Consider the following 71373-nt stretch of genomic DNA (forward strand, 5'->3'; position numbering starts at 1 on the left):
TTTCCTTGTGACTCGTTGTGTGAACCATTTTTCCATGTTCTCTAGTCCATAAGACTCGTTGTTTAAACCATTTGTCCTTAATCTTTAGTCCTTGTGTCTCGTTGTCTAAACAATTTGTTCTTGTTCTTTAGTCCTTGTGAGTCGTTGTGTGAAACAGTTTTCCTTGTTCATTTGTCCATGTTACTCATCGTGTGAACCATTTTTTCTTGTTCTTTAGTCCTTGTGCCTCGTTGTGTGAAAGATTTGTCCTTGTTCGTTAGTCCTTGTGACTCGTTGTGTGAACCATTTTACCTTGTTCTTTAGTCCATGTGGCTCATTGTTTAAACCATTTATCCTAAATCTTTAGTCCTTGTGACTCGTTGTGTGAATTATTTGTCCTTGTTCTTTAGTCCATGTGACTGTTTGTTTAAACCATTTGTCCTTAATCTTTAGTCCTTGTGACTCGTTGTGAAAACAATTTGTCCTTGTTCATTTGTCCTTGTTCATTTGTTCTTGTGACTCATTGTGTGAACCATTTGTCCTTCATCTTTAGTCCTTATGACTCGTTGTGTGAACCATTTGTCCTTGTTCATTTGTTCTTGTGACTCGATGTGTGAACCATTTTTCCTTGTTCATTACTCCTAGTGAATCGTTGTTCTTTAGTCCTTGTGTGAACCATTTGTCCTTGTTCTTTAGTCCTTGTGACTCGTTGTGTGAAACATTTGTCCTTGTTCATTAGTCCTTGTGACTCGTTGTGTGAACCATTTTTCCTTGTTCTTTCGTCCATGTGACTCGTTGTTTAAACCATTTTTCCTTGTTCTTTAGTCCATAGAACTCATTGTTTAAAGCATTTGTCCTTAATCTTTAGTCCTTGTGACTCATTGTGTAAACCATTTGTCCCTGTTCTTTAGTTCTGTGACTCGTTGTGTGAAATATTTGTCTTTGTGACTCGTTGTGTGAGCCATTTTTCCGTGTTCTTTAGTCTATAAGACTCGTTGTTTAAACCATTTGTCCTTAATCTTTAGTCCTTGTGTCTCGTTGTGTAAACCATTTGTCCTTGTTCTTTAGTCCTTGTGACTTGTTATGTCAAACATTTTTCCATGTTCATTAGTCCATGTGACTCGTTGTGTGAACCATTTTTTCCTTGTTCTTTAGTCCTTGTGCCTCGTTGTGTGAAAGATTTATCCTTGTTCATTAGTCGTTGTGACTCGTTGAGTGAACCATTTTTCCTTGTTCTTTAGTCCATGTGACTCGTTGTTTAAACCATTTCTCCTTAATCTTTAGTCCTTGTGACTCGTTGTGTGAACTATTTGTACTTGTTCTTTAGTCCATGTGACTGTTTGTTTAAACCATTTGTCCTTAATCTTTAGTCCTTGTGACTCGTTGTGAAAACAATTTGTCGTTGTTCATTTGTTCTTTTGAGTTGTTGTGTGAGCCATTTGTCCATGTATTTTAGTCCTTGTGACTCGTTGTGTGAAACATTTGTCCTTGTTCATTAGTCCTAGTGACTCGTTGTGTGAACCATTTTTCCTTGTTCTTTAGTCTATGTGACTCGTTGTTTAAACTATTTGTCCTTCATCTTTAGTCTTTGTGACTCGTTGTGTGAACCATTTGTCCTTGTTCATTTATCCTTGTGACTCGATGTGTGAACCATTTTTCCTTGTTCATTACTCCTAGTGAATCGTTCTTCTTTAGTCCTTGTGTGAACCATTTGTCCTTGTTCTTTAGTCCTTGTGACTCGTTGTGTGAAACATTTGTCCTTGTTCATTAGTCCTTGTGACTCGTTGTGTGAACCATTTTTCCTTGTTCTTTAGTCTATGTGACTCGTTGTTTAAACCATTTGTCCTTCATCTTTAGTCCTTGTGACTCGTTGTGTGAACCATTTTTCCTTGTTCTTTAGTCTATGTGACTCGTTGTTTAAACCATTTGTCCTTCATCTTTAGTCCTTGTGACTCGTTGTGTGAACCATTTGTCCTTGTTCATTTGTCCTTGTGACTCGATGTGTGAACCATTTTTCCTTGTTCATTACTCCTAGTGAATCGTTCTTCTTTAGTCCTTGTGTGAACCATTTGTCCTTGTTCTTTAGTCCTTGTGACTCGTTGTGTGAAACATTTGTCGTTGTTCATTAGTCCTTGTGACTCGTTGTGTCAACCATTTTTCCTTGTTCTTTCGTCCATGTGACTCATTGTTTAAACAATTTGTCCTTAATCTTTAGTCCTTATGACTCGTTGTGTAAACCATTTGTCCTTGCTCATTTGTCCTTGTGACTCGTAGTGTGAACCATTTGTCCTTGTTCATTAGTACTAGTTAATCGTTGTTCTTTAGTCCTTGTTTGAACCATTTGTCCTTGTTCTTTAGTCCTTGTGACTCGTTGTGTGAAGCATTTGTCCTTGTTCATTAGTGCTTGTGACTCGTTCAGTGAACCATTTTTCCATGTTCTTTAGTCCTTGTGACTCGTTGTGTGAAACATTTGTCCTTGTTCATTAGTCCTTGTGACTCGTTTTGTGAACCATTTTCCCTTGTTCTTTAGTCCATGTGACTCATTGTTTAAACCATAATGCCCATAATCTTTAGTCCTTGTGACTCGTTGTGTAAACTATTTCCCTTGTTCATTTGTCCATGTGACTCGTTGTGTGAACCATTTGTCCTAGTCAATCGTTGTTCTTTAGTCCTTGTGTGAACCATTTGTCCTTGTTCTTTAGTCTTTATGACTCGTTGTGTGAAGCTTTTGTCCTTGTTCATTTGTCCTTGTGACTCGATGTGTGAACCATTTGTCCTTGTTCATTACTCCTAGTGAATCGTTCTTCTTTAGTCCTTGTGTGAACCATTTGTCCTTGTTCTTTAGTCCTTGTGACTCGTTGTGTGAAACATTTGTCCTTGTTCATTAGTCCTTGTGACTCGTTGTGTGAACCATTTTTCCTTGTTCTTTCGTCCATGTGACTCGTTGTTTAAACCATTTGACCATAATCTTTAGTCCTTGTGACTCGTTGTGTAAACCATTTGTCCTTGCTCATTTGTCCTTGTGACTCGTGGTGTGAACCATTTGTCCTTGTTCATTAGTACTAGTTAATCGTTGTTCTTTAGTCCTTGTGTGAACCATTTGTCCTTGTTCTTTAGTCCTTGTGACTCGTTGTGTGAACCATTTGTCCTTATTTATTAGTCCTTGTGACTCGTTGAGTGAACCATTTTTCCTTGTTCTTTAGTCCTTGTGACTCGTTGTGTGAAACATTTGTCCTTGTTCTTTAGTCCATGTGACTCGTTGTTTAAACCATTTGCCCTTAATCTTTAGTCCTTGTGACTCGTTGTGTAAACTATTTCCCTTATTCATTTGTCCATGTGACTCGTTGTGTGAACCATTTGTCCTAGTGAATCGTTGTTATTTAGTCCTTGTGTGAACCATTTGTCCTTGTTCTTTAGTCTTTATGACTCGTTGTGTGAAGCATTTGTCCTTGTTCATTAGTCCTTGTGACTCGTTGTGTGAAACATTTTTCCTTGTTCTTTAGTCCATGTGACTCGTTTTTTAAACCATTTGTCCTTAATCTTTAGTCCTTGTGACTCGTTGTGTTAACCATATTTCCTTGTTCTTTAGTCCATAGAACTCATTGTTTAAAACATTTGTCCTTAAGCTTTAGTCCTTGTGACTCGTTATGTAAACCATTTGTCCTTGTTCTTTAGTCCTTGTGACTCGTTGTGTGAAATATTTGTCCTTGTTTATTTTTCCTTGTGACTCGTTGTGTGAACCATTTTTCCGTGTTCTCTAGTCCATAAGACTCGTTGTTTAAACCATTTGTCCTTAATCTTTAGTCCTTGTGACTCGTTGTGTGAAACAGTTTTCCTTGTTCATTTGTCCATGTGACTCATCATGTGAACCATTTTTTCTTAGTCTTTAGTCCTTGTGCCTCGTTGTGTGAAAGATTTGTCCTTGTTCATTAGTCCTTGTGACTCGTTGTGTGAACCATTTTACCTTGTTCTTTAGTCCATGTGGCTCATTGTTTAAACCATTTATCCTAAATCTTTAGTCCTTGTGACTCGTTGTGTGAACTATTTGTCCTTGTTCTTTAGTCCATGTGATTGTTTGTTTAAACCATTTGTCCTTAATCTTTAGTCCTTGTGACTCGTTGTGAAAACAATTTGTCCTTGTTCATTTGTCCTTGTTCATTTGTTCTTGTGACTCATTGTGTGAACCATTTGTCCTTCATCTTTAGTCCTTATGACTCGTTGTGTGAACCATTTGTCCTTGTTCATTTGTCCTTGTGACTCGATGTGTGAACCATTTGTCCTTGTTCATTACTCCTAGTGAATCGTTGTTCTTTAGTCCTTGTGTGAACCATTTGTCCTTGTTCTTTAGTCCTTGTGACTCGTTGTGTGAAACATTTGTCCTTGTTCATTAGTCCTTGTGACTCGTTGTGTGAACCATTTTTCCTTGTTCTTTCGTCCATGTGACTCGTTGTTTAATCCATTTTTCCTTGTTCTTTAGTCCATAGAACTCATTGTTTAAAGCATTTGTCCTTAATCTTTAGTCCTTGTGACTCGTTGTGTAAACCATTTGTCCCTGTTCTTTAGTTATGTGACTCGTTGTGTGAAATATTTGTCCTTGTGACTCGTTGTGTGAGCCATTTTTCCGTGTTCTTTAGTCTATAAGACTCGTTGTTTAAACCATTTGTCCTTAATCTTTAGTCCTTGTGTCTCGTTGTGTAAACCATTTGTCCTTGTTCTTTAGTCCTTGTGACTTGTTGTGTCAAACATTTTTCCATGTTCATTAGTCCATGTGACTCGTTGTGTGAACCATTTTTTCCTTGTTCTTTAGTCCTTGTGCCTCGTTGTGTGAAAGATTTATCCTTGTTCATTAGTCGTTGTGACTCGTTGTGTGAACCATTTTTCCTTGTTCTTTAGTCCATGTGACTCGTTGTTTAAACCATTTCTCCTTAATCTTTAGTCCTTGTGACTCGTTGTGTGAACTATTTGTACTTGTTCTTTAGTCCATGTGACTGTTTGTTTAAACCATTTGTCCTTAATCTTTAGTCCTTGTGACTCGTTGTGAAAACAATTTGTCGTTGTTCATTTGTTCTTTTGACTCGTTGTGTGAGCCATTTGTCCATGTATTTTAGTCCTTGTGACTCGTTGTGTGAAACATTTGTCCTTGTTCATTAGTCCTAGTGACTCGTTGTGTGAACCATTTTTCCTTGTTCTTTAGTCTATGTGACTCGTTGTTTAAACTATTTGTCCTTCATCTTTAGTCCTTGTGACTCGTTGTGTGAACCATTTGTCCTTGTTCATTTATCCTTGTGACTCGATGTGTGAACCATTTTTCCTTGTTCATTACTCCTAGTGAATCGTTCTTCTTTAGTCCTTGTGTGAACCATTTGTCCTTGTTCTTTAGTCCTTGTGACTCGTTGTGTGAAACATTTGTCCTTGTTCATTAGTCCTTGTGACTCGTTGTGTGAACCATTTTTCCTTGTTCTTTCGTCCATGTGACTCATTGTTTAAACCATTTGTCCTTAATCTTTAGTCCTTTTGACTCGTTGTGTAAACCATTTGTCCTTGCTAATTTGTCCTTGTGACTCGTAGTGTAAACTATTCGTCCTTGTTCATTAGTACTAGTTAATCGTTGTTCTTTAGTCCTTGTTTGAACCATTTGTCCTTGTTCTTTAGTCCTTGTGACTCGTTGTGTGAACCATTTGTCCTTGTTCATTAGTCCTTGTGACTCATTCAGTGAACCATTTTTCGTTGTTGTTTAGTCCTTGTGACTCGTTGTGTGAAATATTTGTCCTTGTTCATTAGTCCTTGTGACTCGTTGTGTGAACCATTATCCCTTGTTCTTTAGTCCATGTGACTCGTTGTTTAAACCATTTGCCCTTAATCTTTGGTCCTTGTGACTCGTTGTGTGAAGCATTTGTTCTTGTTCTTTAGTCCTTGTGACTCGTTGTGTGAATCAGATTTCCTTGTTCATTTGTCCATGTGACTCATCGTGTGAACCATTTTTTCTTGTTCTTTAGTCCTTGTGCCTCGTTGTGTGAAAGATTTGTCCTTGTTCATTAGTCCTTGTGACTCATTGTGTGAACCATTTTACCTTGTTCTTTAGTCCATGTGGCTCATTGTTTAAACCATTTATCCTTAATCTTTAGTCCTTGTGACTCGTTGTGTGAACTATTTGTCCTTGTTCTTTAGTCCATGTGACTGTTTGTTTAAACCATTTGTCCTTAATCTTTAGTCCCTGTGACTCGTTGTGAAAACAATTTGTCCTTGTTCATTTGTCCTTGTTCATTTGTTCTTGTGACTCATTGTGTGAACCATTTGTCCTTCATCTTTAGTCCTTATGACTCGTTGTGCGAACCATTTGTCCTTGTTCATTTGTCCTTGTGACTCGATGTGTGAACCATTTGTCCTTGTTCATTACTCCTAGTGAATCGTTGTTCTTTAGTCCTTGTGTGAACCATTTGTCCTTTTTCTTTAGTCCTTGTGACTCGTTGTGTGAAACATTTGTCCTTGTTCATTAGTCCTTGTGACTCATTGTGTGAACCATTTTTCCTTGTTCTTTCGTCCATGTGACTCGTTGTTTAAACCATTTTTCCTTGTTCTTTAGTCCATAGAACTCATTGTTTAAAACATTTGTCCTGAATCTTTAGTCCTTGTCACTCGTTATGTAAACCATTTGTCCTTGTTCTTTAGTCCTTGTGACTCGTTGTGTGAAATATTTGTCCTTGTTTATTTGTACTTGTGACTCGTTGTGTGAACCATTTTTCCGTGTTGTTTAGTCCATAAGACTCGTTGTTTAAACCATTTGTCCTTAATCTTTGGTCCTTGTGTCTCGTTGTGTAAACCATTTTTCCTTGTTCTTTCGTCCATGTGACTCGTTGTTTAAACCATTTTTCCTTGTTCTTTAGTCCATAGAACTCATTGTTTAAAACATTTGTCCTTAATCTTTAGTCCTTGTGACTCGTTATGTAAACCATTTGTCCTTGTTCTTTAGTCCTTGTGACTCGTTGTGTGAAATATTTGTCCTTGTTTATTTGTACTTGTGACTCGTTGTGTTAACCATTTTTCCGTGTTGTTTAGTCCATAAGACTCGTTGTTTAAACCATTTGTCCTTAATCTTTAGTCCTTGTGTCTCGTTGTGTAAACCATTTGTCCTTGTTCTTTAGTCCCTGTGACTCGTTGTGTGAAACATTTTTCCTTGTTCATTTGTCCATGTGACTCGTTGTGTGAACCATTAGTCCCTGTTCATTATTACTAGTGAATCGTTAATCTTTAGTCCTTGTGTGAACCATTTGTCCTTGTCCTTTAGTCCTTGTGACTCGTTGTGTGAAATATTTGTCCTTGTTCATTAGTCCTTGTGACTCGTTGTGTGAAACATTTGTCCTTGTTCTTTAGTCCATGTGACTCGTTGTTTAAACCATTTGCCCTTAATCTTTAGTCCTTGTGACTCGTTGTGTGAACCATTTTTCCTTGTTCTTTAGTCCATAGAACTCATTGTTTAAAACATTTGTCCTTAATCTTTAGTCCTTGTGACTCGTTATGTAAACCATTTGTCCTTGTTCTTTAGTCCTTGTGACTCGTTGTGTGAAATATTTGTCCTTGTTCATTTTTCCTTGTGACTCGTTGTGTGAACCATTTTTCCGTGTTCTCTAGTCCATAAGACTCGTTGTTTAAACCATTTGTCCTTAATCTTTAGTCCTTGTGTCTCGTTGTCTAAACAATTTGTTTTTGTTCTTTAGCCTTGTGACTCGTTGTGTGAAACAGTTTTCCTTATTCATTTGTCCATGTGACTCATCGTGTGAACCATTTTTTCTTGTTCTTTAGTCCTTGTGCCTCGTTGTGTGAAAGATTTGTCCTTGTTCATTAGTCCTTGTGACTCGTTGTGTGAACCATTTTACCTTGTTCTTTAGTCCATGTGGCTCATTGTTTAAACCATTTATCCTTAATCTTTAGTCCTTGTGACTCGTTGTGTGAACTATTTGTCCTTGTTCTTTAGTCCATGTGACTGTTTGTTTAAACCATTTGTCCTTAATCTTTAGTCCTTGTGACTCGTTGTGAAAACAATTTGTCCTTGTTCATTTGTCCTTGTTCATTTGTTCTTGTGACTCATTGTGTGAACCATTTGTCCTTCATCTTTAGTCCTTATGACTCGTTGTGTGAACCATTTGTCATTGTTCATTTGTCCTTATGACTCGATGTGTGAACCATTTGTCCTTGTTCATTACTCCTAGTGAATCGTTGTTCTTTAGTCCTTGTGTGAACCATTTGTCCTTGTTCTTTAGTCCTTGTGACTCGTTGTGTGAAACATTTGTCCTTGTTCATTAGTCCTTGTGACTCGTTGTGTGAACCATTTTTCCTTGTTCTTTCGTCCATGTGACTCGTTGTTTAAACCATTTTTCCTTGTTCTTTAGTCCATAGAACTCATTGTTTAAAACATTTGTCCTTTATCTTTAGTCCTTGTGACTCGTTATGTAAACCATTTGTCCTTGTTCTTTAGTCCTTGTGACTCGTTGTGTGAAATATTTGTCCTTGTTTATTTGTACTTGTGACTCGTTGTGTGAACCATTTTTCCGTGTTGTTTAGTCCATAAGACTCGTTGTTTAAACCATTTGCCCTTAATCTTTAGTCCTTGTGACTCGTTGTGTAAACTATTTCCCTTATTCATTTGTCCATGTGACTCGTTGTGTGAACCATTTGTCCTAGTGAATCGTTGTTCTTTAGTCCTTGTGTGAACCATTTGTCCTTGTTCTTTAGTCTTTATGACTCGTTGTGTGAAGCATTTGTCCTTGTTCATTAGTCCTTGTGACTCGTTGTGTGAAACATTTTTCCTTGTTCTTTAGTCCATGTGACTCGTTTTTTAAACCATTTGTCCTTAATCTTTAGTCCTTGTGACTCGTTGTGTGAACCATTTTTCCTTGTTCTTTAGTCCATAGAACTCATTGTTTAAAACATTTGTCCTTAATCTTTAGTCCTTGTGACTCGTTATGTAAACCATTTGTCCTTGTTCTTTAGTCCTTGTGACTCGTTGTGTGAAATATTTGTCCTTGTTCATTTTTCCTTGTGACTAGTTGTGTGAACCATTTTTCCGTGTTCTCTAGTCTATAAGACTCGTTGTTTAAACCATTTGTCCTTAATCTTTAGTCCTTGTGTCTCGTTGTCTAAACAATTTGTTTTTGTTCTTTAGCCTTGTGACTCGTTATGTAAACCATTTGTCCTTGTTCATTAGTCCTTGTGACTCGTTGTGAAAACAATTTGTCCTTGTTCATTTGTCCTTGTTCATTTGTTCTTGTGACTCATTGTGTGAACCATTTGTCCTTCATCTTTAGTCCTTATGACTCGTTGTGTGAACCATTTGTCCTTGTTCATTTGTCCTTGTGACTCGATGTGTGAACCATTTGTCCTTGTTCATTACTCCTAGTGAATCGTTGTTCTTTAGTCCTTGTGTGAACCATTTGTCCTTGTTCTTTAGTCCTTGTGACTCGTTGTGTGAAACATTTGTCCTTGTTCATTAGTCCTTGTGACTCGTTGTGTGAACCATTTTTCCTTGTTCTTTCGTCCATGTGACTCGTTGTTTAAACCATTTTTCCTTGTTCTTTAGTCCATAGAACTCATTGTTTAAAACATTTGTCCTTAATCTTTAGTCCTTGTGACTCGTTATGTAAACCATTTGTCCTTGTTCTTTAGTCCTTGTGACTCGTTGTGTGAAATATTTGTCCTTGTTTATTTGTACTTGTGACTCGTTGTGTGAACCATTTTTCCGTGTTGTTTAGTCCATAAGACTCGTTGTTTAAACCATTTGTCCTTAATCTTTAGTCCTTGTGTCTCGTTGTGTAAACCATTTGTCCTTGTTCTTTAGTCCCTGTGACTCGTTGTGTGAAACATTTTTCCTTGTTCATTTGTCCATGTGACTCGTTGTGTGAACCATTTGTCCCTGTTCATTATTACTAGTAAATCGTTAATCTTTAGTCCTTGTGTGAACCATTTGTCCTTGTCCTTTAGTCCTTGTGACTCGTTGTGTGAAATATTTGTCCTTGTTCATTAGTCCTTGTGACTCGTTGTGTGAAACATTTTCCCTTGTTCTTTAGTCCATGTGACTCGTTGTTTAAACCATTTGCCCTTAATCTTTAGTCCTTGTGACTCGTTGTGTAAACTATTTCCTTTGTTCATTTGTCCATGTGACTCGTTGTGTGAACCATTTGTCCTAGTGAATCGTTGTTCTTTAGTCCTTGTGTAAACCATTTGTCCTTGTTCTTTAGTCTTTATGACTCGTTGTGTGAAGCATTTGTCCTTGTTCATTAGTCCTTGTGACTCGTTGTGTGAAACATTTTTCCATGTTCTTTAGTCCATGTGACTCGTTTTTTAAACCACTTGTCCTTAATCTTTAGTCCTTGTGACTCGTTGTGTGAACCATTTTTCCTTGTTCTTTAGTCCATAGAACTCATTGTTTAAAGCATTTGTCCTTAATCTTTAGTCCTTGTGACTCGTTGTGTAACCATTTGTGACTCGTTGTGTGAAATATTTGTCCTTGTTCATTTGTCCTTGTGACTCGTTGTGTGAGCCATTTTTCTGTGTTCTTTAGTCCATAAGACTCGTTGTTTAAACCATTTGTCCTTAATCTTTAGTCCTTGTGTCTCGTTGTGTAAACCATTTGTCCTTGTTCTTTAGTCCTTGTGACTTGTTGTGTGAAACATTTTTCCATGTTCATTAGTCCATGTGACTCGTTGTGTGAACCATTTTTTCCTTGTTCTTTAGTCCTTCTGCCTCGTTGTGTGAAAGATTTATCCTTGTTCATTAGTCGTTGTGACTCGTTGTGTGAACCATTTTTCCTTGTTCTTTAGTCTATGTGACTCGTTGTTTAAACCATTTCTCCTTAATCTTTAGTCCTTGTGACTCGTTGTGTGAACTATTTGTACTTGTTCTTTAGTCCATGTGACTGTTTGTTTAAACCATTTGTCCTTAATTTTTAGTCCTTGTGACTTGTTGTGAAAAAAATTTGTTTGTTGTTCATTTGTTCTTTTGACTCGTTGTGTGAGCCATTTGTCCTTGTATTTTAGTCCTTGTGACTCGTTGTGTGAAACATTTGTCCTTGTTCATTAGTCCTAGTGACTCGTTGTGTGAACCATTTTTCCTTGTTCTTTAGTCTATGTGACTCGTTGTTTAAACAATTTGTCCTTCATCTTTAGTCCTTGTGACTCGTTGTGTGAACCATTTGTCCTTGTTCATTTGTCCTTGTGACTCGATGTGTGAACCATTTGTCCTTGTTCATTAATCCTAGTGAATCGTTTTTCTTTAGTCCTTGCGTGAACCATTTGTCCTTGTTCTTTAGTCCTTGTTACTCGTTGTGTGAAACATTTGTCCTTTTTCATTTGTCCTTGTGACTCATTGTGGGAACCATTTTTCCTTGTTCTTTCGTCCATGTGACTCATTGTTTAAACCATTTGTCCTTAATCTTTAGTCCTTGTGACTCGTTGTGTAAACCATTTGTCCTTGCTCATTTGTCCATATGACTCGTAGTGTGAACCATTTGTCCTTGATCATTAGTACTAGTTAATCGTTGTTCTTTAGTCCTTGTGTGAACCATTTGTCCTTGTTCTTTAGTCCTTGTGACTCATTGTGTGAAGCATTTGTCCTTGTTCATTAGTCCTTGTGACTCGTTCAGTGAACCATTTGTCCTTGTTCTTTAGTCCTTGTGACTCGTTGTGTGAAACATTTGTCCTTGTTCATTAATCCTTGTGACTCGTTGTGTGAACCATTTTACCTTGTTCTTTAGTCCATGTGACTCATTGTTTAAACCATTTGCCCTTAATCTTTAGTCCTTGTGACTCGTTGTGTAAACTATTTCCCTTGTTCATTTGTCCATGTGACTCGTTGTGTGAACCATTTGTCCTAGTGAATCGTTGTTCTTTAGTCCTTGTGTGAACCATTTGTCCTTGTTCTTTAGTCTTTATGACTCGTTGTGTGAAGCTTTTGTCCTTGTTCATTTGTCCTTGTGACTCGATGTGTAAACCATTTGTCCTTGTTCATTACTCCTAGTGAATCGTTCTTATTTAGTACTTGTGTGAACCATTTGTCCTTGTTCTTTAGTCCTTGTGACTCGTTGTGTGAAACATTTGTCCTTGTTCATTAGTCCTTGTGACTCGTTGTGTGAACCATTTTTCCTTGTTCTTTCGTCCATGTGACTCGTAGTTTAAACCATTTGACCATAATCTTTAGTCCTTGTGACTCGTTGTGTAAACCATTTGTTCTTGCTCATTTGTCCTTGTGACTCGTTGTGTGAACCATTTGTCCTTGTTCATTAGTACTAGTTAATCGTTGTTCTTTAGTCCTTGTGTGAACCATTTGTCCTTGTTCTTTAGTCCTTGTGACTAGTTGTGTGAACCATTTGTCCTTGTTTATTAGTCCTTGTGACTCATTGAGTGAACCATTTTTCCTTGTTTTTTAGTCCTTGTGACTCGTTGTGTGAAACATTTGTCCTTGTTCATTAGTCCTTGTAACTCGTTGTGTGAACCATTTTCCCTTGTTCTTTAGTCCATGTGACTCGTTGTTTAAACCATTTGCCCTTAATCTTTAGTCCTTGTGACTCGTTGTGTAAACTATTTCCCTTATTCATTTGTCCATGTGACTCGTTGTGTGAACCATTTGTCCTAGTGAATCGTTGTTCTTTAGTCCTTGTGTGAACCATTTGTCCTTGTTCTTTAGTCTTTATGATTCGTTGTGTGAAGCATTTGTCCTTGTTCATTAGTCCTTGTGACTCGTTGTGTGAAACATTTTTCCTTGTTCTTTAGTCCATGTGACTCGTTTTTTAAACCATTTGTCCTTAATCATTAGTCCTTGTGACTCGTTGTGTGAACCATTTTTCCTTGTTCTTTAGTCCATAGAACTCATTGTTTAAAACATTTGTCCTTAATCTTTAGTCCTTGTGACTCGTTATGTAAACCATTTGTCCTTGTTCTTTAGTCCTTGTGACTCGTTGTGTGAAATATTTGTCCTTGTTCATTTGTCCATGTGACTCATTGTGTGAACCATTTTTTCTTGTTCTTTAGTCCTTGTGCCTCGTTGAGTGAAAGATTTGTCCTTGTTCATTAGTCTTTGTGACTCGTTGTGTGAACCATTTTACCTTGTTCTTTAGTCCATGTGGCTCGTTGTTTAACCCATTTATCCTTAATCTTTAGTCCTTGTGACTCGTTGTGTGAACTATTTGTCCTTGTTCTTTAGTCCATGTGACTGTTTGTTTAAACCATTTGTCCTCAATCTTTAGTCCTTGTGACTCGTTGTGAAAATAATTTGTCCTTGTTCATTTGTCCTTGTTCATTTGTTCTTGTGACTCATTGTGTGAACCATTTGTCCTTCATCTTTAGTCCTTAAGACTCGTTGTGTGAACCATTTGTCCTTGTTCATTTGTCCTTGTGACTCGATGTGTGAACCATTTGTCCTTGTTCATTACTCCTAGTGAATCGTTGTTCTTTAGTCCTTGTGTGAACCATTTGTCCTTGTTCTTTAGTCCTTGTGACTCGTTGTGTGAAACATTTGTCCTTGTTCATTAGTCCTTGTGACTCGTTGTGTGAAACATTTTTCCTTGTTCTTTAGTCCATGTGACTCGTTTTTTAAACCATTTGTCCTTAATCTTTAGTCCTTGTGACTCGTTGTGTGAACCATTTTTCCTTGTTCTTTAGTCCATTGAACTCATTGTATAAAACATTTGTCCTTAATCTTTAGTCCTTGTGACTCGTTATGTAAACCATTTGTCCTTGTTCTTTAGTCCTTGTGACTCGTTGTGTGAAATATTTGTCCTTGTTCATTTTTCTTTGTGACTCGTTGTGTGAACCATTTGTCCTTGTTCATTTATCCTTGTGACTCGATGTGTGAACCATTTTTCCTTGTTCATTACTCCTAGTGAATCGTTCTTCTTTAGTCCTTGTGTGAACCATTTGTCCTTGTTCTTTAGTCCTTGTGACTCGTTGTGTGAAACATTTGTCCTTGTTCATTAGTCCTTGTGACTCGTTGTGTGAACCATTTTTCCTTGTTCTTTCGTCCATGTGACTCATTGTTTAAACCATTTGTCCTTAATCTTTAGTCCTTTTGACTCGTTGTGTAAACCATTTGTCCTTGCTAATTTGTCCTTGTGACTCGTAGTGTGAACTATTCGTCCTTGTTCAATAGTACTAGTTAATCGTTGTTCTTTAGTCCTTGTTTGAACCATTTGTCCTTGTTCTTTAGTCCTTGTGACTCGTTGTGTGAACCATTTGTCCTTGTTCATTAGTCCTTGTGACTCATTCAGTGAACCATTTTTCGTTGTTGTTTAGTCCTTGTGACTCGTTGTGTGAAATATTTGTCCTTGTTCATTAGTCCTTGTGACTCGTTGTGTGAACCATTATCCCTTGTTCTTTAGTCCATGTGACTCGTTGTTTAAACCATTTGCCCTTAATCTTTGGTCCTTGTGACTCGTTGTGTGAAGCATTTGTTCTTGTTCTTTAGTCCTTGTGACTCGTTGTGTGAAACAGTTTTCCTTGTTCATTTGTCCATGTGACTCATCGTGTGAACCATTTTTTCTTGTTCTTTAGTCCTTGTGCCTCGTTGTGTGAAAGATTTGTCCTTGTTCATTAGTCCTTGTGACTCATTGTGTGAACCATTTTACCTTGTTCTTTAGTCCATGTGGCTCATTGTTTAAACCATTTATCCTTAATCTTTAGTCCTTGTGACTCGTTGTGTGAACTATTTGTCCTTGTTCTTTAGTCCATGTGACTGTTTGTTTAAACCATTTGTCCTTAATCTTTAGTCCTTGTGACTCGTTGTGAAAACAATTTGTCCTTGTTCATTTGTCCTTGTTCATTTGTTCTTGTGACTCATTGTGTGAACCATTTGTCCTTCATCTTTAGTCCTTATGACTCGTTGTGCGAACCATTTGTCCTTGTTCATTTGTCCTTGTGACTCGATGTGTGAACCATTTGTCCTTGTTCATTACTCCTACTGAATCGTTGTTCTTTAGTCCTTGTGTGAACCATTTGTCCTTTTTCTTTAGTCCTTGTGACTCGTTGTGTGAAACATTTGTCCTTGTTCATTAGTCCTTGTGACTCATTGTGTGAACCATTTTTCCTTGTTCTTTCGTCCATGTGACTCGTTGTTTAAACCATTTTTCCTTGTTCTTTAGTCCATAGAACTCATTGTTTAAAACATTTGTCCCGAATCTTTAGTCCTTGTCACTCGTTATGTAAACCATTTGTCCTTGTTCTTTAGTCCTTGTGACTCGTTGTGTGAAATATTTGTCCTTGTTTATTTGTACTTGTGACTCGTTGTGTGAACCATTTTTCCGTGTTGTTTAGTCCATAAGACTCGTTGTTTAAACCATTTGTCCTTAATCTTTGGTCCTTGTGTCTCGTTGTGTAAACCATTTTTCCTTGTTCTTTCGTCCATGTGACTCGTTGTTTAAACCATTTTTCCTTGTTCTTTACTCCATAGAACTCATTGTTTAAAACATTTGTCCTTAATCTTTAGTCCTTGTGACTCGTTATGTAAACCATTTGTCCTTGTTCTTTAGTCCTTGTGACTCGTTGTGTGAAATATTTGTCCTTGTTTATTTGTACTTGTGACTCGTTGTGTGAACCATTTTTCCGTGTTGTTTAGTCCATAAGACTCGTTGTTTAAACCATTTGTCCTTAATCTTTAGTTCTTGTGTCTCGTTGTGTAAACCATTTGTCCTTGTTCTTTAGTCCCTGTGACTCGTTGTGTGAAACATTTTTCCTTGTTCATTTGTCCATGTGACTCGTTGTGTGAACCATTAGTCCCTGTTCATTATTACTAGTGAATCGTTAATCTTTAGTCCTTGTGTGAACCATTTGTCCTTGTCCTTTAGTCCTTGTGACTCGTTGTGTGAAATATTTGTCCTTGTTCATTAGTCCTTGTGACTCGTTGTGTGAAACATTTGTCCTTGTTCTTTAGTCCATGTGACTCGTTGTTTAAACCATTTGCCCTTAATCTTTAGTCCTTGTGACTCGTTGTGTGAACCATTTTTCCTTGTTCTTTAGTCCATAGAACTCATTGTTTAAAACATTTGTCCTTAATCTTTAGTCCTTGTGACTCGTTATGTAAACCATTTGTCCTTGTTCTTTAGTCCTTGTGACTCGTTGTGTGAAATATTTGTCCTTGTTCATTTTTCCTTGTGACTCGTTGTGTGAACCATTTTTCCGTGTTCTCTAGTCCATAAGACTCGTTGTTTAAACCATTTGTCCTTAATCTTTAGTCCTTGTGTCTCGTTGTCTAAACAATTTGTTTTTGTTCTTTAGCCTTGTGACTCGTTGTGTGAAACAGTTTTCCTTATTCATTTGTTCATGTGACTCATCGTGTGAACCATTTGTCCTTGTTCTTTAGTCCTTGTGACTCGTTGTGTGAAATATTTGTCCTTGTTCATTTTTCCTTGTGACTCGTTGTGTGAACCATTTTTCCGTGTTCTCTAGTCCATAAGACTCGTTGTTTAAACGATTTGTCCTTAATCTTTAGTCCTTGTGTCTCGTTGTCTAAACAATTTGTATTTGTTCTTTAGCCTTGTGACTCGTTATGTAACCCATTTGTCCTTGTTCATTAGTCCTTGTGACTCGTTGTGAAAACAATTTGTCCTTGTTCATTTGTCCTTGTTCATTTGTTCTTGTGACTCATTGTGTGAACCATTTGTCCTTCATCTTTAGTCCTTATGACTCGTTGTGTGAACCATTTGTCCTTATTCATTTGTCCTTGTGACTCGATGTGTGAACCATTTGTCCTTGTTCATTACTCCTAGTGAATCGTTGTTCTTTAGTCCTTGTGTGAACCATTTGTCCTTGTTCTTTAGTCCTTGTGACTCGTTGTGTGAAACATTTGTCCTTGTTCATTAGTCCTTGTGACTCGTTGTGTGAACCATTTTTCCTTGTTCTTTCGTCCATGTGACTCGTTGTTTAAACCATTTTTCCTTGTTCTTTAGTCCATAGAACTCATTGTTTAAAACATTTGTCCTTAATCTTTAGTCCATGTGATTCGTTATGTAAACCATTTGTCCTTGTTCTTTAGTCCTTGTGACTCGTTGTGTGAAACATTTGTCCTTGTTTATTTGTACTTGTGACTCGTTGTGTGAACCATTTTTCCGTGTTGTTTAGTCCATAAGACTCGTTGTTTAAACCATTTGTCCTTAATCTTTAGTTCTTGTGTCTCGTTGTGTAAACCATTTGTCCTTGTTCTTTAGTCCCTGTGACTCGTTGTGTGAAACATTTTTCCTTGTTCATTTGTCCATGTGACTCGTTGTGTGAACCATTAGTCCCTGTTCATTATTACTAGTGAATCGTTAATCTTTAGTCCTTGTGTGAACCATTTGTCCTTGTCCTTTAGTCCTTGTGACTCGTTGTGTGAAATATTTGTCCTTGTTCATTAGTCCTTGTGACTCGTTGTGTGAAACATTTGTCCTTGTTCTTTAGTCCATGTGACTCGTTGTTTAAACCATTTGCCCTTAATCTTTAGTCCTTGTGACTCGTTGTGTGAACCATTTTTCCTTGTTCTTTAGTCCATAGAACTCATTGTTTAAAACATTTGTCCTTAATCTTTAGTCCTTGTGACTCGTTATGTAAACCATTTGTCCTTGTTCTTTAGTCCTTGTGACTCGTTGTGTGAAATATTTGTCCTTGTTCATTTTTCCTTGTGACTCGTTGTGTGAACCATTTTTCCGTGTTCTCTAGTCCATAAGACTCGTTGTTTAAACCATTTGTCCTTAATCTTTAGTCCTTGTGTCTCGTTGTCTAAACAATTTGTTTTTGTTCTTTAGCCTTGTGACTCGTTGTGTGAAACAGTTTTCCTTATTCATTTGTTCATGTGACTCATCGTGTGAACCATTTGTCCTTGTTCTTTAGTCCTTGTGACTCGTTGTGTGAAATATTTGTCCTTGTTCATTTTTCCTTGTGACTCGTTGTGTGAACCATTTTTCCGTGTTCTCTAGTCCATAAGACTCGTTGTTTAAACGATTTGTCCTTAATCTTTAGTCCTTGTGTCTCGTTGTCTAAACAATTTGTATTTGTTCTTTAGCCTTGTGACTCGTTATGTAAACCATTTGTCCTTGTTCATTAGTCCTTGTGACTCATTGTGAAAACAATTTGTCCTTGTTCATTTGTCCTTGTTCATTTGTTCTTGTGACTCATTGTGTGAACCATTTGTCCTTCATCTTTAGTCCTTATGACTCGTTGTGTGAACCATTTGTCCTTGTTCATTTGTCCTTGTGACTCGATGTGTGAACCATTTGTCCTTGTTCATTACTCCTAGTGAATCGTTGTTCTTTAGTCCTTGTGTGAACCATTTGTCCTTGTTCTTTAGTCCTTGTGACTCGTTGTGTGAAACATTTGTCCTTGTTCATTAGTCCTTGTGACTCGTTGTGTGAACCATTTTTCCTTGTTCTTTCGTCCATGTGACTCGTTGTTTAAACCATTTTTCCTTGTTCTTTAGTCCATAGAACTCATTGTTTAAAACATTTGTCCTTAATCTTTAGTCCTTGTGATTCGTTATGTAAACCATTTGTCCTTGTTCTTTAGTCCTTGTGACTCGTTGTGTGAAATATTTGTCCTTGTTTATTTGTACTTGTGACTCGTTGTGTGAACCATTTTTCCGTGTTGTTTAGTCCATAAGACTCGTTGTTTAAACCATTTGTCCTTAATCTTTAGTCCTTGTGACTCGTTGTGTAAAATATTTGTCCTTGTTCATTAGTCCTTGTGACTCGTTGTGTGAAACATTTTCCCTTGTTCTTTAGTCCATGTGACTCGTTGTTTAAACCATTTGCCCTTAATCTTTAGTCCTTGTGACTCGTTGTGTAAACTATTTCCTGTGTTCATTTGTCCATGTGACTCGTTGTGTGAACCATTTGTCCTAGTGAATCGTTGTTCTTTAGTCCTTGTGTAAACCATTTGTCCTTGTTCTTTAGTCTTTATGACTCGTTGTGTGAAGCATTTGTCCTTGTTTATTTGTACTTGTGACTCGTTGTGTGAACCATTTTTCCGTGTTGTTTAGTCCATAAGACTCAATGTTTAAACCATTTGTCCTTAATCTTTGGTCCTTGTGTCTCGTTGTGTAAACCATTTTTCCTTGTTCTTTCGTCCATGTGACTCGTTGTTTAAACCATTTTTCCTTGTTCTTTAGTCCATAGAACTCATTGTTTAAAACATTTGTCCTTAATCTTTAGTCCTTGTGACTCGTTATGTAAACCATTTGTCCTTGTTCTTTAGTCCTTGTGACTCGTTGTGTGAAATATTTGTCCTTGTTTATTTGTACTTGTGACTCGTTGTGTGAACCATTTTTCCGTGTTGTTTAGTCCATAAGACTCGTTGTTTAAACCATTTGTCCTTAATCTTTAGTCCTTGTGTCTCGTTGTGTAAACCATTTGTCCTTGTTCTTTAGTCCCTGTGACTCGTTGTGTGAAACATTTTTCCTAGTTCATTTGTCCATGTGACTCGTTGTGTGAACCATTAGTCCCTGTTCATTATTACTAGTGAATCGTTAATCTTTAGTCCTTGTGTGAACCATTTGTCCTTGTCCTTTAGTCCTTGTGACTCGTTGTGTGAAATATTTGTCCTTGTTCATTAGTCCTTGTGACTCGTTGTGTGAAACATTTGTCCTTGTTCTTTAGTCCATGTGACTCGTTGTTTAAACCATTTGCCCTTAATCTTTAGTCCTTGTGACTCGTTGTGTAAACTATTTCCCTTATTCATTTGTCCATGTGACTCGTTGTGTGAACCATTTGTCCTAGTGAATCGTTGTTCTTTAGTCCTTGTGTGAACCATTTGTCCTTGTTCTTTAGTCTTTATGACTCGTTGTGTGAAGCATTTGTCCTTGTTCATTAGTCCTTGTGACTCGTTGTGTGAAACATTTTTCCTTGTTCTTTAGTCCATGTGACTCGTTTTTTAAACCATTTGTCCTTAATCTTTAGTCCTTGTGACTCGTTGTGTGAACCATTTTTCCTTGTTCTTTAGTCCATAGAACTCATTGTTTAAAACATTTGTCCTTAATCTTTAGTCCTTGTGACTCGTTATGTAAACCATTTGTCCTTGTTCTTTAGTCCTTGTGACTCGTTGTGTGAAATATTTGTCCTTGTTCATTTTTCCTTGTGACTCGTTGTGTGAACCATTTTTCCGTGTTCTCTAGTCCATAAGACTCGTTGTTTAAACGATTTGTCCTTAATCTTTAGTCCTTGTGTCTCGTTGTCTAAACAATTTGTTTTTGTTCTTTAGCCTTGTGACTCGTTATGTAAACCATTTGTCCTTGTTCATTAGTCCTTGTGACTCGTTGTGAAAACAATTTGTCCTTGTTCATTTGTCCTTGTTCATTTGTTCTTCTGACTCATTGTGTGAACCATTTGTCCTTCATCTTTAGTCCTTATGACTCGTTGTGTGAACCATTTGTCCTTGTTCATTTGTCCTTGTGACTCGATGTGTGAACCATTTGTCCTTGTTCATTACTCCTAGTGAATCGTTGTTCTTTAGTCCTTGTGTGAACCATTTGTCCTTGCTCTTTAGTCCTTGTGACTCGTTGTGTGAAACATTTGTCCTTGTTCATTAGTCCTTGTGACTCGTTGTGTGAACCATTTTTCCTTGTTCTTTCGTCCATGTGACTCGTTGTTTAAACCATTTTTCCTTGTTCTTTAGTCCATAGAACTCATTGTTTAAAACATTTGTCCTTATTCTTTAGTCCTTGTGACTCGTTATGTAAACCATTTGTCCTTGTTCTTTAGTCCTTGTGACTCGTTGTGTGAAATATTTGTCCTTGTTTATTTGTACTTGTGACTCGTTGTGTGAACCATTTTTCCGTGTTGTTTAGTCCATAAGACTCGTTGTTTAAACCATTTGTCCTTAATCTTTAGTCCTTGTGTCTCGTTGTGTAAACCATTTGTCCTTGTTCTTTAGTCCCTGTGACTCGTTGTGTGAAACATTTTTCCTTGTTCATTTGTCCATGTGACTCGTTGTGTGAACCATTTGTCCCTGTTCATTATTACTAGTGAATCGTTAATCTTTAGTCCTTGTGTGAACCATTTGTCCTTGTCCTTTAGTCCTTGTGACTCGTTGTGTGAAATATTTGTCCTTGTTCATTAGTCCTTGTGACTCGTTGTGTGAAACATTTTCCCTTGTTCTTTAGTCCATGTGACTCGTTGTTTAAACCATTTGCCCTTAATCTTTAGTCCTTGTGACTCGTTGTGTAAACTATTTCCTTTGTTCATTTGTCCATGTGACTCGTTGTGTGAACCATTTGTCCTAGTGAATCGTTGTTCTTTAGTCCTTGTGTAAACCATTTGTCCTTGTTCTTTAGTCTTTATTTCTCGTTGTGTGAAGCATTTGTCCTTGTTCATTAGTCCTTGTGACTCGTTGTGTGAAACATTTTTCCATGTTCTTTAGTCCATGTGACTCGTTTTTTAAACCACTTGTCCTTAATCTTTAGTCCTTGTGACTCGTTGTGTGAACCATTTTTCCTTGTTCTTTAGTCCATAGAACTCATTGTTTAAAGCATTCGTCCTTAATCTTTAGTCCTTGTGACTCGTTGTGTAACCATTTGTCCCTGTTCTTTAGTTCTGTGACTCGTTGTGTGAAATATTTGTCCTTGTTCATTTGTCCTTGTGACTCGTTGTGTGAGCCATTTTTCCGTGTTCTTTAGTCCATAAGACTCGTTGTTTAAACCATTTGTCCTTAATCTTTAGTCCTTGTGTCTCGTTGTGTTAACCATTTGTCCTTGTTCTTTAGTCCTTGTGACTTGTTGTGTGAAACATTTTTCCATGTTCATTAGTCCATGTGACTCGTTGTGTGAACCATTTTTTCCTTGTTCTTTAGTCCTTCTGCCTCGTTGTGTGAAAGATTTATCCTTGTTCATTAGTCGTTGTGACTCGTTGTGTGAACCATTTTTCCTTGTTCTTTAGTCTATGTGACTCGTTGTTTAAACCATTTCTCCTTAATCTTTAGTCCTTATGACTCGTTGTGTGAACCATTTGTCCTTGTTCATTTGTCCTTGTGACTCGATGTGTGAACCATTTGTCCTTGTTCATTACTCCTAGTGAATCGTTGTTCTTTAGTCCTTGTGTGAACCATTTGTCCTTGCTCTTTAGTCCTTGTGACTCGTTGTGTGAAACATTTGTCCTTGTTCATTAGTCCTTGTGACTCGTTGTGTGAACCATTTTTCCTTGTTCTTTCGTCCATGTGACTCGTTGTTTAAACCATTTTTCCTTGTTCTTTAGTCCATAGAACTCATTGTTTAAAACATTTGTCCTTATTCTTTAGTCCTTGTGACTCGTTATGTAAACCATTTGTCCTTGTTCTTTAGTCCTTGTGACTCGTTGTGTGAAATATTTGTCCTTGTTTATTTGTACTTGTGACTCGTTGTGTGAACCATTTTTCCGTGTTGTTTAGTCCATAAGACTCGTTGTTTAAACCATTTGTCCTTAATCTTTAGTCCTTGTGTCTCGTTGTGTAAACCATTTGTCCTTGTTCTTTAGTCCCTGTGACTCGTTGTGTGAAACATTTTTCCTTGTTCATTTGTCCATGTGACTCGTTGTGTGAACCATTTGTCCCTGTTCATTATTACTAGTGAATCGTTAATCTTTAGTCCTTGTGTGAACCATTTGTCCTTGTCCTTTAGTCCTTGTGACTCGTTGTGTGAAATATTTGTCCTTGTTCATTAGTCCTTGTGACTCGTTGTGTGAAACATTTTCCCTTGTTCTTTAGTCCATGTGACTCGTTGTTTAAACCATTTGCCCTTAATCTTTAGTCCTTGTGACTCGTTGTGTAAACTATTTCCTTTGTTCATTTGTCCATGTGACTCGTTGTGTGAACCATTTGTCCTAGTGAATCGTTGTTCTTTAGTCCTTGTGTAAACCATTTGTCCTTGTTCTTTAGTCTTTATTTCTCGTTGTGTGAAGCATTTGTCCTTGTTCATTAGTCCTTGTGACTCGTTGTGTGAAACATTTTTCCATGTTCTTTAGTCCATGTGACTCGTTTTTTAAACCACTTGTCCTTAATCTTTAGTCCTTGTGACTCGTTGTGTGAACCATTTTTCCTTGTTCTTTAGTCCATAGAACTCATTGTTTAAAGCTATCGTCCTTAATCTTTAGTCCTTGTGACTCGTTGTGTAACCATTTGTCCCTGTTCTTTAGTTCTGTGACTCGTTGTGTGAAATATTTGTCCTTGTTCATTTGTCCTTGTGACTCGTTGTGTGAGCCATTTTTCCGTGTTCTTTAGTCCATAAGACTCGTTGTTTAAACCATTTGTCCTTAATCTTTAGTCCTTGTGTCTCGTTGTGTTAACCATTTGTCCTTGTTCTTTAGTCCTTGTGACTTGTTGTGTGAAACATTTTTCCATGTTCATTAGTCCATGTGACTCGTTGTGTGAACCATTTTTTCCTTGTTCTTTAGTCCTTCTGCCTCGTTGTGTGAAAGATTTATCCTTGTTCATTAGTCGTTGTGACTCGTTGTGTGAACCATTTTTCCTTGTTCTTTAGTCTATGTGACTCGTTGTTTAAACCACTTCTCCTTAATCTTTAGTCCTTGTGACTCGTTGTGTGAACTATTTGTACTTGTTCTTTAGTCCATGTGACTGTTTGTTTAAACCATTTGTCCTTAATCTTTAGTCCTTGTGACTCGTTGTGAAAAAAATTTGTCGTTGTTCATTTGTTCTTTTGACTCGTTGTGTGAGCCATTTGTCCTTGTATTTTAGTCCTTGTGACTCGTTGTGTGAAACATTTGTCCTTGTTCATTAGTCCTAGTGACTCGTTGTGTGAACCATTTTTCCTTGTTCTTTAGTCTATGTGACTCGTTGTTTAAACCATTTGTCCTTCATCTTTAGTCCTTGTGACTCGTTGTGTGAACCATTTGTCCTTGTTCATTTGTCCTTGTGACTCGATGTGTGAACCATTTGTCCTTGTTCATTAATCCTAGTGAATCGTTTTTCTTTAGTCCTTGTGTGAACCATTTGTCCTTGTTCTTTAGTCCTTGTTACTCGTTGTGTGAAACATTTGTCCTTTTTCATTAGTCCTTGTGACTCATTATGGGAACCATTTTTCCTTGTTCTTTCGTCCATGTGACTCATTGTTTAAACCATTTGTCCTTAATCTTTAGTCCTATGACTCGTTGTGTAAACCATTTTTCCTTGCTCATTTGTCCTTATGACTCGTAGTGTGAACCATTTGTCCTTGTTCATTAGTACTAGTTAATCGTTGTTCTTTAGTCCTTGTGTGAACCATTTGTCCTTGTTCTTTAGTCCTTGTGACTCATTGTGTGAAGCATTTGTCCTTGTTCATTAGTCCTTGTGACTCGTTCAGTGAACCATTTGTCCTTGTTCTTTAGTCCTTGTGACTCGTTGTGTGAAACATTTATCCTTGTTCATTAATCCTTGTGACTCGTTGTGTGAACCATTTTACCTTGTTCTTTAGTCCATGTGACTCATTGTTTAAACCATTTGCCCTTAATCTTTAGTCCTTGTGACTCGTTGTGTAAACTATTTCCCTTGTTCATTTGTCCATGTGACTCGTTGTGTGAACCATTTGTCCTAGTGAATCGTTGTTCTTTAGTCCTTGTGTGAACCATTTGTCCTTGTTCTTTAGTCTTTATGACTCGTTGTGTGAAGCTTTTGTCCTTGTTCATTTGTCCTTGTGACTCGATGTGTAAACCATTTGTCCTTGTTCATTACTCCTAGTGAATCGTTCTTATTTAGTACTTGTGTGAACCATTTGTCCTTGTTCTTTAGTCCTTGTGACTCGTTGTGTGAAACATTTGTCCTTGTTCATTAGTCCTTGTGACTCGTTGTGTGAACCATTTTTCCTTGTTCTTTCGTCCATGTGACTCGTAGTTTAAACCATTTGACCATAATCTTTAGTCCTTGTGACTCGTTGTGTAAACCATTTGTCCTTGCTCATTTGTCCTTGTGACTCGTTGTGTGAACCATTTGTCCTTTTTCTTTAGTCCATAGAACTCATCGTTTAAAACATTTGTCCTTAATCTTTAGTCCTTGTGACTCGTTATGTAAACCATTTGTCCTTGTTCTTTAGTCCTTGTGACTCGTTGTGTGAAATATTTGTCCTTGTTTATTTGTACTTGTGACTCGTTGTGTAAACCATTTTTCCGTGTTGTTTAGTCCATAAGACTCGTTGTTTAAACCATTTGTCCTTAATCTTTAGTCCTTGTGTCTCGTTGTGTAAACCATTTGTCCCTGTTCTTTAGTCCTTGTGACTCGTTGTGTGAAACATTTTTCCTTGTTCATTTGTCCATGTGACTCGTTGTGTGAACCATTTGTCCTTGTTCATTATTACTAGTGAATCGTTAATCTTTAGTCCTTGTGTGAACCATTTGTCCTTGTCCTTTAGTCCTTGTGACTCCTTGTGTGAAATATTTGTCCTTGTTCATTACTCCTTGTGACTCGTTGTGTGAACCATTTTCCCTTGTTCTTTAGTCCATGTGACTCGTTGTTTAAACCATTTGCCCTTAATGTTTAGTCCTTGTGACTCGTTGTGTAAACTATTTCCTTTGTTCATTTGTCCATGTGACTCGTTGTGTGAACCATTTGTCCTAGTGAATCGTTGTTCTTTAGTCCTTGTGTAAACCATTTGTCCTTGTTCTTTAGTCTTTATGACTCGTTGTGTGAAGCATTTGTCCTTGTTCATTAGTCCTTGTGACTCGTTGTGTGAAACATTTTTCCATGTTCTTTAGTCCATGTGACTCGTTTTTTAAACCACTTGTCCTTAATCTTTAGTCCTTGTGACTCGTTGTGTGAACCATTTTTCCTTGTTCTTTAGTCCATAGAACTCATTGTTTAAAGCATTTGTCCTTAATCTTTAGTCCTTGTGACTCGTTGTGTAAACCATTTGTCCCTGTTCTTTAGTTCTGTGACTCGTTGTGTGAAATATTTGTCCTTGTTCATTTGTCCTTGTGACTCGTTGTGTGAGCCATTTTTCCGTGTTCTTTAGTCCATAAGACTCGTTGTTTAAACCATTTGTCCTTAATCTTTAGTCCTTGTGTCTCGTTGTGTAAACCATTTGTCCTTGTTCTTTAGTCCTTGTGACTTGTTGTGTGAAACATTTTTCCATGTTCATTAGTCCATGTGACTCGTTGTGTGAACCATTTTTTCCTTGTTCTTTAGTCCTTGTGCCTCGTTGTGTGAACCATTTTTCCTTGTTCTTTAGTCCATGTGACTCGTTGTTTAAACCATTTCTCCTTAATCTTTAGTCCTTGTGACTCGTTGTGTGTACTATTTGTACTTGTTCTTTAGTCCATGTGACTGTTTGTTTAAACCATTTGTCCTTAATCTTTAGTCCTTGTGACTCGTTGTGAAAACAATTTCTCGTTGTTCATTTGTTCTTTTGACTCGTTGTGTGAGCCATTTGTCCTTGTATTTTAGTCCTTGTGACTCGTTGTGTGAAACATTTGTCCTTGTTCATTAGTCCTAGTGACTCGTTGTGTGAACCATTTTTCCTTGTTCTTTAGTCTATGTGACTCGTTGTTTAAACCATTTGTCCTTCATCTTTAGTCCATGTGACTCGTTGTGTGAACCATTTGTCCTTGTTCATTTGTCCTTGTGACTCGATGTGTGAACCATTTGTCCTTGTTCATTACTCCTAGTGAATCGTTCTTCTTTAGTCCTTGTGTGAACCATTTGTCCTTGTTCTTTAGTCCTTGTGACTCGTTGTGTGAAATATTTGTCCTTGTTCATTAGTCCTTGTGACTCGTTGTGTGAACCATTTTTCCTTGTCTTTCGTCCATGTGACTCATTGTTTAAACCATTTGTCCTTAGTCTTTAGTCCTGGTGACTCGTTGTGTAAACCATTTGTCCTTGCTCATTTGTCCTTGTGACTCGTAGTGTGAACCATTTGTCCTTGTTCATTATTACTAGTTAATCGTTGTTCTTTAGTCCTTGTGTGAACCATTTGTCCTTGTTCTTTAGTCCTTGTGACTCATTGTGTGAAGCATTTGTCCTTGTTAATTAGTCCTTGTGACTCGTTCAGTGAACCATTTTTCCTTGTTCTTTAGTCCTTGTTACTCGTTGTGTGAAACATTTGTCCTTTTTCATTAGTCCTTGTGACTCATTATGGGAACCATTTTTCCTTGTTCTTTCGTCCATGTGACTCATTGTTTAAACCATTTGTCCTTAATCTTTAGTCCTTGTGACTCGTTGTGTAAACCATTTTTCCTTGCTCATTTGTCCTTATGACTCGTAGTGTGAACCATTTGTCCTTGTTCATTAGTACTAGTTAATCGTTGTTCTTTAGTCCTTGTGTGAACCATTTGTCCTTGTTCTTTAGTCCTTGTGACTCATTGTGTGAAGCATTTGTCCTTGTTCATTAGTCCTTGTGACTCGTTCAGTGAACCATTTGTCCTTGTTCTTTAGTCCTTGTGACTCGTTGTGTGAAACATTTATCCTTGTTCATTAATCCTTGTGACTCGTTGTGTGAACCATTTTACCTTGTTCTTTAGTCCATGTGACTCATTGTTTAAACCATTTGCCCTTAATCTTTAGTCCTTGTGACTCGTTATTTAAACTATTTCCCTTGTTCATTTGTCCATGTGACTCGTTGTGTGAACCATTTGTCCTAGTGAATCGTTGTTCTTTAGTCCTTGTGTGAACCATTTGTCCTTGTTCTTTAGTTTTTATGACTCGTTGTGTGAAGCTTTTGTCCTTGTTCATTTGTCCTTGTGACTCGATGTGTAAACCATTTGTCCTTGTTCATTACTCCTAGTGAATCGTTCTTCTTTAGTCCTTGTGTGAACCATTTGTCCTTGTTCTTTAGTCCTTGTGACTCGTTGTGTGAAATATTTGTCCTTGTTCATTAGTCCTTGTGACTCGTTGTGTGAACCATTTTACCATGTTCTTTAGTCCATGTGGCTCGTTGTTTAAACCATTTATCCTTTATCTTTAGTCCTTGTGACTCGTTGTGTGAACTATTTATGTTCTTTAGTCCATGTGACTGTTTGTTTAAACCATTTGTCCTTAATCTTTAGTCCTTGTGGCTCGTTGTGAAAACAATTTGTCCTTGTTCATTTGTTCTTGTGACTCATTGTGTGAACCATTTGTCCTTGTTCTTTAGTCCTTGTGACTCGTTGTGTGAAACATTTATCCTTGTTCATTAATCCTTGTGACTCGTTGTGTGAACCATTTTACCTTGTTCTTTAGTCCATGTGACTCATTGTTTAAACCATTTGCCCTTAATCTTTAGTCCTTGTGACTCGTTATTTAAACTATTTCCCTTGTTCATTTGTCCATGTGACTCGTTGTGTGAACCATTTGTCCTAGTGAATCGTTGTTCTTTAGTCCTTGTGTGAACCATTTGTCCTTGTTCTTTAGTTTTTATGACTCGTTGTGTGAAGCTTTTGTCCTTGTTCATTTGTCCTTGTGACTCGATGTGTAAACCATTTGTCCTTGTTCATTACTCCTAGTGAATCGTTGTTCTTTAGTCCTTGTGTGAACCATTTGTCCTTGTTCTTTAGTCCTTGTGACTCGTTGTGTGAAACATTTGTCCTTGTTCATTAGTCCTTGTGACTCGTTGTGTGAACCATTTTTCCTTGTTCTTTCGTCCATGTGACTCGTAGTTTAAACCATTTTTCCTTGTTCTTTAGTCCATAGAACTCATTGTTTAAAACATTTGTCCTTAATCTTTAGTCCTTGTGACTCGTTATGTATACCATTTGTCCTTGTTCTTTAGTCCTTGTGACTCGTTGTGTGAAATATTTGTCCTTGTTTATTTGTACTTGTGACTCGTTGTGTGAACCATTTTTCCGTGTTGTTTAGTCTATAAGACTCGTTGTTTAAACCATTTGTCCTTAATCTTTAGTCCTTGTGTCTCGTTGTGTAAACCATTTGTCCTTGTTCTTTAGTCCGTGTGACTCGTTGTGTGAAACATTTTTCCTTGTTCATTTGTCCATGTGACTCGTTGTGTGAACCATTTGTCCTTGTTCATTATTACTAGTGAATCGTTAATCTTTAGTCCTTGTGTGAACCATTTGTCCTTGTCCTTTAGTCCTTGTGACTCCTTGTGTGAAATATTTATCCTTGTTCATTAGTCCTTGTGACTCGTTGTGTGAACCATTTTCCCTTGTTCTTTAGTCCATGTGACTCGTTGTTTAAACCATTTGCCCTTAATCTTTAGTCCTTGTGACTCGTTGTGTAAACTATTTCCTTTGTTCATTTGTCCATGTGACTCGTTGTGTGAACCATTTGTCCTAGTGAATCGTTGTTCTTTAGTCCTTGTGTAAACCATTTGTCCTTGTTCTTTAGTCTTTATGACTCGTTGTGTGAAGCATTTGTCCTTGTTCATTAGTCCTTGTGACTCGTTGTGTGAAACATTTTTCCATGTTCTTTAGTCCATGTGACTCGTTTTTTAAACCACTTGTCCTTAATCTTTAGTCCTTGTGACTCGTTGTGTGAACCATTTTTCCTTGTTCTTTAGTTCATAGAACTCATTGTTTAAAGCATTTGTCCTTAATCTTTAGTCCTTATGACTCGTTGTGTAAACCATTTGTCCCTGTTCTTTAGTTCTGTGACTCGTTGTGTGAAATATTTGTCCTTGTTCATTTGTCCTTGTGACTCGTTGTGTGAGCCATTTTTCCGTGTTCTTTAGTCCATAAGACTCGTTGTTTAAACCATTTGTCCTTAATCTTTAGTCCTTGTGTCTCGTTGTGTAAACCATTTGTCCTTGTTCTTTAGTCCTTGTGACTTGTTGTGTGAAACATTTTTCCATGTTCATTAGTCCATGTGACTCGTTGTGTGAACCATTTTTTCCTTGTTCTTTAGTCCTTGTGCCTCGTTGTGTGAACCATTTTTCCTTGTTCTTTAGTCCATGTGACTCGTTGTTTAAACCATTTCTCCTTAATCTTTAGTCCTTGTGACTCGTTGTGTGTACTATTTGTACTTGTTCTTTAGTCCATGTGACTGTTTGTTTAAACCATTTGTCCTTAATCTTTAGTCCTTGTGACTCGTTGTGAAAATAATTTCTCGTTGTTCATTTGTTCTTTTGACTCGTTGTGTGAGCCATTTGTCCTTGTATTTTAGTCCTTGTGACTCGTTGTGTGAAACATTTGTCCTTGTTCATTAGTCCTAGTGACTCGTTGTGTGAACCATTTTTCCTTGTTCTTTAGTCTATGTGACTCGTTGTTTAAACCATTTGTCCTTCATCTTTAGTCCTTGTGACTCGTTGTGTGAACCATTTGTCCTTGTTCATTAGTCCTTGTGACTCGTTGTGTGAACCATTTTTCCTTGTCTTTCGTCCATGTGACTCATTGTTTAAACCATTTGTCATTAGTCTTTAGTCCTTGTGACTCGTTGTGTAAACCATTTGTCCTTGCTCATTTGTCCTTGTGACTCGTAGTGTGAACCATTTGTCCTTGTTCATTATTACTAGTTAATCGTTGTTCTTTAGTCCTTGTGTGAACCATTTGTCCTTGTTCTTTAGTCCTTGTGACTCATTGTGTGAAGCATTTGTCCTTGTTCATTAGTCCTTGTGACTCGTTCAGTGAACCATTTTTCCTTGTTCTTTAGTCCTTGTGACTCGTTGTGTGAAACATTTGTCCTTGTTCATTAGTCCTTGTGACTCGTTGTGTGAACCATTTTCCCTTGTTCTTTAGTCCATGTGACTCATTGTTTAAACCATTTGCCCTTGATCTTTAGTCCTTGTGACTCGTTGTGTAAACTATTTCCCTTGTTCATTTGTCCATGTGACTCGTTGTGTGAACCATTTGTCCTAGTGAATCGTTGTTCTTTAGTCCTTGTGTGAACCATTTGTCCTTGTTCTTTAGTCTTTATGACTCGTTGTGTGAAGCTTTTGTCCTTGTTCATTTATCCTTGTGACTCGATGTGTAAACCATTTGTCCTTGTTCATTACTCGTAGTGAATCGTTCTTCTTTAGTCCTTGTGTGAACCATTTGTCCTTGTTCTTTAGTCCTTGTGACTCGTTGTGTGAAACATTTGTCCTTGTTCATTAGTCCTTGTGACTCGTTGTGTGAACCATTTTACCTTGTTCTTTAGTCCATATGGCTCGTTGTTTAAACCATTTATCTTTAACCTTTAGTCCTTGTGACTCGTTGTGTGAACTATTTGTGTTCTTTAGTCCATGTGACTGTTTGTTTAAACCATTTGTCCTTAATCTTTAGTCCTTGTGACTCGTTGTGAAAACAATTTGTCCTTGTTCATTTGTTCTTGTGACTCATTGTGTGAACCATTTGTCCTTCATCTTTAGTCCTTAAGACTCGTTGTGTGAACCATTTGTCCTTGTGACTCGATGTGTGAACCATTTGTCCTTGTTCATTACTCCTAGTGAATCGTTGTTCTTTAGTCCTTGTGTGAACCATTTGTCCTTGTTCTTTAGTCCTTGTGACTCGTTGTGTGAAACATTTGTCCTTGTTCATTAGTCCTTGTGACTCGTTGTGTGAACCATTTTTCCTTGTTCTTTCGTCCATGTGACTCGTTGTTTAAACCATTTTTCCTTGTTCTTTAGTCCATAGAACTCATTGTTTAAAACATTTGTCCTTAATCTTTAGTCCTTGTGACTCGTTATGTAAACCATTTGTCCTTGTTCTTTAGTCCTTGTGACTCGTTGTGTGAAATATTTGTCCTTGTTTATTTGTACTTGTGACTCGTTGTGTGAACCATTTTTCCGTGTTGTTTAGTCCATAAGACTCGTTGTTTAAACCATTTGTCCTTAATCTTTAGTCCTTGTGTCTCGTTGTGTAAACCATTTGTCCTTGTTCTTTAGTCCTTGTGACTCGTTGTGTGAAACATTTTTCCTTGTTCATTTGTCCATGTGACTCGTTGTGTGAACCATTTGTCCTTGTTCATTATTACTAGTGAATCGTTAATCTTTAGTCCTTGTGTGAACCATTTGTCCTTATCCTTTAGTCTTTGTGACTCCTTGTGTGAAATATTTGTCCTTGTTCATTAGTCCTTGTGACTCGTTGTGTGAACCATTTTCCCTTGTTCTTTAGTCCATGTGACTCGTTGTTTAAACCATTTGCCCTTAATCTTTAGTCCTTGTGACTTGTTGTGTAAACTATTTCCTTTGTTCATTTGTCCATGTGACTCGTTGTGTGAACCATTTGTCTTAGTGAATCGTTGTTCTTTAGTCCTTGTGTAAACCATTTGTCCTTGTTCTTTAGTCTTTATGACTCGTTGTGTGAAGCATTTGTCCTTGTTCATTAGTCCTTGTGACTCGTTGTGTGAAACATTTTTCCATGTTCTTTAGACCATGTGACTCGTTTTTTAAACCACTTGTCCTTAATCTTTAGTCCTTGTGACTCGTTGTGTGAACCATTTTTCCTTGTTCTTTAGTCCATAGAACTCATTGTTTAAAGCATTTGTCCTTAATCTTTAGTCCTTATGACTCGTTGTGTAAACCATTTGTCCCTGTTCTTTAGTTCTGTGACTCGTTGTGTGAAATATTTGTCCTTGTTCATTTGTCCTTGTGACTCGTTGTGTGAGCCATTTTTCCGTGTTCTTTAGTCCATAAGACTCGTTGTTTAAACCATTTGTCCTTAATCTTTAGTCCTTGTGTCTCGTTGTGTAAACCATTTGTCCTTGTTCTTTAGTCCTTGTGACTTGTTGTGTGAAACATTTTTCCATGTTCATTAGTCCATGTGACTCGTTGTGTGAACCATTTTTTTCCTTGATCTTTAGTCCTTGTGCCTCGTTGTGTGAACCATTTTTCCTTGTTCTTTAGTCCATGTGACTCGTTGTTTAAACCATTTCTCCTTAATCTTTAGTCCTTGTGACTCGTTGTGTGTACTATTTGTACTTGTTCTTTAGTCCATGTGACTGTTTGTTTAAACCATTTGTCCTTAATCTTTAGTCCTTGTGACTCGTTGTGAAAACAATTTCTCGTTGTTCATTTGTTCTTTTGACTCGTTGTGTGAGCCATTTGTCCTTGTATTTTAGTCCTTGTGACTCGTTGTGTGAAACATTTGTCCTTGTTCATTAGTCCTAGTGACTCGTTGTGTGAACCATTTTTCCTTGTTCTTTAGTCTATGTGACTCGTTGTTTAAACCATTTGTCCTTCATCTTTAGTCCTTGTGACTCGTTGTGTGAACCATTTGTCCTTGTTCATTTGTCCTTGTGACTCGATGTGTGAACCATTTGTCCTTGTTCATTACTCCTAGTGAATCGTTCTTCTTTAGTCCTTGTGTGAACCATTTGTCCTTGTTCTTTAGTCCTTGTGACTCGTTGTGTGAAATATTTGTCCTTGTTCATTAGTCCCTGTGACTCGTTGTGTGAACCATTTTTCCTTGTCTTTCGTCCATGTGACTCATTGTTTAAACCATTTGTCATTAGTCTTTAGTCCTTGTGACTCGTTGTGTAAACCATTTGTCCTTGCTCATTTGTCCTTGTGACTCGTAGTGTGAACCATTTGTCCTTGTTCATTATTACTAGTTAATCGTTGTTCTTTAGTCCTTGTGTGAACCATTTGTCCTTGTTCTTTAGTCCTTGTGACTCATTGTGTGAAGCATTTGTCCTTGTTCATTAGTCCTTGTGACTCGTTCAGTGAACCATTTTTCCTTGTTCTTTAGTCCTTGTGACTCGTTGTGTGAAACATTTGTCCTTGTTCATTAGTCCTTGTGACTCGTTGTGTGAACCATTTTCCCTTGTTCTTTAGTCCATGTGACTCATTGTTTAAACCATTTGCCCTTGATCTTTAGTCCTTGTGACTCGTTGTGTAAACTATTTCCCTTGTTCATTTGTCCATGTGACTCGTTGTGTGAACCATTTGTCCTAGTGAATCGTTGTTCTTTAGTCCTTGTGTGAACCATTTGTCCTTGTTCTTTAGTCTTTATGACTCGTTGTGTGAAGCTTTTGTCCTTGTTCATTTATCCTTGTGACTCGATGTGTAAACCATTTGTCCTTGTTCATTACTCGTAGTGAATCGTTCTTCTTTAGTCCTTGTGTGAACCATTTGTCCTTGTTCTTTAGTCCTTGTGACTCGTTGTGTGAAACATTTGTCCTTGTTCATTAGTCCTTGTGACTCGTTGTGTGAACCATTTTACCTTGTTCTTTAGTCCATATGGCTCGTTGTTTAAACCATTTATCTTTAACCTTTAGTCCTTGTGACTCGTTGTGTGAACTATTTGTGTTCTTTAGTCCATGTGACTGTTTGTTTAAACCATTTGTCCTTAATCTTTAGTCCTTGTGACTCGTTGTGAAAACAATTTGTCCTTGTTCATTTGTTCTTGTGACTCATTGTGTGAACCATTTGTCCTTCATCTTTAGTCCTTAAGACTCGTTGTGTGAACCATTTGTCCTTGTGACTCGATGTGTGAACCATTTGTCCTTGTTCATTACTCCTAGTGAATCGTTGTTCCTTAGTCCTTGTGTGAACCATTTGTCCTTGTTCTTTAGTCCTTGTGACTCGTTGTGTGAAACATTTGTCCTTGTTCATTAGTCCTTGTGACTCGTTGTGTGAACCATTTTTCCTTGTTCTTTCGTCCATGTGACTCGTTGTTTAAACCATTTTTCCTTGTTCTTTAGTCCATAGAACTCATTGTTTAAAACATTTGTCCTTAATCTTTAGTCCTTGTGACTCGTTATGTAAACCATTTGTCCTTGTTCTTTAGTCCTTGTGACTCGTTGTGTGAAATATTTGTCCTTGTTTATTTGTACTTGTGACTCGTTGTGTGAACCATTTTTCCGTGTTGTTTAGTCCATAAGACTCGTTGTTTAAACCATTTGTCCTTAATCTTTAGTCCTTGTGTCTCGTTGTGTAAACCATTTGTCCTTGTTCTTTAGTCCTTGTGACTCGTTGTGTGAAACATTTTTCCTTGTTCATTTGTCCATGTGACTCGTTGTGTGAACCATTTGTCCTTGTTCATTATTACTAGTGAATCGTTAATCTTTAGTCCTTGTGTGAACCATTTGTCCTTATCCTTTAGTCTTTGTGACTCCTTGTGTGAAATATTTGTCCTTGTTCATTAGTCCTTGTGACTCGTTGTGTGAACCATTTTCCCTTGTTCTTTAGTCCATGTGACTCGTTGTTTAAACCATTTGCCCTTAATCTTTAGTCCTTGTGACTTGTTGTGTAAACTATTTCCTTTGTTCATTTGTCCATGTGACTCGTTGTGTGAACCATTTGTCTTAGTGAATCGTTGTTCTTTAGTCCTTGTGTAAACCATTTGTCCTTGTTCTTTAGTCTTTATGACTCGTTGTGTGAAGCATTTGTCCTTGTTTATTAGTCCTTGTGACTCGTTGTGTGAAACATTTTTCCATGTTCTTTAGACCATGTGACTCGTTTTTTAAACCACTTGTCCTTAATCTTTAGTCCTTGTGACTCGTTGTGTGAACCATTTTTCCTTGTTCTTTAGTCCATAGAACTCATTGTTTAAAGCATTTGTCCTTAATCTTTAGTCCTTATGACTCGTTGTGTAAACCATTTGTCCCTGTTCTTTAGCTCTGTGACTCGTTGTGTGAAATATTTGTCCTTGTTCATTTGTCCTTGTGACTCGTTGTGTGAGCCATTTTTCCGTGTTCTTTAGTCCATAAGACTCGTTGTTTAAACCATTTGTCCTTAATCTTTAGTCCTTGTGTCTCGTTGTGTAAACCATTTGTCCTTGTTCTTTAGTCCTTGTGACTTGTTGTGTGAAACATTTTTCCATGTTCATTAGTTCATGTGACTCGTTGTGTGAACCATTTTTTTCCTTGATCTTTAGTCCTTGTGCCTCGTTGTGTGAACCATTTTTCCTTGTTCTTTAGTCCATGTGACTCGTTGTTTAAACCATTTCTCCTTAATCTTTAGTCCTTGTGACTCGTTGTGTGTACTATTTGTACTTGTTCTTTAGTCCATGTGACTGTTTGTTTAAACCATTTGTCCTTAATCTTTAGTCCTTGTGACTCGTTGTGAAAACAATTTCTCGTTGTTCATTTGTTCTTTTGACTCGTTGTGTGAGCCATTTGTCCTTGTATTTTAGTCCTTGTGACTCGTTGTGTGAAACATTTGTCCTTGTTCATTAGTCCTAGTGACTCGTTGTGTGAACCATTTTTCCTTGTTCTTTAGTCTATGTGACTCGTTGTTTAAACCATTTGTCCTTCATCTTTAGTCCTTGTGACTCGTTGTGTGAACCATTTGTCCTTGTTCATTTGTCCTTGTGACTCGATGTGTGAACCATTTGTCCTTGTTCATTACTCCTAGTGAATCGTTCTTCTTTAGTCCTTGTGTGAACCATTTGTCCTTGTTCTTTAGTCCTTGTGACTCGTTGTGTGAAATATTTGTCCTTGTTCATTAGTCCTTGTGACTCGTTGTGTGAACCATTTTTCCTTGTCTTTCGTCCATGTGACTCATTGTTTAAACCATTTGTCCTTAGTCTTTAGTCCTTGTGACTCGTTGTGTAAACCATTTGTCCTTGCTCATTTGTCCTTGTGACTCGTAGTGTGAACAATTTGTCCTTGTTCATTATTACTAGTTAATCGTTGTTCTTTAGTCCTTGTGTGAACCATTTTTCCTTGTTCTTTAGTCCTTGTGACTCATTGTGTGAAGCATTTGTCCTTGTTCATTAGTCCTTGTGGCTCGTTCAGTGAACCATTTTTCCTTGTTCTTTAGTCCTTGTGACTCGTTGTGTGAAACATTTGTCCTTGTTCATTAGTCCTTGTGACTCGTTGTGTGAACCATTTTCCCTTGTTCTTTAGTCCATGTGACTCATTGTTTAAACCATTTGCCCTTGATCTTTAGTCCTTGTGACTCGTTGTGTAAACTATTTCCCTTGTTCATTTGTCAATGTGACTCGTTATGTGAACCATTTGTCCTAGTGAATCGTTGTTCTTTAGTCCTTGTGTGAACCATTTGTCCTTGTTCTTTAGTCTTTATGACTCGTTGTGTGAAGCTTTTGTCCTTGTTCATTTGTCCTTGTGACTCGATGTGTAAACCATTTGTCCTTGTTCATTACTCTTAGTGAATCGTTCTTCTTTAGTCCTTGTGTGAACCATTTGTCCTTGTTCTTTAGTCCTTGTGACTCGTTGTGTGAAACATTTGTCCTTGTTCATTAGTCCTTGTGACTCGTTGTGTGAACCAGTTTTCCTTGTTCTTTCGTCCATGTGACTCGTTGTTTAAACCATTTGACCATAATCTTTAGTCCTTGTGACTCGTTGTGTAAACCATTTGTCCTTGCTCATTTGTCCTTGTGACTCGTTGTGTGAACCATTTGTCCTTGTTCATTAGTACTAGTTAATCGTTGTTCTTTAGTCCTTGTGTGAACCATTTGTCCTTGTTCTTTAGTCCTTGTGACTCGTTGTGTGAAGCATTTGTCCTTGTTTATTAGTCCTTGTGACTCGTTGTGTGAAATATTTGTCCTTGTTCATTAGTCCTTGTAACTCGTTGTGTGAACCATTTTCCCTTGTTCTTTAGTCCATGTGACTCGTTGTTTAAACCATTTGCCCTTAATCTTTAGTCCTTGTGAGTCGTTGTGTAAACTATTTCCCTTATTCATTTGTCCATGTGACTCGTTGTGTGAACCATTTGTCCTAGTGAATCGTTGTTCTTTAGTCCTTGTGTGAACCATTTGTCCTTGTTCTTTAGTCTTTATGACTCGTTGTGTGAAGCATTTGTCCTTGTTCATTAGTCCTTGTGACTCGTTGTGTGAAACATTTTTCCTTGTTCTTTAGTCCATGTGACTCGTTTTTTAAACCATTTGTCCTTAATCTTTAGTCGTTGTGACTCGTTGTGTGAACCATTTTTCCTTGTTCTTTAGTCCATAGAACTCATTGTTTAAAACATTTGTCCTTAATCTTTAGTCCTTGTGACTCGTTATGTAAACCATTTGTCCTTGTTCTTTAGTCCTTGTGACTCGTTGTGTGAAATATTTGTCCTTGTTCATTTTTCCTTGTGACTCGTTGTGTGAACCATTTTTCCGTGTTCTCTAGTCCATAAGACTCGTTGTTTAAACCATTTGTCCTTAATCTTTAGTCCTTGTGTCTCGTTGTGTAAACAATTTGTTCTTGTTCTTTAGTCCTTGTGACTCGTTGTGTGAAACTTTTTTCCTTGTTCATTTGTCCATGTGACTCATTGTGTGAACCATTTTTTCTTGTTCTTTAGTCATTGTGCCTCGTTGTGTGAAAGATTTGTCCTTGTTCATTAGTCTTTGTGACTCGTTGTGTGAACCATTTTACCTTGTTCTTTAGTCCATGTGGCTCGTTGTTTAAACCATTTATCCTTAATCTTTAGTCCTTGTGACTCGTTGTGTGAACAATTTGTCCTTGTTCTTTAGTCCAAGTGACTGTTTGTTTAAACCATTTGTCCTTAATCTTTAGTCCTTGTGACTCGTTGTGAAAACAATTTGTCCTTGTTCATTTGTTCTTGTGACTCATTGTGTGACCCATTTGTCCTTCATCTTTAGTCCTTAAGACTCGTTGTGTGAACCATTTGTCCTTGTTCATTTGTCCTTGTGACTCGATGTGTGAACCATTTGTCCTTGTTCATTACTCCTAGTGAATCGTTGTTCTTTAGTCCTTGTGTGAACCATTTGTCCTTGTTCTTTAGTCCTTGTGACTCGTTGTGTGAAACATTTGTCTTTGTTCATTAGTCCTTGTGACTCGTTGTGTGAACCATTTTTCCTTGTTCTTTCGTCCATGTGACTCGTTGTTTAAACCATTTTTCCTTGTTCTTTAGTCCATAGAACTCGTTGTTTAAAACATTTGTCCTTAATCTTTAGTCCTTGTGACTCGTTATGTAAACCATTTGTCCTTGTTCTTTAGTCCTTGTGACTAGTTGTGTGAAATATTTGTCCTTGTTTATTTGTACTTGTGACTCGTTGTGTGAACCATTTTTCCGTGTTGTTTAGTCCATAAGACTCGTTGTTTAAACCATTTGTCCTTAATCTTTAGTCCTTGTGTCTCGTTGTGTAAACCATTTGTCCTTGTTCTTTAGTCCTTGTGACTCGTTGTGTGAAACATTTTTCCTTGTTCATTTGTCCATGTGACTCGTTGTGTGAACCATTTGTCCTTGTTCATTATTACTAGTGAATCGTTAATCTTTAGTCCTTGTGTGAACCATTTGTCCTTGTCCTTTAGTCCTTGTGACTCGTTGTTTGAAATATTTGTCCTTGTTCATTAGTCCTTGTGACTCGTTGTGTGAACCATTTTCCCTTGTTCTTTAGTCCATGTGACTCGTTGTTTAAACCATTTGCCCTTAATCTTTAGTTCTTGTGACTCGTTGTGTAAACTATTTCCTTTGTTCATTTGTCCATGTGACTCGTTGTGTGAACCATTTGTCCTAGTGAATCGTTGTTCTTTAGTCCTTGTGTAAACCATTTGTCCTTGTTCTTTAGTCTTTATGACTCGTTGTGTGAAGCATTTGTCCTTGTTCATTAGTCCTTGTGACTCGTTGTGTGAAACATTTTTCCATGTTCTTTAGTCCATGTGACTCGTTTTTTAAACCACTTGTCCTTAATCTTTAGTCCTTGTGACTCGTTGTGTGAACCATTTTTCCTTGTTCTTTAGTCCAAAGAACTCATTGTTTAAAGCATTTGTCCTTAATCTTTAGTCCTTATGACTCGTTGTGTAAACCATTTGTCCCTGTTCTTTAGTTCTGTGACTCGTTGTGTTAAATATTTGTCCTTGTTCATTTGTCCTTGTGACTCGTTGTGTGAGCCATTTTTCCGTGTTCTTTAGTCCATAAGACTCGTTGTTTAAACCATTTGTCCTTAATCTTTAGTCCTTGTGTCTCGTTGTGTAAACCATTTGTCCTTGCTCATTTGTCCTTGTGACTCGTTGTGTGAACCATTTGTCCTTGTTCATTAGTTTTTGTGACTCGTTGTGTGAAGCATTTGTTCTTGTTTATTAGTCCTTGTGACTCGTTGAGTGAACCATTTTTCCTTGTTCATTAGTCCTTGTGAATCGTTGTGTGAACCATTTTCCCTTGTTTTTTAGTCCATGTGACTGGTTGTTTAAACCATTTGCCCTTAATCTTTAGTCCTTGTGACTCGTTGTGTAAACTATTTCCCTTATTCATTTGTCCATGTGACTCGTTGTGTGAACCATTTATCCTAGTGAATCGTTGTTCTTTAGTCCTTGTGTGAACCATTTGTCCTTGTTCTTTAGTCTTTATGACTCGTTGTGTGAAGCATTTGTCCTTGTTCATTAGTCCTTGTGACTCGTTGTGTGAAACATTTTTCCTTGTTCTTTAGTCCATGTGACTCGTTTTTTAAACCATTTGTCCTTAATCTTTAGTCCTTGTGACTCGTTGTGTGAACCATTTTTCCTTGTTCTTTAGTCCATAGAACTCATTGTTTAAAACATTTGTCCTTAATCTTTAGTCCTTGTGACTCGTTATGTAAACCATTTGTCCTTGTTCTTTAGTCCTTGTGACTCATTGGTTGAAATATTTGTCCTTGTTCATTTTTCTTTGTGACTCGTTGTGTGAACCATTTTTCCGTGTTCTCTAGTCCATAAGAGTCGTTGTTTAAACCATTTGTCCTTAATCTTTAGTCCTTGTGTCTCGTTGTGTAAACAATTTGTTCTTGTTCTTTAGTCCTTGTGACTCGTTGTGTGAAACATTTTTCCTTGTTCATTTGTCCATATGACTCGTTGTGTGAACCATTTTACCTTGTTCTTTAGTCCATGTGGCTTGTTGTTTAAACCTTTTATCCTTAATCTTTAGTCCTTGTGACTCGTTGTGTGAACTATTTGTCCTTGTTCTTTAGTCCATAGGACTGTTTGTTTAAACCATTTGTCCTTAATCTTTAGTCCTTGTGACTCGTTGTGAAAACAATTTATCCTTGTTCATTTGTCCTTGTTCATTTGTTCTTGTGACTCATTGTGTGAGCCATTTGTCCTTGTATTTTAGTCCTTGTGACTCGTTGTGTGAAACTTTTGTCCTTGTTCATTAGTCTTAGTGACACGTTGTGTGAACCATTTTTCCTTGTTCTTTAGTCCATGTGACTCGTTGTTTAAACCATTTGTCCTTCATCTTTAGTCCTTGTGACTCGTTGTGTGAACCATTTGTCCTTGTTCATTTGTCCTTGTGACTCGATGTGTGAACCATTTATCCTTGTTCATTACTCCTAGTGAATCGTTCTTCTTTAGTCCTTGTATGAACCATTTGTCCTTGTTCTTTAGTCCTTGTGACTCGTTGTGTTAAACATTTGTCCTTGATCATTAGTCCTAGTGACTCATTGTGTTAACCATTTTTCCTTGTTCTTTAGTCCATGTGACTCGTTGTTTAAACCATTTGTCCTTCATCTTTAGTCCTTGTGACTCGTTGTGTGAACCATTTGTCCTTGTGACTCGATGTGTGAACCATTTGTCCTTGTTCATTACTCCTAGTCAATCGTTCTTCTTTAGTCCTTGTGTGAACCATTTGTCCTTTTTCTTTAGTCCATGTGACTTGTTGTGTGAACCATTTGTCCTTGTTCATTAGTACTAGTGAATCGTTGTGCTTTAGTCCTTGTGTGAATCATTTGTCCCTATTCTTTAGTCATTGTGACTCGTTGTGTGAAGCGTTTGTCCTTGTTCATTATTCATTGTGACTCGTTGTGTGAACCATTTTTCCTTGTTCTTTAATCCTTGTGACTCGTTGTGTGATACATTTGTCCTTGTCAATTAGTCCTTGGGACTCGTTGTGTGAACCATTTTCCTTTGTTATTTAATCCATGTGACTCGTTGTTTAAACCATTTTCCCTTAATCTTTAGTCCTTGTGACTCGTTGTGTAAACCATTTGTCCTTGTTCAGTTGTCCATGCGACTTGTTGTGTGAACCATTTGTCCTAGTGAATCGTTGTTCTTTACTCCTTGTGTGAACCATTTGTCCTTGTTCTTTAGTCTTTATGACTCGTTGTGTGAAGCATTTGTCCTTGTGACTCGTTGTGTGAACCATTTTTCCTTGTTCTTTTGTCCATGTGACTCATTTTTTAAACCATTTGTCCTTAATCTTTAGTCCTTGTGACTCGTTGTGTGAAACATTTTTCCTTGTTCTTTAGTCCATAAGACTCGTTGTTTAAACCATTTGTCCTTAATCTTTAGTCCTTGTGACTCATTGTGTAAACCATTTGTCCTTATTCTTTAGTCCTTGTGACTCGTTGTGTGAAACATTTGTCCTTGTTCATTAGTCCTTGTGACTCGTTGTGTGAACCATTTATCCTTGTTCATTAGTACTAGTGAATCGTTGTGCTTTAGTCCTTGTGTGAACCATTTGTCCTTGTTCTTTAGTCCTTGTGACTCGTTGTGTGAAGCGTGTGTCCTTGTTCATTAGTCCTTGTGACTCGTTGTGTGAACCATTTTTCCTTGTTCTTTAGTCCTTGTGACTCGTTGTGTGATATATTTGTCCTTGTTCATTAGTCCTTATGACTCGTTGTGTGAACCATTTTTCCTTGTTGTTTAATCCGTGTGACTCGTTGTTTAAACCATTTGCCCTTAATCTTTAGTCCTTGTGACTCGTTGTGTAAACCATTTGTCCTTGTTCAGTTGTCCATCCGACTCGTTGTGTGAACCATTTGTCCTAGAGAATCTTTGTTCTTTACTCCTTGTGTGAACCATTTGTTCTTGTTCCTAAGTCATTATGACTCGTTTTGTGAAGCATTTGTCCTTGTTCATTAGTCCTTGTGACTCGTTGTGTGAACCATTTTTCCTTGTTCTTTAGTCCATGTGACTCGTTTTTTAAACCATTTATCCTTAATCATTAGTCCTTGTGACTCGTTGTGTGAACCATTTTTTCTTGTTCTTTAGTCCATAAGACTCGTTGTGTGAACCATTTGTTCTTGTTCTTTAGTCCTTGTGACTCGTTGTGTGAAACATTTGTCCTTATTCATTAGTCTTTGTGACTCGTTGTGTGAACCATTTTTCCTTATTCTTTAGTCCATGTGACTCGTTTTTTAAAGCATTTATCCTTACTCTGTAGTCCTTGTGGCTCGTTTTGAAAGCCATTTGTCCTTGTTCATTTTTCTTTGTCACTCGTTGTGTGAACCATTTGTCTATGTTTATTAGTCCTTTTGAATCGTTGTTCTTTGGTCCTTGTGTGACCCATTTGTCCCTGTTCTTTAGTCCTTCTGACTCATTGTGTGTAGCATTTTACCTTGTTCATTAGTCTTTTTGACTCGTTGTATGAACCATTTGTCCTTGTTCATTACCCCTAGTGAATCGTTGTTCTTTAGTCCTTGTGTGAACCATTTATCCTTGTTCTTTAGTCCTTGTGACTCGTTGTGTGAATCATTTGTCCTTGTTCATTAGTTCTTGTGACTCGTTGTGTGAACCATTTTTCCTTGTTTTTTCGTCCATTTGACTCGTTGTTTAAACCATTTGTCCTTAATCTTTAGTTCTTGTGACTCGTTGTGTAAACCATTTATCCTTGTTCATTTGTCCTTGTGACTCGTTGTGTGAATCATTTGTCCTTGTTGATTAGTATTAGTGAATCGTTGTGCTTTATTCCTTGTGTGAACCATTTGTCCTTGTTCTTTAGTCCTTGTGACTCGTTGTGTGAAGCGTTTGTCCTTGTTCATTAGTCCTTGTGACTCGTTCTGTGAACCATTTTTCCTTGTTCTTTAATCCTTGTGACTCGTTGTGTGATACATTTTTCCTTGTTCATTAGTCCTTGTGACTCGTTGTGTGAACCATTTTCCTTTGTTCTTTAATCCATGTGACTCGTTGTTTAAACCATTTTCCCTTAATCTTTAGTCCTTGTGACTCGTTGTGTAAACTATTTGTCCTTGTTCAGTTGGCCATGCGACTCGTTGTGTGAACCATTTGTCCTAGTGAATCGTTGTTCTTTACTCCTTGTGTGAACCATTTATTGTTCTTTAGTCTTTATGACTCGTTGTGTGAAGCATTTGTCCTTGTTCATTAATCCTTGTGACTCGTTGTGTGAACCATTTTTCCTTGTTCTTTTGTCCATGTGACTCATTTTTTAAACCATTTGTCCTTATTCTTTAGTCCTTCTGACTCGTTGTGTGAACCATTTTTCCTTGTTCTTTAGTCCATAAGACTCGTTGTTTAAACCATTTGTCCTTCATCTTTAGTCCTTGTGACTCGTTGTGTAAACCATTGTCCTTGTTCTTTAGTCCTTGTGACTCGTTGTGTGAAACATTTGTCCTTGTTCATTAGTCTTTGTGACTCGTTGTGTGAACCATTTTTCCTTGTTCGTTAGTCCATGTGACTCGTTTTTTAAAGCATTTGTCCTTAATCTTTAGTCCTTGTGGCTCGTTTTTGAAAACCATTTGTCCTTGTTCATTTTTCTTTGTCACTCGTTGTGTGAACCATTTGTCTATGTTTATTAGTCCTTTTGAATCGTTGTTCTTTGGTCCTCGTGTGAACCATTTGTCCTTGTTCTTTAGTCCATCTGACTCATTGTGTGAAGCATTTTACCTTGTTCATTAGTCCTTTTGACTCGTTGTGTGAACCATTTTTCCTTGTTCATTACCCCTAGTGAATCGTTGTTCTTTAGTCCTTGTGTGAACCATTTTTCCTTGTTCTTTAGTCCTTGTGACTCGTTGTGTGAAATATTTGTCCTTGTTCATTAGTCCTGTGACTCGTTGTGTGAACCATTTTCCCTTGTTTTTTCGTCCATGTGACTCGTTGTTTAAACCATTTGTCCTTAATATTTAGTTCTTGTGACTCGTTGTGTAAACCATTTGTCCTTGTTCATTTGTCCTTGTGACTCGTTGTTTGAATCATTTGTCCTTGTTGATTAGTACTAGTGAATCGTTGTGCTTTAGTCCTTGTGTGAACCATTTGTCCTTGTTCTTTAGTCCTTGTGACTCGTTGTGTGAAGCGTTTGTCCTTGTTCATTAGTCCTTGTGACTCGTTCTGTGAACCATTTTTCCTTGTTCTTTAATCCTTGTGACTCGTTGTGTGATACATTTGTCCTTGTTCATTAGTCCTTGTGACTAGTTGTGTGAACCATTTTCCTTTGTTCTTTAATCCATGTGACTCGTTGTTTAAACCATTTTCCCTTAATCTTTAGTCCTTGTGACTCGTTGTGTAAACGATTTGTCCTTGTTCAGCTGTCCATGTGACTCGTTGTGTGAACCATTTGTCCTAGTGAATCATTGTTCTTTACTCCTTGTGTGAACCATTTCTTGTTCTTTAGTCTTTATGACTCGTTGTGTGATGCATTTGTCTTTGTTTATTAGTCCTTGTGACTCGTTGTGTGAACCATTTTTCCTTGTTCTTTTGTCCATGTGACTCATTTTTTAAACCATTTGTCCTTAATCTTTAGTCCTTGTGACTCGTTGTGTGAACCATTTTTCCTTGTTCTTTAGTCCATAAGACTCGTTGTTTAAACCATTTGTCCTTAATATTTAGTCCTTGTGACTCATTGTGTAATCCATTTGTCCTTGTTCTTTAGTCCTTGTGACTCGTTGTGTGAAACATTTGTCCTTGTTCATTAGTCCTTTTAACTCGTTGTGTGAACCATTTTTCCTTGTTCTTTAGTCCATGTGACTCGTTTTTTAAACCGTTTGTCCTTAATATTTAGTCCTTGTGGCTCGTTTTGAAAACCATTTGTCCTTGTTCATTTTTCTTTGTCACTAGTTGTGTAAACCATTTGTCCTTGTTCATTAGTCCTTGTGAATCGTTGTTCTTTGGTCCTTGTGTGAACCATTTGTCCTTGTTCTTTAGTCCTTCTGACTCGTTGTGTGAAGCATTTGTCCTTGGTCATTAGTCCTTTTGAGTCGTTGTGTGAACCATTTTTCCTTGTTCTTTAGTCCATGTGACTCGTTGTGTTAAACATTTGTCCTTGTTCATTAGTCCTTGTGACTCGTTGTGTGAACCATTTTTCCTTGTTCTTTAGTCCATGTGACACTTTGTTTAAACCATTTGTCCTTAATCTTTAGTCCTTGTGACTCGTTGTGTGAAACATTTTTCCTTGTCCTTTAGTCGTTGTAACTCGTTGTGTGAACCATCTAATTTTAATTTACCAGCTACTTGTTTCATGGCTTTAATTTGAGCCGCGGACCCTACTCTAGAAACAGAAATACCCACATTAATGGTTGATCTGATTCCAGTATTGAATAGATCAGCGGATAAGAATATTTGTCCATTTGTAATGGAAATTACATTAGTGGGAATATAGGCCGAAATATCCCCTGATTGGGTTTCGACTATTGGTAAAGCTCTTTCCAAAAGTCTTGAATGCAAATAAAAAACATCTCCTAGGTACGCTTCACGGCCCGGTGGTCTTCGTAATAGAAGAGACATTTGTCGATAAGCTTTTGCTTGTCTGGAAAGATCATCATAAATTATTAAAGTGTGTTGCTCGCGGTACATGAAATATTCCGCCAGTGCCGCTCCAGTATAAGGGGCGAGGTACTTTAATGTAGCGGGGGAATCTGCCGTTTCGGCTACCACAATAATGTATTCCAATGCTCCCCTTTCCTGGAACATATTAACTACCTGCGCCACAGAAGATGCTTTTTGACCAATAGCTACATATACACATATTACATTTTGCCCTTGTTGATTGAGAAACGTATCTGTAGCTACGGCTGTTTTACCAGTCTGTCTATCCTTGTTCTTTAATCTTTGTGACTCGTTGTGTGAACCATTTGTCCTTGTTCTTTAGTCCATTTGACTCAATGTTTAAACCATTTGTCCTTAATCTTTAGTCCTTGTGGCTCGTTTTGAAAACCATTTGTCCTTGTTCATTTGTCCTTGCTCATTTGTCCTATTGAATCGTTGTTCTTTAGTCCTTGTGTGAACCATTTGTCCTTGTTCTTTAGTCCTTGTGACTCGTTGTGTGAAACATTTGTCATTGTTCATTAGTCCTTCTGACTCGTTGTGTGAACCATTTTTCTTTGTTCATTAGTCCATGTGACTCGTTGTGTGAAACATTTGTCATTGTTCTTTAGTCTATGCGACTCGTTGTTTAAACCATTTGTCCTTGTGATGTAAAATAACTCAGATGAATTAGATTGAACAGCATGGCGGTCTGTTGGATGGCAGAATAGCATAGATTCTTGTAAAACGGACAGTCTGTCAGACTGTTCGTCTAAGTATTATAGGATTAACGCAGCGGAATTTAACTAAAGTTTTTGTAACACGTAAAAAGTAACAAGTAACAAAGTAACCGGGATAGTATGGTGAATCTCGCTCTCCGCCTCGTAAGGTACGAACTCAAAACACTCAAATGATCAACCTCGCAAGGAAGATCTGAAAGCCAAAGCTCGGAAGCTTTCAAACTCGATTGTTCTCACACAGGGAACGTTTTTTTTATTAATCTAATAATCTGAAAAATAGGGTTACAACGAAGTCCTATTTTTATTAACTCGACATCCTAACCTTGCATGGAAATAAGTTACTTCCTAAGTTCCTAAACTAACTAGGAGATAATAAACTAATAACTGAAATACCAACTTTCCTAATAATACTAGGTTTAGGAAACTAACAAGTTTTCCTAATTTTATTCAAAAATAAAAAATACTCGATTTAGGAAACTAAAATAGACCCGATTCTTCAAGCATTCCGTAATGCTCACACATCACCTTAATCTTTAGTCCTTGTGACTCATTGTGTAAATAATTTGTCCTTGTTTATTTGTCATTGTGTCTCGTTGTGTGAACCATTTGTAGTTGTTCATTAGTCCTAGTGAATCGTTGTTCTTTAGTCCTTGTGTGAACCATTTGTCCTTGTTCTTTAGTTCTTATGACTCGTTGTGTGAAACATTTGTCCTTGTTCATTAGTCCTTGTGACTCGTTGTGTGAACTATTTTTCCTTGTTCTTTAGTCCTTATGACTCGTTGTGTGAAACATTTGTCCTTGTTCATCTGTCCTTGTGACTCGTTGTGTGAACCATTTGTCCTTGTTCTTTAGTCCTTGTGACTCGTTGTGTGAAACATTTGTCCTTGTTCATTAGTCCTTGTGACTCGTTGTGTGAACCAATTTTCCGTGTTCTTTAGTCCATAAGACTCGTTGTTTAAACCATTTGTCCTTAATCTTTAGTCCTTGTGTCTCGTTGTGTAAACCATTTGCCTTTGTTCTTTAGTCCTTGTGACTCGTTCTGTGAAACATTTTTCCTTGTTCATTAGTCCATGTGACTCGTTGTGTGAACCATTTTTTGTTGTTCTTTAGTCCTTGTGCCTCGTTGTGTGAAAGATTTGTCCTTGTTCATTAGTCCTTGTGACTCGTTGTGTGAACCATTTTTCCTTTTTATTTAGTCCATGTGACTCGTTGTTTAAACCATTTCTCCTTAATCTTTAGTCCTTGTGACTCGTTGTGTGAACTATTTGTCCTTGTTCTTTAGTCCACCATGTGACTGTTTGTTTAAACCATTTGTCCTTAATCTTTAGTCCTTGTGACTCGTTGTGAAAACAATTTGTCCTTGTTCATTTGTTCTTGTGACTCGTTGTGTGAGCCATTTGTCCTTGTATTTTAGTCCTTGTGACTCGTTGTGTGAAACATTTGTCCTTGTTCATTAGTCCTAGTGACTCGTTGTGTGAACCATTTTTCCTTGTTCTTTAGTCCATGTGACTCGTAGTTTACACCATTTGTCCTTCATCTTTAGTCCTTATGACTCGTTGTGTGAACTATTTGTCCTTGTTCATTTGTCCTTGTGACTCGATGTCTGAACCATTTGTCCTTGTTCATTACTCCTAGTGAATCGTTGTTCTTTTGTCCTTGTGTGAACCATTTGTCCTTGTTCTTTAGTCCTTGTGACTCTTTGTGTGAAACATTTGTCCTTGTTCATTAGTCCTTGTGACTCGTTGTGTGAACCATTTTTCCTTGTTCTTTCGTCCATGTGACTCGGTGTTTAAACCATTTGTCCTTAATCTTTAGTCCTTGTGACTCGTTGTGTAAACCATTTGTCCTTGTTCATTTTTCCTTGTGACTCGTTGTGTGAACCATTTGTCCTTGTTCATTAGTACTAGTGAATCGTTGTTCTTTAGTCCTTGTGTGAACCATTTGTCCTTGTTCTTTAGTCCTTGTGACTCGTTGTGTGAAGCATTTGTCCTTGTTCATTAGTCCTTGTGACTCGTTGAGTGAACCATTTTTCGTTGTTCTTTAGTCCTTGTGACTCGTTGTGTGAAATAATTGTCCTTGTTCATTAGTCCTTGTGACTCGTTGTGTGAACCATTATCCCTTGTTCTTTAGTCCATGCGACTCGTTGTTTAAACCATTTGCCCTTAATCTTTAGTCCTTGTGACTCGTTGTGTAAACTATTTCCCTTGTTCATTTGTCCATGTGACTCGTTGTGTGAACCATTTGTCCTTGTTCTTTAGTCCTTGTGACTCGTTGTGTGAAACATTTGTCCTTGTTCATTAGTCCTTTTAACTCGTTATGTGAACCATTTTTCCGTGTTCTTTAGTCCATAAGACTCGTGTTTAAAGCATTTGTCCTTAATCTTTAGTCCTTGTGTCTCGTTGTGTAAACCATTTGTCTTTGTTCTTTAGCCCTTGTGACTCGTTGTGTGAAACATTTTTCCTTGTTCATTAGTCCATGTGACTCGTTGTGTGAACCATTTTTTCTTGTTCTTTAGTCCTTCTTCCTCGTTGTGTGAAAGTTTTGTCCTTGTTCATTAGTCCTTGTGACTCGTTGTGTGAACCATTTTTCCTTTTTCTTTAGTCCATCTGACTCGTTGTTTAAACCATTTCTCCTTAATCTTTAGTCCTTGTGACTCGTTGTGTGAACTATTTGTCCTTGTTCTTTAGTCCATGTGACTGTTTGTTTAAACCATTTGTCCTTAATCTTTAGTCCTTGTGACTCGTTGTGTGAACCATTTTTCCTTGTTCTTTAGTCCATGTGACTCGTAGTTTACACCATTTGTCCTTCATCTTTAGTCCTTATGACTCGTTGTGTGAACTATTTGTCCTTGTTCATTTGTCCTTGTGACTCGATGTCTGAACCATTTGTCCTTGTTCATTACTCCTAGTGAATCGTTGTTCTTTTGTCCTTGTGTGAACCATTTGTCCTTGTTCTTTAGTCCTTGTGACTCTTTGTGTGAAACATTTGTCCTTGTTCATTAGTCCTTGTGACTCGTTGTGTGAACCATTTTTCCTTGTTCTTTCGTCCATGTGACTCGGTGTTTAAACCATTTGTCCTTAATCTTTAGTCCTTGTGACTCGTTGTGTAAACCATTTGTCCTTGTTCATTTTTCCTTGTGACTCGTTGTGTGAACCATTTGTCCTTGTTCATTAGTACTAGTGAATCGTTGTTCTTTAGTCCTTGTGTGAACCATTTGTCCTTGTTCTTTAGTCCTTGTGACTCGTTGTGTGAAGCATTTGTCCTTGTTCATTAGTCCTTGTGACTCGTTGAGTGAACCATTTTTCGTTGTTCTTTAGTCCTTGTGACTCGTTGTGTGAAATAATTGTCCTTGTTCATTAGTCCTTGTGACTCGTTGTGTGAACCATTATCCCTTGTTCTTTAGTCCATGCGACTCGTTGTTTAAACCATTTGCCCTTAATCTTTAGTCCTTGTGACTCGTTGTGTAAACTATTTCCCTTGTTCATTTGTCCATGTGACTCGTTGTGTGAACCATTTGTCCTTGTTCTTTAGTCCTTGTGACTCGTTGTGTGAAACATTTGTCCTTGTTCATTAGTCCTTTTAACTCGTTATGTGAACCATTTTTCCGTGTTCTTTAGTCCATAAGACTCGTGTTTAAAGCATTTGTCCTTAATCTTTAGTCCTTGTGTCTCGTTGGGTAAACCATTTGTCTTTGTTCTTTAGCCCTTGTGACTCGTTGTGTGAAACATTTTTCCTTGTTCATTAGTCCATGTGACTCGTTGTGTGAACCATTTTTTCTTGTTCTTTAGTCCTTCTTCCTCGTTGTGTGAAAGTTTTGTCCTTGTTCATTAGTCCTTGTGACTCGTTGTGTGAACCATTTTTCCTTTTTCTTTAGTCCATCTGACTCGTTGTTTAAACCATTTCTCCTTAATCTTTAGTCCTTGTGACTCGTTGTGTGAACTATTTGTCCTTGTTCTTTAGTCCATGTGACTGTTTGTTTAAACCATTTGTCCTTAATCTTTAGTCCTTGTGACTCGTTGTGAAAACATTTTGTCCTTGTTCATTTGTTCTTGTGACTCGTTGTGTGAGCCATTTGTCCTTGTTTAGTCCTTGTGACTCGTTGTGTGAAACATTTGTCCTTGTTCATTAGTCCTAGTGACTCGTTGTGTGAACCATTTTTCCTTGTTCTTTAGTCCATGTGAGTCGTTGTTTACACCATTTGTCCTTCATCTTTAGTCCTTGAGACTCGTTGTGTGAACCATTTGTCCTTGTTCAGTTGTCCTTGTGACTCGATGTGTGAACCGTTTGTCCTTGTTCATCACTCCTAGTGAATCATTGTTCTTTAGTCCTTGTGTGAACCAATTGTCCTTGTTCATTTGTCCTTGTGACTCGTTGTGTGAACCATTTGTCCTTGTTCATCAGTACTAGTGAATCGTTGTTCTTTAGTCCTTGTGTGAACCAATTGTCCTTGTTCTTTAGTCCTTGTGACTCGTTGTGTGAAGCATTTGTCCTTGTTCATGAGTCCTTGTGACTCGTTGAGTGAACCATTTTTCGTTGTTCTTTAGTCCTTGTGACTCGTTGTGTGAAATATTTGTCCTTGTTCATTAGTCTTTGTGACTCGTTGTGTGAACCATTATCCCTTGTTCTATAGTCCATGTGACTCGTTGTTTAAACCATTTGCCCTTAATCTTTAGTCCTTGTGACACGTTGTGTAAACTATTTCCCTTGTTCATTTGTCCATGTGACTCGTTATGTGAACCATTTGTCCTAGTGAATCGTTGTTGTGTAGTCCTTGTGTGAACCATTTGTCCTTGTTCTTTAATCTTTATGACTCGTTGTGTGAAGCATTTGTCCTTGTTCATTAGTCCTGGTGACTCGTTGTGTGAAACATTTTTCCTTGTTCTTTAGTCCATGTGACTCATTTTTTAAACCATTTGTCCTTAATCTTTAGTCCTTGTGACTCATTGTGTGAACCATTTTTCCTTGTTCTTTAGTCCATATAACTCATTGTTTAAAGCATTTGTCCTTAATCTTTTGTCCTTGTGAATCGTTGTGTAAACCATTTGTCCTTGTTCTTTAGTCCTAGTGACTCGTTGTGTGAAATCGTTGTCCTTGTTCATTTGTCATTGTGACTCGTTGTGTGAACCATTTTTCCGTGTTCTTTAGTCCATAAGACTAGTTGTTTAAACCATTTGTCCTTAATCTTTAGTCCTTGTGTCTCGTTGTGTTAACCATTTGTCCTTGTTCTTTAGTCCTTGCGACTCGTTGTGTGAAACATTTTTCCTTGTTCATTAGTCCATGTGACTCGTTGTATGAACCATTTTTTCTTGTTCTTTAGTCCTTGTGCCTCGTTGTGTGAAAGATTTGTCGTTGTGACTCGTTGTGTGAATCATTTTTCCTTGTTCTTTAGTCCATGTGACTCGTTGTTTAAACCATTTCTCCTTAATCTTTAGTCCTTGTGACTCGCTGTGTGAACTATTTGTCCTTGTTCTTTAGTCTATGTGACTGTTTGTTTAAACCATTTGTCCTTAATCTTTAGTCCTTGTGACTCGTTGTGAAAACAATTTGTCCTTGTTCATTTGTCCTTGTTCATTTGTTCTTTTGACTCGCTGTGTGAGCCATTTGTCCTTGTATTTTAGTCCTTGTGACTCGTTGTGTGAAACATTTGTCCTTGTTCATTAGTCCTAGTTACTCGTTGTGTGAACCATTTTTCCTTGTTCTTTAGTCTATGTGACTCGTTGTTTAAACCATTTGTCCTTCATCTTTAGTCCTTGTGACTCGTTGTGTGAACGATTTGTCCTTATTCATTTATCCTTGTGACTCAATGTGTGAACCATTTGTCCTTGTTCATTACTCCTAGTGAATCGTTCTTCTTTAGTCCTTGTCTGAACCATTTGTCCTTGTTCTTTAGTCCTTGTGACTCGTTGTGTGAAACATTTGTCCTTGTTCATTAGTCCTTGTGACTCGTTGTGTGAACCATTTTTCCTTGTTCTTTCGTCCATGTAACGAGTCATTTGTCCTTAATCTTTAGTCCTTGTGACTCGTTGTGTAAACCATTTGTCCTTGCTCATTTGTCCTTGTGACTCGTTGTGTGAACCATTTGTCCTTGTTCATTTGTACTAGTTAATCGTTGTTCTTTAGTCCTTGTGTGAACCATTTGTCCTTGTTCTTTAGTCCTTGTGACTCGTTGTGTGAAGCATTTGTCCTTGTTCATTAGTCCTTGTGACTCGTTGAGTGAACCATTTTTCCTTGTTCTTTAGTCCTTGTGACTCGTTGTGTGAAATATTTGTCCTTGTTCATTAGTCCTTGTGACTCGTTGTGTGAACCATTTTCCCTTGTTCTTTAGTCCATGTGACTCGTTGTTTAAACCATTTGCCCTAAATCTATTGTCCTTGTGACTCGTTGTGTAAACCATTTGTCCTAGTGAATCGTTGTTCTTTAATCCTTGTGTGAACCATTTGCCCTTGTTCAGTTGTCCATGTGACTCGTTGTGTGAACCATTTGTCCTAGTGAATCGTTGTTCTTTAATCCTTGTGTGAACCATTTGTCCTTGTTCTTTAGTCTTTACGACTCGTTCTGTGAAGCATTTGTCCTTGTTCATTAGTCCTTGTGACTCGTTGTGTGAAACATTTTTCCTTGTTCTTTAGTCCATGTGACTCGTTTTTTAAACCATTTGTCCTTAATCTTTAGTCCTTGTGACTCGTTGTGTGAACCATTTTTCCTTGTTCTTTAGTCCATAGAACTCATTGTTTAAAGCATTTGTCCTTAATCTTTAATCCTTGTGACTCGTTGTGTAAACCATTTGTCCTTGTTCTTTAGTTCTTGTGACTCGTTGTGTGAAATATTTGTCCTTGTTCATTTGTCCTTGTGACTCGTTGTGTGAAACATTTTTCCGTGTTCTTTGGTCCATAAGACTCGTTGTTTAAACCATTTGTCCTTAATCTTTAGTCCTTGTGTCTCGTTGTGTAAACCATTTGTCCTTGTGACTCGTTGTGTGAAAAATTTTTCCTTGTTCATTAGTCCATGTGACTCGTTGTGTGAACCATTTTTTTCTTGTTCTTTAGTCCTTGTGCCTCGTTGTGTGAAAGATTTGTCCTTGTTCATTAGTCCTTGTGACTCGTTTTGTGAACCATTTTCCTTTTTTCTTTAGTCCATGTGACTCGTTGTTTAAACCATTTCTCCTTAATCTTTAGTCCTTGTGACTCGTTGATGCGTATACGGAGCGGAAGACTTAATTGTTTTGTTTTTGGGTTTTTGTTGTGCAAAAGATAAAGGATATTTGTTCCGATTCCTTGAGAAGAGATCGAAAACAATGGGATATTTGGTATCACTAGACCTATAGTGATAACAATGGGGAATTACTCGAAACGCGTCAAGCAATTCAACTTAAACTGCGGAGCACGTCCTTAGTTCAAGGCAAGACTCGAAATCATCGACTCTTTGAAAAAGATTGAAACAAACAAGTTTCTCTCTCTAAAAGGTTTTTACTTCAACTTGGATGATTACAAATGAGGGAGGCTAGGTCCTTATATAGGACAAAAAGCCTTGGCCTCCAAGTAAACATTAAATGCTAGTTTGTAAGTTCTAGGATGATTAGATGCATAGAACTTACAACTTAGACTCTTTTGTCAAATCTTATTCAAACTATGTTGAAAAATGCAAAAATATAAAATTGGGTTCTTCTCCCTTGGTGCCGCCACATTCGGCCCTCTCCCCTTGTTCCCATATGATTTTTCTTTTGTTCCCACACGGCATCAAGGGGTGTGCGGGTCTCGAGCTTCAACCGCACATAATACCTCTCTTTTACGCAAACCCATCCAATTTTCATGCATAAAAAATGTATTATTTGGGCCTGGTTTTGTTTGGTGCTCTATGTCGAACACAACTTCTTCCATGGGGTCCATATCCGCGTCATCTCCTCCTTCTTGAAAAGGAATTGCCCTCAATTCCTTGATTCCATCGTCGTCGATGTATGGAGATAGATCCCCGACGTTGAAAGTGGCGTGCACTCCATATTCTCCGGGCAACTCGATTTTGTATGCGTTGTCGCCTACCTTTGATATTACCTTGTAGGGACCTTCTGCCCGCGTCATGAGTTTGTTTTTGCGTTTGTTTGGAAAACGCTCCTTCCTTAGGTGTAACCATACGAGGTCTCCGTCGCTGAAAGATCTTGGCCGGCGGGTTTTGTTTGCTTTGCGCTTATATACCTCATTAATTTTCTCAATTCTTGCCCTGACTTGATCATGCAGCTTGATCATTGATTTCAATTTGGACTCCGCATCCTTGTGCATGATTTCATCCTTGGGTAGGGGAATGAGGTCTAGTGGCAAATATGGGTTTATACCATACACGATCTCGAATGGGGAGTGCTTTGTTGCATAAGTTGGGGAGCGGTTGTATGCGAACTCAGCGTGAGCGAGTTTCAAATCCCAATCTTTCTGAGTTTTGCTCACCAGACTTCGCAGCATTGTTCCCAGAGTGCGATTTGTGACCTCCGTTTGTCCGTCCGTCTGAGGATGATGAGAAGTGCTGAACAAAAGCTTGGTCCCCACCCTTCTCCACAACGTTTTCCGGAAGTAGCTTAGGAACTTGGAATCTCGATCGGAGACGATTGTTCTTGGGATCCCGTGGAGTCGTAAGACTTCCCGAAAATACAAGTCCGCCACATTGCTGGCGTCGTCGGTCTTGTGACATGCGATAAAATGGGCAATCTTCGAGAATCGGTCGACTACTACCATGATCGCATCTTTGCCTCTCTGTGTTCGCGGTAACGCCACAATGAAATCCATGGATATATCCTCCCAAGGTCGGCACGGGGTAGGCAAGGGTACATACTCCCCAGGTTGGAATTTGCTTTTGGCCATGTGACATGTGATGCATTTTCGTACTATCGCTTGCACGTCTCCTTGTAATTGTGGCCAATAGAAATGTTCCTTGAGGATATCCACAGTTTTGTTTACTCCAAAATGTCCCCCAAGTCCACCTCCGTGGGCTTCTCGAATAAGGAGTTCTCGGATCGGGAGTTTTGGGACACAAAGTCTGTTACCTTTGAAAAGGAAACCATCTTGAGTAATGAATTCATCATGAGTCCCGTTCTTGCAAATCTTGAAGACTTCCCCAAAGTCGGGGTCGTTCTCGTAGGATTCCTTCAATGCCTCGAATCCCAGTAATCGGATATCGAGTACCGTCAATAATGAGTATCGGCGTGAGAGAGCATCGGCTACCACATTACTTTTGCCAGTTTTGTATTTTGAGGAGAAATGGAAGGATTGTAAAAATTCCACCCACTTGGCATGCCTTGAGTTCAACTTTTGTTGCCCATTGATATGTTTTAATGATTCGTGGTCCGAATGTAGGATGAAATGACTTGGTCGGAGATAGTGGCTCCAATGTTGTAGGGCCCTTACGATCGCATAGAATTCCTTGTCGTAAGTCGAGTAATTGAGTCTGGCCCCGTTCAGTTTCTCAGAGAAGTAAGCGATGGGTCGCTTTCCTTGCACTAGCACGGCTCCAATTCCAACACCGTTTGCGTCACATTCGACTTCGAACGGGCGGGTGAAATCCGGGAGTGCCAACAATGGTGCCTCACAAATTTTTTGGATAATCGTTTCGAACGCCTTTTGAGCAGCTGGAGTCCATACGAAAGTTCCTTTCTTTGTACATTCAGTGATAGGGCTAGCGATGGTGCTAAAATCCCGAATGAACCTCCGATAGAATGAAGCAAGTCCGTGAAAGGATCGGACTTCCGTGACAGTTTTGGGAATAGGCCACGATTTGATTGCCTCAATCTTGGATTGATCGACGGAAACCCCTTCCTTAGAAACCTTGTATCCAAGAAAGATAACGCTCTCGACTAAGAACGGGCACTTCTCCTTTTTGCCATAGAGTTGTTGCTCCCGAAGTGTGTTGAACACCTTACGAAGATGTTGGAAGTGATCATCCTTGCTCCGACTGTAGATCAAAATGTCGTCCAAGTAAACGACTACGAATCTGCCTAGGAAAGGCTTGAGTATTTCGTTCATGAGTCGCATAAAGGTACTTGGAGCGTTTGTCAAGCCGAATGGCATAACCGTCCACTCGTATAATCCATGCTTAGTCTTAAACGCAGTTTTCCACTCGTCCCCTTCTCGCATCCGAATTTGGTGATAACCACTCCTCAAATCAACTTTAGAGAAGATCTCGGCCCCATGCAATTCATCGAGCATATCATCAAGCCTCGGAATTGGAAACCGATACTTGATAGTGATGTTGTTCACGGCTCGACTATCGATGCACATTCGCCACGTTCCATCCTTCTTGGGAACAAGTAGCGTAGGGACGGCACACGGGCTCATGCTTTCGCGCACATAGCCTCGCTTCATTAGTTCTTCGATTTGCCGCTGTAACTCCTTAGTCTCCATCGGATTGCACCGATAGGCGGCTTTGTTTGGCAAAGGAGCTCCGCGCAGGAGGTCGATTTGGTGTTCGATCCCACAAATAGGTGGTAACCCAGCTGGTAGTTCCTCGGGGAAAAAATCCTTGAACTCCTACAAGAGCGAGGTTAATCGTCCATCCTTGCTTCCATTACTAGGAGTCTCATTGACCACCATTAGGTAAACCTGGTTGCCATTGACAATGGCCTCGTCCACTTCTTTCTCACTAGCAAGCATGGCCATGCTCGTGGTCTTTCCACGCTTGGCACTCATGGAACGCACGTCACCTGGTGCCATTGGTTTTAGGGTAATTCTTTTTCCTTTACTTACCAACTCGTATTCGTTGCTTCTACCGCGATGCACCACATCCCGGTCATACTGCCAAGGTCGTCCTAATAGAACATGACATGCATCCATTGGTACAACGTCGCATAGGATGTCGTCGTTGTAAGATCCCATGGTTAGTGCCACCCTTACTTGCTTAGTGATTTTCACCTTATTCCCGTCATCCAACCAATGCAGGGCGTAAGGCTTTGGGTGAGGTGTCGTGGGTAGTTTTAATTTCTCCACCATTTCTTTTGAGGCGACGTTGGTGCAACTGCCTCCGTCAATGATTAGGCTACACCACTTGTCTTTCACTTGCCACTTGGTGTGAAATATTTGACTTCGCTGCTCCGTTTCAAGGGGTGAAGTTTGGACTTGCAAGGTTCGGAGAACCAAAGCACAGTCATAACTAGGAGCAACGTAATCCTCGGTGTTTTCGGCGTGTGCCTCTTCTTCTTCCCCTTCTAGATTAAAAATGCCCTCGGTTCTTTCTTCTTCTTCGAACAGCTCATCACGACATTCCACGGCCTCTCTTAGTGTGATGGTTCGTTGATTCTGGCACGCATTTTTGAAATGTCCAAACCCTTGACATTTGAAACACCGAATCTGCGTGTAGCTATTCTCTTTTGAGGCGGGTGGTTTGATAGCAGCACTGGAGGTAGGAGTCGTCTTGGGATCGGTGGTATTTCCCGTTGTGCTTGTCCTCGAGTTGTTCTCATTTTTCCAAGTCCGGCTATTCTCACCATAGGTGGTTGCCACCTTCGTCTTTCCCTGTGCCTCCACTTTGAGACACATACTACACAAGGTATCGAAATCTGAGTAGTTCTGTAACTCGACAACATGGGCGATGTTACGGTTTAGACCTCGTAGGAATCGCGCCATCCTTATGTCCTCATCTTCCACCAAGTCTCCCATTAAGGCTAGATTTTCAAATTCGTTGATGTAATCTAGGACACTTAGCCTTCCTTGGGTAAGATCGGTGATCTTACGATAGGTCGTGAGCCTATGCGTTGCGGGGACATATCTTTTCCGTAATTTTAGTTTAAGCACGTGCCATGATGTTATTTTTGTTTTGCCGGCTCGAACTCTCCTGGTCTTAAAACTGTCGTACCACAATGAAGCCCCATTCCTTAACTTTAAAACAGCGTATCTGCAACATTGTTCATCATCGAGATCCTTAAATTCAAACATCCGATCCATTTGTCTTTCCCCTCAAGATAGACCTCGGGGTCCGTGCCCCCCGTGAACTCGGGTAGTTCACTGAACTTGAATTCTTCAATGGCTCGTTCTCGTCTCGGCACCCACTTGGGATCGTTTTCTTGTAGGTTCCTCAAAGCCTTTTGAAGATTCTTGAGAAAATTGGGATCGTCGAAATTCATGTTGATGTTTCCTTTTTTTTTTTTTTTTTTTTTTTTTCTTTGAAATTTCGAAACTCCCTTTTTTTTTTTTTTTTTTTTGAAGGTGAACAGTGATTTTTGTGTTTTTTTTGTGTTTTTTTTTTTTGTTCAATTAGTGCCTTCAAGATCCAATCGATTAAACCTCGACTACCTCGCCGAGTTTAATCTTTGAATACCAAGCGCGTTGGATATTCAACTATCAACTGATTGGGACCTCCTTAGGACCGTCTTGATTTTTTTGGGGTGATCAAGAGCCGAAGCTCTGATACCATTTGATGCGTATACGGAGCGGAAGACTTAATTGTTTTGTTTTTGGGTTTTTGTTGTGCAAAAGATAAAGGATATTTGTTCCGATTCCTTGAGAAGAGATCGAAAACAATGGGATATTTGGTATCACTAGACCTATAGTGATAACAATGGGGAATTACTCGAAACGCGTCAAGCAATTCAACTTAAATCATGAGCACGTCCTTAGTTCAAGGCAAGACTCGAAATCATCGACTCTTTGAAAAAGATTGAAACAAACAAGTTTCTCTCTCTAAAAGGTTTTTACTTCAACTTGGATGATTACAAATGAGGGGGGCTAGGTCCTTATATAGGACAAAAAGCCTTGGCCTCCAAGTAAACATTAAATGCTAGTTTGTAAGTTCTAGGATGATTAGATGCATAGAACTTACAACTTAGACTCTTTTGTCAAATCTTATTCAAACTATGTTGAAAAATGCAAAAATATAAAATTGGGTTCTTCTCCCTTGGTGCCGCCACATTCGGCCCTCTCCCCTTGTTCCCATATGATTTTTCTTTTGTTCCCACACGGCATCAAGGGGTGTGCGGGTCTCGAGCTTCAACCGCACATAATACCTCTCTTTTACGCAAACCCATCCAATTTTCATGCATAAAAAATGTATTATTTGGGCCTGGTTTTGTTTGGTGCTCTATGTCGAGCACAACTTCTTCCATGGGGTCCATATCCGCGTCACTCGTTGTGTGAACTTTTTGTCCTTGTTCTTTAGTCCATGTGACTGTTTGTTTAAACCATTTTTCCTTAATCTTTAGTCCTTGTGACTCGTTGTGAAAACAATTTGTCCTTGTTCATTTGTTCTTGTGACTCGTTGTGTGAGCCATTTGTCCTTGTATTTTAGTCCTTGTGACTCGTTGTGTGAAACATTTGTCCTTGTTCATTAGTCCTAGTGACTCGTTGTGTGAACCATTTTTCCTTGTTCTTTAGTCCATGTGACTCGTTGTTTACACCATTTGTCCTTCATCTTTAGTCCTTGTGACTCGTTGTGTAAACTATTTCCCTTATTCATTAGTCCATGTGACTCGTTGTATGAACCATTTTTTTCTTGTTCTTTAGTCCTTGTGCCTCGTTGTGTGAAAGATTTGTCCTTGTTCATTAGTCCTTGTGACTCGTTTTGTGAACCATTTTTCCTTTTTCTTTAGTCCATGTGACTCGTTGTTTAAACCATTTCTCCTTAATCTTTAGTCCTTGTGACTCGTTGTGTGAACTATTTGTCCTTGTTCTTTAGTCCATGTGACTGTTTGTTTAAACCATTTGTCCTTAATCTTTAATCCTTGTGACTCGTTGTGAAAACAATTTGTCCTTGTTCATTTGTTCTTGTGACTCGTTGTGTGAGCCATTTGTCCTTGTATTTTAGTCTTTGTGACTCGTTGTGTGAAACATTTGTCCTTGTTCATTAGTCCTAGTGACTTGTTGTGTGAACCATTTTTCCTTGTTCTTTAGTCCATGTGACTCGTTGTTTACACCATTTGTCCTTCATCTTTAGTCCTTGTGACTCGTTGTGTGAACCATTTGTCCTTGTTCATTTGTCCTTGTGACTCGATGTGTGAACCATTTGTCCTTGTTCATTACTCCTAGTGAATCATTGTTCTTTAGTCCTTGTGTGAACCATTTGTCCTTGTTCTTTAGTCCTTGTGACTCGTTGTGTGAAGCATTTGTCCTTGTTCATTAGTCCTTGTGACCCGTTGAGTGAACCATTTTTCGTTGTTCTTTAGTCCTTGTGACTCGTTGTGTGAAATATTTGTCCTTGTTCATTAGTCCTTGTGACTCGTTGTGTGAACCATTATCCCTTAATCTTTAGTCCATGTGACTCGTTGTTTAAACCATTTGCCCTTAATCTTTAGTCCTTGTGACACGTTGTGTAAACTATTTCCCTTGTTCATTTGTCCATGTGACTCGTTGTGTGAACCATTTGTCCTAGTGAATCGTTGTTCTTTAGTCCTTGTGTGAACCATTTGTCCTTGTTCTTTAGTCTTTATGACTCATTGTGTGAAGCATTTGTCCTTGTTCATTAGTCCTGGTGACTCGTTGTGTGAAACATTTTTCCTTGTTCTTTAGTTTATGTGACTCGTTTTTTAAACCATTTGTCCTTAATCTTTAGTCCTTGTGACTCGTTGTGTGAACCATTTTTCCTTGTTCTTTAGTCCATATAACTCATTGTTGAAAGCATTTGTCCTTAATCTTTAGTCCTTGTGACTCGTTGTGTAAACCATTTGTCCTTGTTCATTAGTTCTTGTGACTCGTTGTGTGAAATATTTGTCCTTGTTCATTTGTCCTTGTGACTCGTTGTGTGAACCATTTTTCCGTGTTCTTTAGTCCATAAGACTAGTTGTTTAAACCATTTGTCCTTAATCTTTAGTCCTTGTGTCTCGTTGTGTAAACCATTTGTCCTTGTTCTTTAGTCCTTGTGACTCGTTGTGTGAAACATTTTTCCTTGTTCATTAGTCCATGTGACTCGTTGTGTGAACCATTTTTTTATTGTTCTTTAGTCCTTGTGCCTCGTTGTGTGAAAGATTTGTCGTTTTGACTAGTTGTGTGAATCATTTTTCCTTGTTCTTTAGTCCATGTGACTCGTTGTTTAAACCATTTCTCCTTAATCTTTAGTCCTTGTGACTCGCTGTGTGAACTATTTGTCCTTGTTCTTTAGTCTATGTGACTGTTTGTTTAAACCATTTGTCCTTAATCTTTAGTCCTTGTGACTCGTTGTGAAAATAATTTGTCCTTGTTCATTTGTCCTTGTTCATTTGTTCTTTTGACTCGTTGTGTGAGCCATTTGTCCTTGTATTTTAGTCCTTGTGACTCATTGTGTGAAACATTTGTCCTTGTTCATTAGTCCTAGTGACTCGTTGTGTGAACCATTTTTCCTTGTTCTTTAGTCTATGTGACTCGTTGTTTAAACCATTTGTCCTTCATCTTTAGTCCTTGTGACTCGTTGTGTGAACCATTTGTCCTTGTTCATTTATCCTTGTGACTCGATTTGTGAACCATTTGTCCTTGTTCATTACTCCTAGTGAATCGTTCTTCTTTAGTCCTTGTGACTCGTTGTGTGAAACATTTGTCCTTGTTCATTAGTCCTTGTGACTCGTTGTGTGAACCATTTTTCCTTGTTCTTTCGTCCATGTGACTCGTTGTTTAAACCATTTGTCCTTAATTTTTAGTCCTTGTGACTCGTTGTGTAAACCATTTGTCCTTGCTCATTTGTTCTTGTGACTCGTTGTGTGAACCATTTGTCCTTGTTCATTAGTATTAGTTAATCGTTGTTCTTTAGTCCTTGTGTGAACCATTTGTCCTTGTTTTTTAGTCCTTGTGCCTCGTTGTGTGAAAGATTTGTCCTTGTTCATTAGTCCTTGTGACTCGTTTTGTGAACCATTTTTCCTTTTTCTTTAGTCCATGTGACTCGTTGTTTAAACCATTTCTCCTTAATCTTTAGTCCTTGTGACTCGTTGTGTGAACTATTTGTCCTTGTTCTTTAGTCCATGTGACTGTTTGTTTAAACCATTTGTCCTTAATCTTTAGTCCTTGTGACTCGTTGTGAAAACAATTTGTCCTTGTTCATTTGTTCTTGTGACTCGTTGTGTGAGCCATTTGTCCTTGTATTTTAGTCCTTGTGACTCGTTGTGTGAAACATTTGTCCTTGTTCATTAGTCCTAGTGACTCGTTGTGTGAACCATTTTTCCTTGTTCTTTAGTCCATGTGACTCGTTGTTTACACCATTTGTCCTTCATCTTTAGTCCTTGTGACTCGTTGTGTGAACCATTTGTCCTTGTTCATTTGTCCTTGTGACTCGATGTGTGAACCATTTGTCCTTGTTCATTACTCCTAGTGAATCATTGTTCTTTAGTCCTTGTGTGAACCATTTGTCCTTGTTCTTTAGTCCTTGTGACTCGTTGTGTGAAGCATTTGTCCTTGTTCATTAGTCCTTGTGACCCGTTGAGTGAACCATTTTTCGTTGTTCTTTAGTCCTTGTGACTCGTTGTGTGAAATATTTGTCCTTGTTCATTAGTCCTTGTGACTCGTTGTGTGAACCATTATCCCTTAATCTTTAGTCCATGTGACTTGTTGTTTAAACCATTTGCCCTTAATCTTTAGTCCTTGTGACACGTTGTGTAAACTATTTCCCTTGTTCATTTGTCCATGTGACTCGTTGTGTGAACCATTTGTCCTAGTGAATCGTTGTTCTTTAGTCCTTGTGTGAACCATTTGTCCTTGTTCTTTAGTCTTTATGACTCGTTGTGTGAAGCATTTGTCCTTGTTCATTAGTCCTGGTGACTCGTTGTGTGAAATATTTTTCCTTGTTCTTTAGTTTATGTGACTCGTTTTTTAAAACATTTGTCCTTAATCTTTAGTCCTTGTGACTCGTTGTGTGAACCATTTTTCCTTGTACGTTCTTTAGTCCATATAACTCATTGTTGAAAGCATTTGTCCTTAATCTTTAGTCCTTGTGACTCGTTGTGTAAACCATTTGTCCTTGTTCTTTAGTTCTTGTGACTCGTTCTGTGAAATATTTGTCCTTGTTCATTTGTCCTTGTGACTCGTTGTGTGAACCATTTTTCCGTGTTTTTTAGTCCATAAGACTAGTTGTTTAAACCATTTGTCCTTAATCTTTAGTCCTTGTGTCTCGTTGTGTAAACCATTTGTCCTTGTTCTTTAGTCCTTGTGACTCGTTGTGTGAAACATTTTTCCTTGTTCATTAGTCCATGTGACTCGTTGTGTGAACCATTTTTTATTGTTCTTTAGTCCTTGTGCCTCGTTGTGTGAAAGATTTGTCGTTTTGACTAGTTGTGTGAATCATTTTTCCTTGTTCTTTAGTCCATGTGACTCGTTGTTTAAACCATTTCTCCTTAATCTTTAGTCCTTGTGACTCGCTGTGTGAACTATTTGTCCTTGTTCTTTAGTCCATGTGACTGTTTGTTTAAACCATTTGTCCTTAATCTTTAGTCCTTGTGACTCGTTGTGAAAATAATTTGTCCTTGTTCATTTGTCCTTGTTCATTTGTTCTTTTGACTCGTTGTGTGAGCCATTTGTCCTTGTATTTTAGTCCTTGTGACTCGTTGTGTGAAACATTTGTCCTTGTTCATTAGTCCTAGTGACTCATTGTGTGAACCATTTTTCCTTGTTCTTTAGTCTATGTGACTCGTTGTTTAAACCATTTGTCCTTCATCTTTAGTCCTTGTGACTCGTTGTGTGAACCATTTGTCCTTGTTCATTTATCCTTGTGACTCGATTTGTGAACCATTTGTCCTTGTTCATTACTCCTAGTGAATCGTTCTTCTTTAGTCCTTGTGACTCGTTGTGTGAAACATTTGTCCTTGTTCATTAGTCCTTGTGACTCGTTGTGTGAACCATTTTTTCTTGTTCTTTCGTCCATGTGACTCGTTGTTTAAACCATTTGTCCTTAATTTTTAGTCCTTGTGACTCGTTGTGTAAACCATTTGTCCTTGCTCATTTGTTCTTGTGACTCGTTGTATGAACCATTTGTCCTTGTTCATTAGTATTAGTTAATCGTTGTTCTTTAGTCCTTGTGTGAACCATTTGTCCTTGTTTTTTAGTCCTTGTGACTCGTTGTGTGAAGCATTTGTCCTTGTTCATTAGTCCTTGTGACTCGTTGAGTGAACCATTTTTCCTTGTTCTTTAGTCCTTGTGACTCGTTGTGTGAAATATTTGTCCTTGTTCATTAGTCCTTGTGACTCGTTGTGTGAACCATTTTCCCTTGTTCTTTAGTACATGTGACTCGTTGTTTAAACCATTTGCCCTAAATCTTTAGTCCTTGTGACTCGTTGTGTGAACTATTTGTCCTTGTTCTTTAGTCCATGTGACTGTTTGTTTAAACCATTTGTCCTTAATCTTTAGTCCTTGTGACTCGTTGTGAAAACAATTTGTCCTTGTTCATTTGTTCTTGTGACTCGTTGTGTGAGCCATTTGTCCTTGTATTTTAGTCCTTGTGACTCGTTGTGTGAAACATTTGTCCTTGTTCATTAGTCCTAGTGACTCGTTGTGTGAACCATTTTTCCTTGTTCTTTAGTCCATGTGACTCGTTGTTTACACCATTTGTCCTTCATCTTTAGTCCTTTTGACTCGTTGTGTGAACCATTTGTCCTTGTTCATTTGTCCTTGTGACTCGATGTGTGAACCATTTGTCCTTATTCATTACTCCTAGTGAATCAATTTTCTTTAGTCCTTGTGTGAACCATTTGTCCTTGTTCTTTAGTCCTTGTGACTCGTTGTGTGAAACATTTGTCCTTGTTCATTAGTCCTTGTGACTCGTTGTGTGAACCATTTTTCCTTGTTCTTTCGTCCATGTGACTCGTTGTTTAAACCATTTGTCCTTAATTTTTAGTCCTTGTGACTCGTTGTGTAAACCATTTGTCCTTGCTCATTTGTTCTTGTGACTCGTTGTATGAACCATTTGTCCTTGTTCATTAGTATTAGTTAATCGTTGTTCTTTAGTCCTTGTGTGAACCATTTGTCCTTGTTTTTTAGTCCTTGTGACTCGTTGTGTGAAGCATTTGTCCTTGTTCATTAGTCCTTGTGACTCGTTGAGTGAACCATTTTTCCTTGTTCTTTAGTCCTTGTGACTCGTTGTGTGAAATATTTGTCCTTGTTCATTAGTCCTTGTGACTCGTTGTGTGAACCATTTTCTCTTGTTCTTTAGTACATGTGACTCGTTGTTTAAACCATTTGCCCTAAATCTTTAGTCCTTGTGACTCGTTGTAAAACTATTTCCCTTGTTCATTTGTCCATGTCACTCGTTGTGTGAACCATTTGTCCTAGTGAATCGTGTTTCTTTAATCCTTGTGTGAACCATTTGTCCTTGTTCTTTAGTATTTACGACTCGTTCTGTGAAGCATTTGTCCTTGTTCATTAGTCCTTGTGACTCGTTGTGTGAAACATTTTTCCTTGTTCTTTATTCCATGTGACTCGTTTTTTAAACCATTTGTCCTTAATCTTTAGTCCTTGTGACTCGTTGTGTGAACCATTTTTCCTTGTTCTTTAGTCCATAGAACTCATTGTTTAAAGCATTTGTCCTTAATCTTTAGTACTTGTGACTCGTTGTGTAAACCATTTGTCCTTGTTCTTTAGTCCTTGTGACTCGTTGTGTGAAATATTTGTCCTTGTTCATTTGTCCTTGTGACTCGTTGTGTGAAACATTTTTCCGTGTTCTTTAGTCCATAAGACTCGTTGTTTAAACCATTTGTCCTTAATCTTTAGTCCTTGTGTCTCGTTGTGTAAACCATTTGTCCTTGTTCTTTAGTCCTTGTGACTCGTTGTGTGAAACATTTTTCCTTGTTCATTAGTCCATGTGACTCGTTGTGTGAACCATTTTTTTCTTGTTCTTTAGTCCTTGTGCCTCGTTGTGTGAAAGATTTGTCCTTGTTCATTAGTCCTTGTGACTCGTTTTGTGAACCATTTTTCCTTTTTTCTTTAGTCCATGTGACTCGTTGTTTAAACCATTTCTCCTTAATCTTTAGTCCTTGTGACTTGTTGTGTGAACTATTTGTCCTTGTTCTTTAGTCCATGTGACTGTTTGTTTAAACCATTTGTCCTTAATCTTTAGTCCATGTGACTCGTTGTGAAAACAATTTGTCCTTGTTCATTTGTTCTTGTGACTCGTTGTGTGAGCCATTTGTCCTTGTATTTTAGTCCTTGTGACTCGTTGTGTGAAACATTTGTCCTTGTTCATTAGTCCTAATGACTCGTTGTGTGAACCATTTTTCCTTGTTCTTTAGTCCATGTGACTCGTTGTTTACACCATTTGTCCTTCATCTTTAGTCCTTGTGACTCGTTGTGTGAACCATTTGTCCTTGTTCATTTGTCCTTGTGACTCGATGTGTGAACCATTTGTCCTTGTTCATTACTCCTAGTGAATCAATTTTCTTTAGTCCTTGTGTGAACCATTTGTCCTTGTTCTTTAGTCCTTGTGACTCGTTGTGTGAAACATTTGTCCTTGTTCATTAGTCCTTGTGACTCGTTGTGTGAATCATTTTTCCTTGTTCTTTCGTCCATATGACTCGTTGTTTAAACCATTTGCCCTTAATCTTTAGTCCTTGTGACACGTTGTGTAAACTATTTCCCTTGTTCATTTGTCCATGTGACTCGTTGTGTGAACCATTTGTCCTAGTGAATCGTTGTTCTTTAGTCCTTGTGTGAACCATTTGTCCTTGTTCTTTAGTCTTTATGACTCGTTGTGTGAAGCATTTGTCCTTGTTCATTAGTCCTGGTGACTCGTTGTGTGAAACATTTTTCCTTGTTCTTTAGTTTATGTTACTCGTTTTTTAAACCATTTGTCCTTAATCTTTAGTCCTTGTGACTCGTTGTGTGAACCATTTTTCATTGTTCTTTAGTCCATATAACTCATTGTTGAAAGCATTTGTCCTTAATCTTTAGTCCTTGTGACTCGTTGTGTAAACCATTTGTCCTTGTTCTTTAGTTCTTGTGACTCGTTGTGTGAAATATTTGTCCTTGTTCATTTGTCCTTGTGACTCGTTGTGTGAACCATTTTTCCGTGTTCTTTAGTCCATAAGACTAGTTGTTTAAACCATTTGTCCTTAATCTTTAGTCCTTGTGTCTCGTTGTGTAAACCATTTGTCCTTGTTCTTTAGTCCTTGTGACTCGATGTGTGAACCATTTGTCCTTATTCATTACTCCTAGTGAATCAATTTTCTTTAGTCCTTGTGTGAACCATTTGTCCTTGTTCTTTAGTCCTTGTGACTCGTTGTGTGAAACATTTGTCCTTGTTCATTAGTCCTTGTGACTCGTTGTGTGAACCATTTTTCCTTGTTCTTTCGTCCATGTGACTCGTTGTTTAAACCATTTGTCCTTAATTTTTAGTCCTTGTGACTCGTTGTGTAAACCATTTGTCCTTGCTCATTTGTTCTTGTGACTCGTTGTATGAACCATTTGTCCTTGTTCATTAGTATTAGTTAATCGATGTTCTTTAGTCCTTGTGTGAACCATTTGTCCTTGTTTTTTAGTCCTTGTGACTCGTTGTGTGAAGCATTTGTCCTTGTTCATTAGTCCTTGTGACTCGTTGAGTGAACCATTTTTCCTTGTTCTTTAGTCCTTGTGACTCGTTGTGTGAAATATTTGTCCTTGTTCATTAGTCCTTGTGACTCGTTGTGTGAACCATTTTCTCTTGTTCTTTAGTACATGTGACTCGTTGTTTAAACCATTTGCCCTAAATCTTTAGTCCTTGTGACTCGTTGTAAAACTATTTCCCTTGTTCATTTGTCCATGTCACTCGTTGTGTGAACCATTTGTCCTAGTGAATCGTGTTTCTTTAATCCTTGTGTGAACCATTTGTCCTTGTTCTTTAGTATTTACGACTGCGTTACTGTGAAGCATTTGTCCTTGTTCATTAGTCCTTGTGACTCGTTGTGTGAAACATTTTTCCTTGTTCTTTATTCCATGTGACTCGTTTTTTAAACCATTTGTCCTTAATCTTTAGTCCTTGTGACTCGTTGTGTGAACCATTTTTCCTTGTTCTTTAGTCCATAGAACTCATTGTTTAAAGCATTTGTCCTTAATCTTTAGTACTTGTGACTCGTTGTGTAAACCATTTGTCCTTGTTCTTTAGTCCTTGTGACTCGTTGTGTGAAATATTTGTCCTTGTTCATTTGTCCTTGTGACTCGTTGTGTGAAACATTTTTCCGTGTTCTTTAGTCCATAAGACTCGTTTAAACCATTTGTCCTTAATCTTTAGTCCTTGTGTCTCGTTGTGTAAACCATTTGTCCTTGTTCTTTAGTCCTTGTGACTCGTTGTGTGAAACATTTTTCCTTGTTCATTAGTCCATGTGACTCGTTGTGTGAACCATTTTTTTCTTGTTCTTTAGTCCTTGTGCCTCGTTGTGTGAAAAATTTGTCCTTGTTCATTAGTCCTTGTGACTCGTTTTGTGAACCATTTTTCCTTTTTCTTTAGTCCATGTGACTCGTTGTTTAAACCATTTCTCCTTAATCTTTAGTCCTTGTGACTTGTTGTGTGAACTATTTGTCCTTGTTCTTTAGTCCATGTGACTGTTTGTTTAAACCATTTGTCCTTAATCTTTAGTCCATGTGACTCGTTGTGAAAACAATTTGTCCTTGTTCATTTGTTCTTGTGACTCGTTGTGTGAGCCATTTGTCCTTGTATTTTAGTCCTTGTGACTCGTTGTGTGAAACATTTGTCCTTGTTCATTAGTCCTAATGACTCGTTGTGTGAACCATTTTTCCTTGTTCTTTAGTCCATGTGACTCGTTGTTTACACCATTTGTCCTTCATCTTTAGTCCTTGTGACTCGTTGTGTGAACCATTTGTCCTTGTTCATTTGTCCTTGTGACTCGATGTGTGAACCATTTGTCCTTGTTCATTACTCCTAGTGAATCAATTTTCTTTAGTCCTTGTGTGAACCATTTGTCCTTGTTCTTTAGTCCTTGTGACTCGTTGTGTGAAACATTTGTCCTTGTTCATTAGTCCTTGTGACTCGTTGTGTGAATCATTTTTCCTTGTTCTTTCGTCCATATGACTCGTTGTTTAAACCATTTGCCCTTAATCTTTAGTCCTTGTGACACGTTGTGTAAACTATTTCCCTTGTTCATTTGTCCATGTGACTCGTTGTGTGAACCATTTGTCCTAGTGAATCGTTGTTCTTTAGTCCTTGTGTGAACCATTTGTCCTTGTTCTTTAGTCTTTATGACTCGTTGTGTGAAGCATTTGTCCTTGTTCATTAGTCCTGGTGACTCGTTGTGTGAAACATTTTTCCTTGTTCTTTAGTTTATGTTACTCGTTTTTTAAACCATTTGTCCTTAATCTTTAGTCCTTGTGACTCGTTGTGTGAACCATTTTTCATTGTTCTTTAGTCCATATAACTCATTGTTGAAAGCATTTGTCCTTAATCTTTAGTCCTTGTGACTCGTTGTGTAAACCATTTGTCCTTGTTCTTTAGTTCTTGTGACTCGTTGTGTGAAATATTTGTCCTTGTTCATTTGTCCTTGTGACTCGTTGTGTGAACCATTTTTCCGTGTTCTTTAGTCCATAAGACTAGTTGTTTAAACCATTTGTCCTTAATCTTTAGTCCTTGTGTCTCGTTGTGTAAACCATTTGTCCTTGTTCTTTAGTCCTTGTGACTCGTTGTGTGAAACATTTTTCCTTGTTCATTAGTCCATGTGACTCGTTGTGTGAACCATTTTTTTCTTGTTCTTTAGTCCTTGTGCCTCGTTGTGTGAAAGATTTGTCCTTGTTCATTAGTCCTTGTGACTCGTTTTGTGAACCATTTTTCCTTTTTCTTTAGTCCATGTGACTCGTTGTTTAAACCATTTCTCCTTAATCTTTAGTCCTTGTGACTCGTTGTGTGAACTATTTGTCCTTGTTCTTTAGTCCATGTGACTGTTTGTTTAAACCATTTGTCCTTAATCTTTAGTCCTTGTGACTCGTTGTGAAAATAATTTGTCCTTGTTCATTTGTTCTTGTGACTCGTTGTGTGAGCCATTTGTCCTTGTATTTTAGTCCTTGTGACTCGTTGTGTGAAACATTTGTCCTTGTTCATTAGTCCTAGTGACTCGTTGTGTGAACCATTTTTCCTTGTTCTTTAGTCCATGTGACTCGTTGTTTACACCATTTGTCCTTCATCTTTAGTCCTTGTGACTCGTTGTGTGAACCATTTGTCCTTGTTCATTTGTCCTTGTGACTCGATGTGTGAACCATTTGTCCTTGTTCATTACTCCTAGGGAATCAATTTTCTTTAGTCCTTGTGTGAACCATTTGTCCTTGTTCTTTAGTCCTTGTGACTCGTTGTGTGAAACATTTGTCCTTGTTCATTAGTCCTTGTGACTCGTTGTGTGAATCATTTTTCCTTGTTCTTTCGTCCATATGACTCGTTGTTTAAACCATTTGTCCTAAATCTTTAGTCCTTGTGACTCGTTGTGTAAACCATTTGTCCTTGTTCATTTGTCCTTGTGACTCGTTGTGTGAACCATTTGTCCTTGTTCATCAGTACTAGTGAATCGTTGTTCTTTAGTCCTTGTGTGAACCATTTGTCCTTGTTCTTTAGTCCTTGTGACTCGTTGTGTGAAGCATTTGTCCTTGTTCATTAGTCCTTGTGACCCGTTTAGTGAACCATTTTTCGTTGTTCTTTAGTCCTTGTGACTCGTTGTGTGAAATATTTGT

The sequence above is a fragment of the Silene latifolia genome, chromosome 1 (assembly GCF_048544455.1).
Source record: "Silene latifolia isolate original U9 population chromosome 1, ASM4854445v1, whole genome shotgun sequence".
Taxonomy (NCBI): Eukaryota; Viridiplantae; Streptophyta; class Magnoliopsida; order Caryophyllales; family Caryophyllaceae; genus Silene; species Silene latifolia.